This window comes from Diospyros lotus, chromosome 11 (genome assembly GCF_014633365.1).
Source record: "Diospyros lotus cultivar Yz01 chromosome 11, ASM1463336v1, whole genome shotgun sequence".
In the NCBI taxonomy this organism is placed as follows: domain Eukaryota; kingdom Viridiplantae; phylum Streptophyta; class Magnoliopsida; order Ericales; family Ebenaceae; genus Diospyros; species Diospyros lotus.
The window spans coordinates 13542907-13603854 of NC_068348.1; the positions used below are offsets into that span (position 1 = coordinate 13542907).

At 39.3% G+C, this 60948-nt stretch overlaps 1 non-coding gene across 1 annotated transcript; it reads right to left on the reverse strand.

Annotated features, from left to right (window-relative positions):
• Positions 1–40248: 40248 nt before the first annotated feature.
• Positions 40249–40355, reverse strand: LOC127813791 (small nucleolar RNA R71). The gene has a single exon (XR_008026197.1). It is a non-coding gene; the product is annotated as a small nucleolar RNA R71 (small nucleolar RNA).
• Between the last annotated feature and the right edge of the window lie 20593 nt (positions 40356–60948).

Genomic DNA, 60948 nt, shown 5'->3' on the forward strand with positions numbered 1-60948 from the left:
TCCGCGTGAGAGGAAGCTTCAAGGAAGCTTCCTATGTTAATATCTCTGCCATTTGAAATGGCCGAGAGAAGCCAGAGAGCGAGAGATAGAGGGAGTGAGCAGAGAGAGCAAATGAGAGTGAAAGATCGCATGAGAGAGCAGAGCCGAGGCATCGTGAGATCAGCCGAGAGAGATCGAGCGGTTGAGAGTGAGATCGAGAGAGTGAGGGGAGGCTGATTGCTATGGCGGAGAAGACAGCGACCATGGCTGGTTACAGAGGCTTGAGGAGGCGGTGTTGATGGTGGTCTAGCAAGCGTCGATGGCAAGCGGGGATGCTCGGAGGTAGCCGGCGAGGTCTCGACCATCAGCAATAGGAGGCCATTGGGTCTATGAGATGGCTAGAAGAAGATGGAGCGGTCGGTTGCAGCGGCCATGGCAGTAACGGGTAGAGCTGGAGCAGCCGCGAGGGGCTGGTGGCGACCATGGCAGTGGTCGACGGGGCCGGTGGAGGCTGTTGTAGCTGCTTGCTAGGCCGAAGGCGACCCTGGATTGTCGAACAGCAAGCTCCCCAGGCGTGGCCATGGCAGCCGATTGCATGCAGGGGAAGCTGGTTCGACACTGCTGAAGCGGTGGCTTGCGGCGGCGACCGATTAGTGTAGCACGATCGGTGATGGCGACGCGGGAAGCAGTTGTCGGAGAAGCCAATGGTGGTGGCTGGCCACCATACGCAGGCGCGACATTAGGCGCGCACGGGAGAGGAAGCTGGAAGATGATGAACATGGGAAGGGAAAAATAAAAAGAAAAAGAGGAAAAAAAAAGAAAATAAGAAAAGAAATAAAAAGAAAATATGGAAAATTGGGAAAAATAGCTGAAAAATTCCAGAAAAATGAGGGAAAGTTCTGGAAATTAGTTTGGGGCTTGAAGAGCTTGTCGGAAGCTCAAAAATGGAATTTTAGGCGCGACCAGCGGCTCGGGAGGCAACGTCGGCGTAGGCGTTTCTGAATTTCTCTCCAAATGAGTCGAGGTAAATTAATATTTTCTTCCCCAATTAATTGCATTAAGCGAGTTAATGTAAAATAGTTATTTGTGGGATTAAACCCTGTGCCGGGGTTGTTTAGAAAATTGTTGATGGATGGTTTTGATGGTGTGTGTGGCGAAGTTGAGGGCATTGGTTTAATGCCGGATGTTGATAGAGTTGGGGTTTTGTGTGTTTTGCCTCTAGGTTCGACCGGGAAGGCAGTGATCCTAGAGGAACTTGCGGTTCAGGCTGAAGTTCGTGCCGAGGCAGAGAAGAGGCTTCCAGCCAGGTAAGGGACGGCCCCATGTGGAGGTGGCCTCGCAAGTTGGTAAATGTGTTTGATAATGTTTTTTATGTTGCATTGGCATGTAGTGGTTATATCTTGTGTGAAGCAAGAACTAGTGGACCTGTGGCCATATGGAGGACTAGTGTGGTGGGGGCTAATAGGTTAATGCCTCGATCCTTAGTGGGTTGTGAGGATGAGTGGACCTAGCCTCATTTGCATGCATTGGCATACATAAACATGATTATATTCATATTTACATGCATTGCACCCTTACTGAGTCTGTATGACTCATGAGGTTTTACCTCATGTGTAGATGATGCAAGTTCGGATGCAAGCAGGGATGGTGCCAGGAGGCCGTTGTGGTAACTAGCTGAGTTGCCCGAGTTATGTATTTTTAATATTGCTTGTATGTAGCCAGGGGGCGCGGTGTATGTATACCCTTGTGAGTAAATGTCTGTGTTATTGAGCTTAAATGTATTTAATTGTGTAATCATCATAGTGTGATAGATGATTGTGAGATTGCTTGTTGAATGTGGCATAGTTGGTAAAGCCAAGTTTCGGACCGAGTCAAGATCAACAAGGTATGTTCTCATAAATCCCCAATACTCAGCGAAGTGTTTGTATGCTAGCTTTGTGCCTGGGTCACCTCTGGCTTGCTATGGGGTGAGCTGAAGAGAGGTGAAGCTCACTCAGGTTTCGGGTCTTGGTCCGCTGGATTTTTCTTATTTGAGATGGGACCGATTCCTGAGTGGAGCGAAGGGAAGAACGAAGCCTAGTTCCCACCTAGGGCGTTTCCTGTTGAAACATAGTCCAACCCTTCAGTTGTGGTTATCGGGTGAGTAATCTGATCGATTATTTACCGATGGCGCCCGTAAGTGGGAGCGAGTCGTTACAGTTGGTATCAGAGCATGGCTAGCTATATAAGTGAGGAAGGCTAGCGTGTTAAGTGTTAAGTATGGTCGGTTAAGTGATTAATGTGAGTAACTGCTAGAGTTTTGGAATAGAGGATGTCTGGCATGATTGGATGTAAGTCGGAATGTCTTAACTGCTGAGTTGGGGTCGAGAACAATTGATTTGAAATTTTGAGATTTCAATGTAAGGTTGGTTCGATAACCTTGAAAGTTGGACATATGGACCGAGGACCCTAAGGGATTGGGTCAAGTTATTGAGGTCTGCAATGGTATGTTTGGATATTCCTGATCTTGGGGTGAGAAAATACCCTAGATTGAGTTGACATACCTGTGAGAGGTATAAGGGTTGAGCAAAGAAGAACCAAAAACCCAAGTGTGGGTGTCGATGTCAAGAAACCCGAATTTGGGAATTTTGGGTAATATTAAGTGTTCTGGGGATGAGAACTCCTTGGGATTGAAGTGTTGAGGCTCGTGTGGGGACACAAAGTCGAAACGTGACTAGTCCAGGAAGGGATTAGTGAAGCGCCCCTATGTTAGGGATTTGTCGAGCATGTTTGAAGGAAAAGAGCTGTCCCTTGGAAGTGGTGAAGAAAGGCTGGTGCGCTTGAGATAGAGTGAGCTATAGTGGGAGTTAGCTCAAGACTCAAGGAAATGAGTCATCAACTGGCTATGTGACGAGCTCCTGGAGGTAAAGTTAATCGTAGTGAGGCTCTATGGGGAGTGTGCATGTAATGCATTTGTATGTCACGGCCAGTGAAGGCATGACGTAAGTAGATTCCGGAAGGACTCTGAGAGGAGTCTGGATGCTAGATATAAGTGATGCGATGTGACCGTATTGTTAAAAATAATCCTGGATGGGATGTGCCTAGGGTATGAGTGGACCCTAGTTGGTCTCATGATGAGACAAGGTCTATCCTTGGGAATGATAGGCGTGTGGCAAGTGGACCCTAGCGGGTGTTTTCATGAGATGGAAAGTCCCAAGTGAGTCGAGCTGGAATCTAGGGGAATCCAGATTGGGTATTAAAGAGTTGGACATGCGTTGATATACGTGTGAGGGCCTTTGGGTTAGAAGTCTTAGTTGTGAAAGGCCAAAAGACCGTTCATGTGATTGATGGATGAGGGGCCAATCAAAACTCTCATTATGACGCTTGGGGTCTGGTAGGACGCCTAAGGTCGGGAGATGAGAAGTGAATAGACCCTCATTGTGATACCTAGGGTTGCGATGGCGCCTAAGGTCACGAGACCCTTGATGGGAGACGCGGAGGTCACCCAATGAAGGGTATGAGCGGTGTGTGGCCCGAGGGCGATGAGTTTGTGGCAACAGGACATCTATAGGCTATGCGCGCAATGGAAATGCCAACTTCGGATGCCGAGTGGGCAGGGGCATGGTGAGCAATGTGGAGGCCCCGAATTTTAAATTCCAAGTCATGGGAGCCTGAGTGAGGCGTGCTGGAAGGCCAAACTGGGCATCGTGACTGAATGCACTGTGGGTGTGCAAGGAGAGACGAGAGGTCTCGATTTACCTGGAGGGTAATGGTAGGTGCTTTATGGTTATGGGTGCCGGAGATTGAGGTATGATCTCGTGGGGTAAGATCATGAGGCCTCAAGAGGAAAAGTGGTTTGAGAGTCTCTTAAGCGATAAGAGATGTAGAGTCCTGAGGAGCGGGGCTCATGGTACGAGCTTGAGGTTGTTAAGGCAAGGATAACCAAGTGAGATGGCTTGGGCAAAATGGTGGCGGAACCATTGTAGCTCGGGAAGGCTTTGAGTAGCCTTGATGCTAAGGGTGCAAGGCTCGATGTGACGGATCTGATTCTATGGACCGTGTGGCAGAGAACTAATGAGTTGGCTCGTGTTGAGGGTAAGTGGCCCATGGGCCTGAGCAATGTAGTGAACTCCAGGTGATGATCAGATGCCGAAAACCTAGAGCAGCACCTTATGAGAGTTAGTCAGGTGAGATCGATAGTCTCCTGCAAGGGATAGGACATCTAGAGTAGTCCTAGGGAGAAATCGTGGAATGCGAAAACGTTCTGATGTTTTAGTTGCCGAGTAGGAAGCTTGGTAGGGCGAAGCTACGGGTGCGGAGCAAATCAGTGATGGGCCTGAACCATGCTGTTGGAAACTGTGGTTGGGCCAGTGTATGGGAGCAACACGGTAATGATGATTAGGTGTTGGCTCTCCGAAGCATAGGGCAACACGATGGGGAACCAGTGTTGGGCCAGTGTATGGGAGTGACCCGGTAATGATGACCAGGTGTTGGCTCGCCTAAAGCACAGGGCAACACAGTGATTACGCAGATAGTCAGGGGCTAAAGATTTGTGAAATGCGGTAAGGAGATGAAAGTTGTGGCCAGTTCCACAACTCAGCTGCTAGTAATAAGAGCTGTTAGGGTGTTGTACCCAAGTGGGATTTAAGCCCTTTATTTGGTTAAAGTGGTGTTAAAGCAATTTAGCATATGTTCAGGTGTGGTAGCGTCTTGAGATGTTTGAGAAAGAAACCCAGGAAAAGAAACGGGTCTAGCGTGGGAATAACGCTACAGTCGATACCAAGGGTTGACGAGTCTAATGCTAAGGACCACTGGATACAGACGATTAGTTCACGGGAGGGACTGCAGCCCTCTATGTGGAGTAACCTGTCTGCGGTGGAGACGATTAGACGTGAAGACCTGGGGTATGCTATAGGTTATGTCTGGGCCAAACCTAAATTTCCATGAGGGTTGAAAAAAAAAAAATCATCGTAGTGCCTTTTGTCGTCTTGACAGCATGAAGGTTTGTGAATAGATTGAGTGATATCTTGTGGTGTGAAAACAAGACGTGTGGCGATGCTCCTTATTAAAGGATGCTAACGCAGTTGTGGTTGAATTTGATCGAAGTTGATCGAATAAATTGAGATGATGGACCCTGTGTGACCTTGCGGTGATGCAAGAAGATGGATCAATTGGTGGAGTCGATAAATGACTCTAGGATGTTACGTAAGTGTCGTGAAGGGCGAGACTTACGAGTTAGAAGCCAACCATGAAATGTGAATGTTGAAGCGTGCAAAAGTTTCAAGTATGGGGATCTCTAATCCTGTGATGTGAGTTGTGGTAGGTTGAACTTGTGGATGAGGCACGGTTTGAAATTTGTGAAGGCTTGCAATTGCACGGTCTAGTATTAGTCCTGATGTGTCGATGCAAAAATGAGGAAGTATCCTTATGTAGCACTGGATGGATTTCCAGTTGATGACACAGGATCAGTTGCCAGGTGGTAGCACCTGATGGCAATGATAGGAGCATGAGGCTCGAGGACTGTGAAGTAAAGCCTTGTTGGGTGCCGTGTATGCCTCTAGTATAAAGGTTCAGCGAGTCCTGGTGGTTAGACCAGGCGAATTTTGAGAAAGAGATCCAAGGGGATAAAAGATGGTTGGTCAAGGCAAAGTTGTGCCGCTTGAAGGGGTGCTACTCCATAACGAGAGTTATAAATGGTGGAGTTGAAATGTGTCCTGGGTAGAACGTGAGAGGTTCTCCCGAGAAAGGTCGAGCATAGGGCAACAACACTAAATGGACCTCCTAAGGCACTACCACTCTAACTGGATAGATCACCAGGGGAGAGCCAGCGTGATGGCAAGTGCTTGAGTAGGAAGATGAGTCCTATGGCATTAAGTGGAAGTGTGAGTTCCACAAGATTGGCAAGGGTGATTTCCAGTGGGTGGACTTTAAATTGAAGTCATAGTCGATGAGTGCAAGAGTAGTGCCTGGAGAAAAGTTGTGTTGGTTATGAGCCGGGCGATCCGGTTAAAGCTAATCGAGTTGATTAGATGGAAGGTGAAGGCGAATTTAAGATGTCACCAATGGGTGGCTAGAGCTCAAAGGAAGAGCTTATGGGACGAGATTGGTTCCCAGGAATCGTGTAAAAGGGATGAAATCACCTGGAAGCTGTGAGTAATACAGCTAGAGGGATGCCTTGGAGTTTGGGCAATTAATGAGATTTAACCTCGTAGCTAAAGGTTAACGATTGTGAAAGAAAATCAGCTAGTGGAGCCGATTGGTGACTAGCTGAGGGTAGCTGATGGTGACCAAAGGCGCCAATTGGTGATAGCAGCAGAGACGAGCGGTGGCTAGCCATGGTCGTGTTGCGTCGTGAGAGTAGTTGGTCAGTGGCGTTGGTGGATCTGGAGTCGCGGTTGCGGCTGGATGTGGCGCTAAGCGATGGCAAGAGATCGTCTTAGCTGATGATGATGGCGTTAAGGCTAATGTGGACGCTCACTGAGTGATGTGAGCTGGTGGTAGCAAAAGTTATAAGAAACCTAGGAGAAGCCAAAGTTTCTCAGGGAATAAGCTAGCTACTATAAGAATAGCAAAGTGATTTGTGGAAAATGGCTTAAGGGTGGGGTCGTGTTTGTTGTGATGACCAGTAAGATTCAAGGAGCAGCGAGTCTTTTGAGATGATGTGGTGGTGTCATTGTCGTTGTCAAAGAACTCATTGTTGTCGTGGTGTTGTCCTTGCCGAGGAGGACAAAGGGAACCATTATGAATGGTTGAAGTCAGTTGCGGATTGAAAATGAACCTGATTTAGGAGGGCTGGAAATGTCATACCTCAAGAGTAAGAGGCTCTATTTAGAAATGGTGAGATTTGAAAGGTCCTAATGAAAGTGAAGTTGGGCGAGTAAATTTGGCTAGAAGACCGCTACAAGAGTGGGGGTGTAACCATGATAGCTTGTTGTGGTGTGGACCAAAGGCACGAGTCATCCTACAGGTGCGATGCATAAGTGATTGTGCAGATGGTAATAAGCCAATCATTTGTGCCACGCACCATAGGTGATGACGAGGGCCGATTAATGGTCCTGCGACCTAAAGCAAAATGGTAGGATCCTGGACTCGCAGTAGGGTTTAATAGCCAAGGTAAGGCCTAGCATGGGGCATGATTGTGAAAGCGATAATAGGGTGAAAAATTGAAGAGGAGTTGCTCAGTGAAGAGCTCTCTGGTATGGGTATGAGACCCTTACTAGCGTGCAATATCGGCCAGAAAGGAAGGCCAAGGCATTATGTGTGCTTGTATGAAGAACTCCTGGTTGGGAGAAGGTTGTGGCCCGAGCATGGTTAAGCTCGAGGTGAGATGGTAATAGTGCGTGCATCGCCAAGCTCGAGTTGGACTCGGGTAATGCTCATATAGTTGAAATATGTAACTACCTAGCATGGTGTTAGATATGTCGATTTTGCGAAATCGTATCGATAAATGAGGGTCGGCTGGTCAAGGTAGAAGACCATGTATGAAATGGTCGAAGTTGGCAAGGTGGGCCAAATGGGTGCTACCCTGGTAGTGCTAGCGTGATAAGTTGATCGGTAATGAGAGATTGCCATGAGGATCAACTCAAGCTACACATGTGTGCGATTAATGACAGTATGCCATGATAAATGGATGGTTGAGTGTCTTGTGGGCACTAAAAGAAACATTGCGGCTGATGATCAGTGCTAAAACGTTGCTGGTTGGACCAGCGTAAAATCGTGGCCATGTGTGATTGGCAGTGAGAAACGTTGCCGTGTGTGATCGGCGTAAAATCGTGGTAGACTGATCAGTAATGCAATGTTTGTGAGAGTTGTTTCGGTTGATACGAAAAGGGGAAATGGGAAGTAAACCTGCAAAGTGATGCTTCGAAGTAAAGAAAATCCATCCGGAGATGGATATCATTGCAGTAATCATGACCAGCGACCATTGGTGCGGTTTGGCGAGAGGCCAAAGCGGTGGTTGGTTGTTAAATGTCCTCGAGAAACGGAGGATCAAATGCTTAAGTGAAGCCTTGAGGTAAGAATAACCAGAGGTAAATGTGAAGAATGGTTTGGCTACGAAATTCTCGAGCATGGGAATTTGGTAGGTAGCCTGAGAATGTGATTGGCTTGGGCTGAAGAGTAAGGTAAAGTGAATTTCGAGGACGAAATTCTTTAAGGAGGGTGGAATGTAATACCCAGTATTACATAGTATTGAAAATAAATAAATTTTGGATTATTTTGAAAGGATCCCGGGTGGCTCGGGAAGCTCAAGAGTAAATTTCGAGTAATTAATTAATAAAAATTATCGAATGGGCGGCTGGGAGTGCCTCGGGACTTGGATGTCCAGGGAAGAGGACAAGAGATTGACGAGCGTCTCGAGACGAGGATAGTGACGCTGGAAGCGGTCCGATCGAGAATAATTTTCGGAATAAACTCTGTATAAGCCCGAGCGGGTGCCAATACCAAATAGTCGGAGAGGACCTCCTGGAAGCTACAGGGACCCTAGGGGTGGTCCGATTTTGCGAGCAAGGCAACCCTTAAGTATTTTCGGGTCAAATTAAGGTCCCGTGCAGGCGCAGGGACGAAATTGGCTTTATCGAGTAAAAATCAAATTATTAATTTTGGAGAATTAATGTTTTAGTGGCTTGTGGGAAATTAATTAAAATCATGGGAGGGTCCAAGTGTAATTATAAAATCCCCCAAGTGCAATTATTAATTTCTAAAGTGGAATTATGAGATTTTGGAGGGTTTATATGTAATTAGTGTATAATATATATGTATGTTTCTTCCGCGTGAGAGGAAGCTTCAAGGAAGCTTCCTATGTTAATATCTCTGCCATTTGAAATGGCCGAGAGAAGCCAGAGAGCGAGAGATAGAGGGAGTGAGCAGAGAGAGCAAATGAGAGTGAAAGATCGCGTGAGAGAGCAGAGCCGAGGCATCGTGAGATCAGCCGAGAGAGATCGAGCGGTTGAGAGTGAGATCGAGAGAGTGAAGGGAGGCTGATTGCTATGGCGGAGAAGACAGCGACCATGGCTGGTTACAGAGGCTTGAGGAGGTGGTGTTGATGGTGGTCTAGCAAGCGTCGATGGCAAGCGGGGATGCTCAGAGGTAGCCGGCGAGGTCTCGACCATCAGCAATAGGAGGCCATTGGGTCTATGAGATGGCTAGAAGAAGATGGAGCGGTCGGTTGCAGCGGCCATGGCAGTAGCGGGTAGAGCTGGAGCAGCCGCGAGGGGCTGGTGGCGACCATAGCAGTGGTCGACGGGGCCGGTGGAGGCTGTTGTAGTTGCTTGCTAGGCCGAAGGCGACCCTGGATTGTCGAACAGCAAGCTCCCCAGGCGTGGCCATGGCAGCCGATTGCGTGCAGGGGAAGCTGGTTCGACGCTGCTGAAGCGATGGCTTGCGGTGGCGACCGATTGGTGTAGCACGATCGGTGATGGCGACGCGGGAAGCAGTTGTCGGAGAAGCCAATGGTGGTGGCTGGCAACCATACGCAGACGCGACATTAGGCGCGCGCGGGAGAGCAAGCTGGAAGATGATGAACAGGGGAAGGGAAAAATAAAAAGAAAAAGAGAAAAAAAAGAAAATAAGAAAAGAAATAAAAAGAAAATATGGAAAATTGGGAAAAATAGCTGAAAAATTCCAGAAAAATGAGGGAAAATTCTGGAAATTAGTTTGGGGCTTGAAGAGCTTGTCGGAAGCTCAAAAATGGAATTTTGGGTGCGAGCGGCGGCTCGGGAGGCAACGTCGGCGTAGGCGTTTCTGAATTTCTCTCCAAATGAGTCGAGGTAAATTAATATTTTCTTCCCCAATTAATTGCATTAAGCGAGTTAATGTAAAATAGTTATTTGTGGGATTAAACCCTGTGCCGGGGTTGTTTAGAAAATTGTTGATGGATGGTTTTGATGGTGTGTGTGGCGAAGTTGAGGGCATTGGTTTAATGCCGGATGTTGATAGAGTTGGGGTTTTGTGTGTTTTGCCTCTTGGTTCGACCGGGAAGGCAGTGATCCTAGAGGAACTTGCGGTTCAGGCTGAAGTTCGTGCCGAGGCAGAGAAGAGGCTTCGAGCCAGGTAAGGGACGGCCCCATGTAGAGGTGGCCTCGCAAGTTGGTAAATGTGTTTGATAATGTTTTTTATGTTGCATTGGCATGTAGTGGTTATATCTTGTGTGAAGCAAGAACTAGTGGACCTGTGGCCATATGGAGGACTAGTGTGGTGGGGGCTAATAGGTTAATGCCTCGATCCTTAGTGGGTTGTGAGGATGAGTGGACCTAGCCTCATTTGCATGCATTGGCATACATAAACATGATTATATTCATATTTACATGCATTGCACCCTTACTGAGTCTGTATGACTCATGAGGTTTTACCTCATGTGTAGATGATGCAAGTTCGGATGCAAGCAGGGATGGTGCCAGGAGGCCGTTGTGGCAACTAGCTGAGTTGCCCGAGTTATGTATTTTTAATATTGCTTGTATGTAGCCAGGGGGCGCGATGTATGTATACCCTTGTGAGTAAATGTATGTGTTATTGAGCTTAAATGTATTTAATTGTGTAATCATCATAGTGTGATAGATGATTGTGAGATTGCTTGTTGAATGTAGCATAGTTGGTAAAGCCAAGTTTCGGACCGAGTCAAGATCAGCAAGGTATGTTCTCATAAATCCCCAATACTCAGCGAAGTGTTTGTATGCTAGCTTTGTGCCTGGGTCACCTCTGGCTTGCTATGGGGTGAGCTGAAGAGAGGTGAAGCTCACTCAGGTTTCGGGTCTTGGTCCGCTGGATTTTTCTTATTTGAGATGAGACCGATTCCTGAGTGGAGCGAAGGGAAGGACGAAGCCTAGTTCCCACCTAGGGCGTTTCCTGTTGAAACATAGTCCAACCCTTCAGTTGTGGTTGTCGGATGAGTAATCTGATCGATTATTTACCGGTGGCGCCCGTAAGTGGGAGCGGGTCGTTACAGAATCCGTGTAGACATACGCAACAGAATTTTAAAATTTTTATTCATGGATTCCCATAAAGGACCGACTCCTAGGGAATAGATTACAGAAGAAAGACAGATAATACCTTTTGTAGCGCAAATCACCAAAAAGTATGATGGCATCTAGCTACACAATCATGTAGCCTCTAACGTGTAATCCACGCAAACAAAAGTTGGAACCTCAACAAGAACGGCTTCCCTAGGGTATCATGGAGTGCTAGCTCAATGGGAGGATGGAATTTTGGAGGCAAAAGGCTGCCCTTGAGTATGGCCAAAAGTCACACTTACAACTAGGGTTTTTGGTAATCACAAATCATCCATATTTTGACTCTCAACAAGGGAATATATAGTCTTGATGAAACCCTAGCTTGTGTGGGCTAAAGCCCATGAGTGTGGCCTCTTTTCCATGGAGCTTGACTTTATTTAAACATTTTAAACTAACCACTAATAGCCCAAATTAAATTCCTTAATCCATCCCATTAACCCTAGGTAAGTGGTAAATAAGATCAACTAATAATTTGGGCTAATAAGTCACCAAACCCTAAAGCCCAATAAGGATCTATATCCAAATTAGGGTTTTCATCTTTGCCAATGACATTAAATGACTTTAATCCCATATTATTAGGATCATTATTTACATTTATTTCCTTAATATTAATCTCATTAATTTTTAGGAAATTCCAACTGTTACACTCAGGTTTACTCACAAAACCTATTAAGCCAGCAATTACCTCATCATGTTATCCTATTGTGTGTGACCCATTAGGCTTCGGCATATGTTGGCAATGGTTCTTTTCTCTAAAAGAATCATAGACCTTGAGAGGGATCTAGCAATCCATCAAGGCCCCTAATTAGTAGAAGGATCAATAGTGATCACTAACCTTTTAGTGGAGGCTACAACCATGTATGTGTAATGTTATCCCTTCATCGATTTAAAGTGTCTCAACCAAATAGAGGATTGGATTAGCTGTCACCTCTTCTAAGTTTGGTGTTTCTATCTTTGATATATCAAAAGGATAACTTTAAGAGTATTTGATTTAAAATCCAATCTCAAATCACATTCCTACTATGCATAGATTTAACAATTACATTTTCATCAAAGGATCCCAAGAGACATTCTCCCATTAAGGGTCGATGAATCATCTCTAGATCACTCACAACCTTCGTATGCCTCATAACATAACCAATCATCGCTGAGTTCATACCCTTCACTGGATGCTTTCATAACGGAGTCAAAGTATTGATAGGGCTTCATTGTATGCATATTTTTATCTATTTTTTATCTTAACCTTATGTGATTTTTCCTACATAAAATGTGTTTATATGGATTTTACATTATTTTAATATCTTTTTATAGGAACTCAGCAAAGGATATTATTTCGAAGATTTGGGCGTAAAAAGAAAAGAAAAGAAAATATTATAAAGTTAATTTTAAAATAAATATTTTAATAAAAATAAAAATAAATAAATATTTTACATAATTATTATTATTATAATATAATCAAAGTTATTATAATTAATAGTATATTAGATATTATATATTATACTATATATTAAATTATAATATTTATATATATGTATTATATTATATATTATATTATATTATTATATATATAACAGTGTGGCAATGGCATGAGATTAAAAATGAGGGATTAGGGCTGCCATATGCATCATATATATATATATATAAAATAAAGGCACTTAGAGGAGCAAGGGAGGCAGCCGCCGTGCAAAACACACACACAATTATATATATATATATAATTGGAGATGGCATGGAATTGTGGGGGAGAAGGCTTCTGGGCGGCGCAATTGGAGACAGACAAGGAATTGAAAATCTGGAATGAGGCGCACAATGAGGAAGATTGGACGCAGCAGGTGTGGCGCAGCGACCTTCCTCTTCTTCATTCTTCATTTAATTTTGTTTTTCTTTCATTAATATCATTATAAACTAATTGTATTTAACTAGGGTTTGAGATGAAGGTTGTTATGAATTCTTGATTTTTATTGATTGGGTTTTCTATCGTGAGTTCAATTATTTATTACTTGTTCTTAATGTAATTGAGTGATTTAACCATCATTTAATTGATTTTGTATTATGATTTGAGACTGAGAGATGATCTTCATAATAGGTTGAAGTAATAAATTTCATAAGATAGATAGTTGATAAGGGATTTGATACTTGAATCTTATGAGGGATAATGAATTTGAACTTAACAATGAATTTTGGTTTGTTATAACTATTGGGAAATAGGTTGATTGTTAACAAATTGAGATTTAATTAGGTTAGTAAATCTTGGGAAAGAAACTAACCAATTTAGATATTCATCCCATTAAATTGATAGAAACCCAATTGATTGAAATTAAGATGGATTAATAAGTGGATTCGAAATATCCTAGTTGCCTCCATTTTATCTAAGTTAAGTTATTTTTTAATTTGTGTTTAATTTTAGGTTTCATTATTTTAATTTATTCAAATTCATCTTCTTTTTATAGTCTAAATAATATTAAAGTTAATCCAATTTTGGTACTTAATTCAATCCTCGTGGGATCGACACTCTACTCATTCATTATATTACTTGTGCGATTTGTACACTTGCAAATTAGCCTAACAAGTTTTTGTATGCGAATCCACATACCAGATACTATTGCGACCACAAGTCAAATGATGACTTTACACAATTGCCACCAGGGTATCCATAGACACCTGAAAACCTTATGGAATCCTATATTAGGTCATGTCCAGTGAACTTGTTCTCCAACAAGCACCCATACACTTGCCTTGGATCCCACGCCACTAGCCTTGTAAGATTGGTTGTTGCTTTCCTTAAGACAGAGGCAACATGTATACCAGTCTCTCATGCATCATTGATATCCCTTCTTAATGACACCTTGACCAAGGACTATGTTTTAAGGTACTAACCTTTTGGTGTATGTGTTGAGTGTTCTTAGAATTAAAGTTAAACTTTAACCAATCTCCACGTAGGTTAGTCCTCGGGACTTCATCCTTAGGCATTTATATACAATTGAGTACAAAGGATGAATAGTGCCTATTTTATTTTATCATTACAATGATCATTGTGTATCTTTCACCAAACTGCCACACTTGATTTGTGAAGCCTACACTGACTTACATCATGGTGTATCATTTATGAGCTCACCACACTTAGCTCATAAGGTATACACTAACATCGAGTTACCTCCATCAAGAAGGTCTTAGCATGGCTTCGTTGGAGGGTTCTGAAGGCATCTCATGCATTCACCGACTAGGTCCTTCAGATGTAAAGAGGCGGGCTGGTCACTAGAAGTTGCAAGTTGCTCATGGGAGATCATCCGGATGGCAAGGAGGAAAGGCATCACATTGGACAATCAACACTGACCTTCTTGAAAAGTATACCGATAAATCCCCCTATGGCATGGTTTTATTCTCATTGCATATGGATGAGTTATACTGAGTCTTGCAAGGATCATTTTTGCTTTCATTTTCTACTGCTCTAATGTTTGTTTTGGTTTTGAAAATTGTTTTAAAACCCAACTTTTACAGGCTAAGCAATAACCTTCACTTTTAACGGGCTAAGTAAGAACCCCAACTTGTACAGGAGCAACTGCACCCTTTACATGAGGCTTTTTCACACTTGGCTCAGCCACAACCAATGTACTACCTTTCAAAGCGTAGGCATAACTTTTACAAGTTTTGTTGAGAAATTTTTTATTTTGATTTATGGAGAAAATACTTTTAGAAAATCTATTTTTGGTAAATTTGGTTTAGTGATGATCTCCAAAACATTTTTTTTAATATATTTGTATTGGAAAATTCATGCTCATATACTTATGTACTTCCAAAAATGGAAAAATATGTTCATATATATATATATATATCAATCGAGCATGATAAACTTCTTAGAAAATACTTTTTCTAAAATTGGCTATGTATTAAAGCCTTCTTAAAAATATTGCTTAACATCATCTCCATGACTAATCGAGTGCTGAAGTGATTCAATTGATTATTGTAAAGTTCCAACTCGAGCATGTGCTATACAAGTATACGTTTCTAAAAATTTCAATCGATTTTGGCACTCACATAATCATGTGTAAATCCTTCTTATACTTGAGTATGCTTTGAGATTAACCGAGTAGCTACAAAAGCAACAAAGTTTGAGCATATATTGAATATAGTAAAGCTATTACTATAATCGACTAATATACTTGAATCAATCGAGTATCTATTGGTTAAGAGCTTTACACAATTGTTTTTATTATTTGAAAAAATCATTTGAGTATTCTTCTATGTGTCTTTCAAGTTAGTCAAAGATATATTTCAATTGACTATTAAGAATCTATCAGTCGAGTGAGTTATGCATGCTCTCTATATCTTTTAAACTCAGTTGAGTTTTTTGATAAGTTAAGTATAGCTTTGATTGAGTATGGTTAAGTTTTTGTGCTTCAAATTTAATCGAGTGTAAGGTATCTATACTCTAGTATACATTTCCATTAGTCAAGTAAGTCTAGCTTGGTAGTCAAGTATTTGCTATGTGCTTTCTATTGCTTTATGAGTTAATTGAGTAATGTTTGGTCATACTTGAGTAATCTCTACATAATCGATTACATGTTTTAATTCAATCAATTGGAAAATGTTTCATTAGTTAGTATCCTTTTAACCCAGTTAAGTAACTGTCATCTGATTTTGAAAATTATAGCCTTTGGGCACATTCAATGCTTGACAATTTACACTTTTCAGATCATTAAAAAATGATCAAACAGCATGAGCTTTCTTACATGAATTATTAAATGTTGTTAGACACAAAAAATGGCAGTTGTGAGACAATTGGAACATTCATTTTAAAATTTTCCTTGTTAGCTAACATTAAGTGCAAGAAATCTATAAATAGGAGCATGGGCTGCTTAAAGAATAAGAACATCTAAAGTACACATGAGATATACTACTTCAAACAAGCTTCATAACTTCTTCCGATTCTTTAATCCTACTTCTCACGAGCTATTCATTCAAATATCTTTCTATGAGAAATTGTTAGAGAGAGAGGTTCATTTCAACTCTTGTAACTCTCTCATTCAATAGAAGAGCTTCTGAGTGTACTATTTCATTCTTCCTTCTCTTGAACTTTACTTCACAATCTATTGTGACTTGTTAAAGGTTATGCCTTAGCCTTTAAAAGCTAGCTAGCTTAGCCTATTTGAAAAGCCAATTTGTAAAAGTTAAACCTCATCTTAAGAAAAAGTTGTGGTTGGGGTTGAACCCTTTGTAAAAATCCAAGTGTAAAGATTTGTAGTGAGTCTGCTAAAACTACAAGGTAATAGAATACTACAATAGGTGTGATTGCAAAATCCTTGGTCGTGGATCAAGGTAGTCGACTAGGCGGCTGAGGCTGAACCACTCTACATCTTGTGTATTGTTTTCTTTAATTTATTTACAACATTACTTCTTTGATTTACTTTAGTCAAGTTCATTTCTTCGAAAATGGTGAAAAAGCTTTAATTCACCCCCCTCTTAAGCTAACTATTTTATCAAGTTTCACAATTCATGTGAAAAGATTTCTCAAGAGAAAAATATATGATGATACAATGATACCAAATATTTTCTTGATCAAAAGAGAGTTATAAGAATAAATGAATGAAGCACTCAACTCTTTTATCCATATCTGGTCTAAGAATATCTATAGGAAAACTTTATTAGAATAACTTGCTTGGAGTGAAGAAGGATGAATATGAAAAACTGTCACTCAAGCATTTGATGTTGGTCAGAAAATGAATTTGGCTGAGTCTAGATGTAGATTAGCTATACTTTTCTTGAACATCATCACCTTGAGTATTTTCAAACGATAGCCTCTTCTCTTGCTACACTTGGCCTTTCATAGAAGCTTACATAATAATAAAGGTAAGCATTTAGCACACTATGCATAATCATATTTATCATTCTTTTATGAGAGAACACAGTTATACTCCATAGAATAAAAAATTAAAGCTCTAACGGTAAAATTGTTCTCTTTTTGCTTTCTGAGTGACAATTATAACTTTTAAAAACAGATGCTATTTACTCAACTAATTTCTAAAGATACTCAATTGACTCAAAAACAATTTTTAGGTTGAAAATAGGTGTAGAAGCTTTAACAAAATTTTGGAATACTTTGCCTTCAAAGGCTTTAATAATGAGAGTATATATTCAAAAAGGTTTTTTCATACATAGTCAATTTTCAAAATTATTGTCTCAAAGGATTTTCATTATGCTAGAATAAAAGAAATCCATACTCAGCTATTTTAAAATATATATATCTATAAGAAAGCCTAAATTTCTCCAATTTAAGAAAAATATTTTCATAAGCTTCATACTCCTTGATTAACAAAAACCATACTCAGATAATTCAAAGACATAAAATATATAAGCATGAAGTTTTTCAATTTAAAAAGATTTATATAAAATGTTGTGAAAATAAATGTTTTGGAAATCAAGAAACCAAATTTACTAAAAAAATAGTTTTTCAAAATAATGTTCTCCATAAATCAAAATATAATTTTTTCAATAGCTATGATAAATTCTTGGCACAGATACTCAAACGAGGAAATGGTTCCACATGGTAGTTTGTTGAACCAAGCATGAGCGTGATCTGCCAGGGATTGAGGGAAAGAGGGGCATATTAGAGCATCATCCCAACCATGGAGGCTAGCCAAGAACTCATATCGCTGCACATGGTAATTGGGATCTCCCATCCTCGTATATATTGAAAGCTGTGGGAATTTGAACTTTAGAGGGATTAGACGCCTTAGCAGTTCAGCTGAAAAATGGGTTCTTTGGTGGTGCATCTCGTCATGATTTGGCGTTGTCTTTTTTTTTTTTTTTTTTCCCAAGAAATTCTTTAACAAGATTCTTGACTTCCAATCCCAAAGGTGTTTCTCGAGCAACCTCGATAAGCACATGATAGGGATCCCATGTTGGCATTTAAGCACCCTTGGTGGAGGTGATGCTCTCCGTTGCTTCTTCGAATGCTATACCTTTTCCAACATTCCTATGCTACTCCCTATAAAATTATTTGGGAGTAGGCACATGGGGTTGCTAAGCTTACGAAGGCAGTGGTGGCATGTGTGCTCGATCAGGAAAGACTTGTTGGGTAGAGTTAGCTTGGGAGGCGAATTAATGTGGATCCCCCTTGAGGCCCTACATCTTAAAGTTGATTCATCAATGGCTAGGATGGTATGTAGCAAGTTTGTGAGATGTCCCAAGGCCCTAGTGCTCTCTTCACATCTCCTTGCCAATTCCTAGTATTCCATGAAAGACATTATTGGGGGCATCTTGGCTCTAAAAGTCCCTAGCGCTCCAGTTTAAGCTAGTGGATTTCCATCAGGGATAATGGAATGACTTGGGTAGCATGTTTCACGGAATGGTCAGGATCAGGAACATGTTCAAAAGGACGCCTTCGTTGTCTAAAAGAATGTCCAGGCTGCTCCAAAGAGATTTACCCATTACAAAAATATTAGAATTTAGAGGCAATTTTTTTTGTGATTTTGCGGTAGTTTTAAAAATCACCACAGATACAGCCGTCGCAAAGCATTTAGCAATAGTTTTCTACAATCGCTGGAGTAACCACCGCAAAGTTATATTTTTTGTGGGGGTTTAAGAATTGCCACGAAATAATATATTTTGCGACGATTGGTAACATTTAGCAGCAGTTTCAAAATCGTCGCTAAAATCTGCATGGCTTTCGGCCAACATGCGCGGGCTATATTGCTTGCCTGGTCGCCCGTGCACTCTCGCGCGCATGGCTGCTCGCCTTACCGCCCTACGTTCCATGTGGCAACATGTTCGCTCGCCACATGGCAATGTTGGAACTTTATGTCAGCTACTACCTTCCACAATTTCGATCCCAAGATCTCTCATACGCGCGTGATGTGAAAATTTATTCACACATTTATTGGTCATAAGTGAGTAGTGTTTTTAGTATTTTATCTATATTTTATATAAAATTGTTTAATGTTTTGAGTGTCCTTTACATATATTTAATTTTTAGTATTTTTTGTTATTTTACAAGAATACTATTTGGTGTTTGAGTTAAAAAAACTAAAAATAAAAAAGTATAAAAAAATTAAATAAAAAGATATTATAAAATTAATATTATAATATAAATAAAAAAAGTAAATATTATAAATAATTAAAATTAATAGTATATTAAATATTATATTATTTATATATTATATTATATATGTGTGTGTGTGTGAAGTGGCGTACGTGAGTCGGGGGCTATCTATATATAATAGTATATTAATATAATAAGTGGAGTCCAATTGCAATGCAATTGGAACTCCATACCCTACATATATATATATATAATAAAATAATGGATTTTGGCAGAACTTGGGAGGTAGCAGAATTAGAGAAGTTGTGCAGCTCACAATGAAGGCGAAGGGAAGGAAATAAGGGAGATTGAAGGAGTGGCGACAGGAACAAAAGGATGTGGCGCACCCAGCGAAAGTAGGCGGACGCAAGAAGACGCAAGCAACAGAGATTCAACACCCAGATCTGTTCCAGATTTGGGCTAGGGGATTTATTTCTTCTTCTTCCTTATTTACTTAATTCTCTTATGCTCTTAATGTCATTTTGGATTTTAATTAATTCTGCTATGAACTAATTTGTTAAACTAAGGCCATATATTGGCCGAAACTATGATGGTGCATTTTTTATAATTTTATGTGATTGAATAAATTGTGTTATGTTGAGTTATGTGGTATGAAATTTAATGCTGTGAATAATTGGCCATTATTTACATGATTTGATGCCTAATCTTGAGACCGAAAGGAGATAGGTTGGGGATTACATAGTAGGTACCATACACCATAAAGTAAAATCGACTAGAAATAGAACTCGGTTTCTTTGTGCTGCTTTTAGCAATACGCTAGGAATTTCACAAATTATAATTTCTTTTCATTTGGTTAAACTTTCATAGAAATATAGGAAATTATTAAATGAGAATAGACTCGTTATAACCTAGAAATAGGGTAACAAATGCGTTAGGAGTTTCTGCTGTCACATACTCAATTTACCAATTCATTCGCATAAAAATATATGATTTTCATTGCATAGTTAGGTTCATACATGCGCCTTAGTTATTAAAATCCACTTATTTCTTTCATTCAAGTTGCCTTCCTGTAACGCCCCACTTTCCAAATACGTAATAACTTGAAATATAATTAAGACATCAGCTATGGGCGTTATGGAAACCCTTACCAACGGAAGCATTTGATCGAGCCTGCAAGCTTAATCAAAGCTAAACAAATGGGGTTTCCACTAGATTCCTTTTACAAGTACAAGAAATGTATACGACCTTCAATACTCCATGGAATACAACACATCACAGCAGGTACAATTGTAGGACACCCACAAACACCCTTTACAACCTTGAGTATCCTAGCTGCTATTTACAATACATCACTTGGTTACAAGGGTAATAATGAAATAAAATCAAAAGCTAGCTGCAAAACCCAAAGCTAGCCATGCACCACCTTTTTGCCCTTGCTTGAACCAAAACCTGGAACACCTGGCACTTCTAATAAACCTGGGACGTTGAATGTCCCAGGGGTATAAAACACCCGAGTTAGATAATAACATCTAAGTGAGTGACTCAAAAAATGAGAGTACATGCGTGCAAATGCAATAATGCTATTATGAAATCCACCCCTGTGGTAGCAATGATAGGGTGTTGCAATCACCCTCGCGGTCATCATAGTCACCCGTGGCTCACCATAAGAGCACGAGTTCTTCCATGATGGCCCAACAACTAGCCATAGTCACCAGCACTAACATGATATATGACAAAGCAGAAGGAATATGCATAGCCAAGGGAAAATATGACATGTAAGCCACAAAGGCATGATATGCAAGCCAACATCCACACACAAGTGAAGCAAAAAATGCTCAAAGTGTCACAAAACATGCAGGAATCACTCACCTTGATCGTTTTACCTTTGATAGCACTGTTTAAAGCCCGATTTCGAGTACTAGGGGTTGTTTCTGCAGAAATCACGAATTTCAGTGAACCAAACCTTAAATATTTTTATATTTGGTTGTAAATAATTAAAATAGGAGAATTATAGTGAACATTTTAGGTCGAATGGAAGCCGGACGTGCCCTCATGCGCCCCTGGAAGAGTGGTCACGCGTCGTCTTCTTTCCTATTATGGATTCTACAACTGAAAATTAAAAAAGCTATAACTTGCTCATTTTTGCTCTGATTCACTCTATGTTTGAACCTACGCACTCCCATTTTCGTGATCTACGACCCTATGGAAAGGGAATCAACTTACCTCTTCAATTTTCTCACTGTTTTAGCTGATTTCCGATAAGATGTCTCCACCCTTCCTCTTCCTTGCTTTCTTTGATTCTTTCTCCTCTTGTTTTGCTTAGTGTACTCACCACACTTGTTATACTTCACTCCCACGTAGGTCTCCCCCCCCTTTATATAAGCTTTCAAAGCATCCATATCTCTAGATATTACTTTCTTCTTAAGTTACACATTTTTCTCCTCAAGCCATCATTACTACATTATCCCTTAGCTTTTAAGTTACCACATTTTTCTCCTCAAGCCATCATTACTACATTATCCCTTAGCCTTTAAGTCATCCCATTTTTCTTTCGAAGTCATTATTACCACCCTTGAATTATCCATTTGATTTATCTTTCAACTCAAATTTTCATTTCCTTCCAATCCTAAGCCTCCAAATCTACCTTTATGTGACTTCTAGGATAAGAACCCATTATGACTATTATCTCTTCTTTTCCAAGCCAATCTCATTCTTCCAAGTCATGCCACCTTAAGACTTTGGGAGTAAAGTTCATTATTACCTTTATCTTTCTAAATCCAATCTTATTCCTGTAAGTCATGCCTTCATAAGACTTTAGGATAAGGACTCATCATTACAATCATTCCCTTTAGTTGGAAACAAGCTAACCCTTTTACAAGTTGTGACATTTGCACTTAAGCCTGGTTTCCTCCTTTTCCTTATTACATTAATGCCCTGAATCAAAATACCATTCATTTTGCTACTATAATTTCCATTACAAGATCCAAGCTTTATATCAAGTTCCGGGGTATTACATCCTCCCCCCTTAAAATAATTTCATCCTCGAAATTTTCCTTCTTAGCTCACTCTGAATCTACTTTCCCAAACAAATTCCTCAAAATCATTGTGTCTCCCGAACACTTTCTTGGCATGCCTCGATGAATATGGTTTTCCTTAACTCTTGCCCTAAGGCACATATTTTTAACTCAAAAATCAAAATGTTTTGTCCAAAAATCGATATCAAGGTTTTCGACCCTTTCCCAATTGTCAACTCATGACTATACCTTCAAGTCTTCTAGAATAGCTTGCCAAGTCTATTCATCAGATGAGAGTGAATCGCCAAGTTAGCAACGTAAATAGATGTTCTATCAGGAATCACATCCAATGCCACAGGTTAAAAAGCCTCCACCAGTCCCTACTCTCGAGTCAATAGAACATGCTCATTCCTGCATTAGCCACCACGTTCACCCAGAACAGGCTTTTAGAGTAGGCTCGTTAGCCACCATGTTCATCTTCCCGGGGTGGTACTGGATCACACAATTTCAACCCTTCAAAAACTATATCCACCGTTGTTACCCCGCATTCGAATCCCTCTGAAAGAACAGACACCTCAAGCAATCATGAAGACCTCGAATTTTTCACATAGCGCTGCCATAGCATGCTCACTACTACATCAATATCCACATCAACAAGGGCAGAGTTCAGGATAATCAAATCAGAGCTAATTGCTCACAATTTCTGGGGTGTACAACAATTTGCATACTAAACCTAAGACTAGGTCAATAACTAGAATAAAATTTCCCTTCCCTTAAGGCCAAGTATGGGAACCGCAATCACATTGCTTACTATTACGGGAAAACACATTTCCTAAGCAAGCTCACAACACGTCACATGCCCACATCGGGGAAAACATTCCATTCACAGTTACGACCTATCCCGACCCATGTATGCAATTTACCATTCCATCACCCCCTTTCCAAACCTCCGAATTTCGAAGCCCACTTAGCACACGATGCAATAGTCACACTCCTGGTACCGACACTTTCTCATGCTTGAATTCTCTCGAGGAGAACAAGTCAGATATCAGTCCACAAATACAACTACAAACTAATCTTAAGTATGATTCGAACACCTCAATCATTAACTCACAAGGGTTACAGGTGCGTTAATCCCAAATATCTTTACTAGATACTCATAATAATCCGTAACATGATCTAGAGCAACCTTACCACACCTTTCTTTTAATTATCAATTACATTCCTTAAAATCACAAACCATACTCAAAAGTTATAATTAACACACATTAATTAACAATATTCCTCGACTCATAACTACCCAACTTACTATTTGGCATCCCTTATTCTGTCGAAATTCATGTTGACACCTGCATGTGAATGGGCAGACCTGGGGTTAACTAACTCTCACATTAAGGGGAAATTGATGTAACTTGTACAGCCATTGGGCTTGTGTTGGCATCTTCCCCCGTCAGATGATACACCCGGCCTCATCGTGGTTCTTGGCCTCCTTGGTTTGTCTAAGATTGATTGACTCCTCTTCTTTGCGGGCATTCCTTAGAGAGATGGCCTGTCCGCTGGCAATTAAAGAACACGGGTCCTTTGGGGCAATCTCGAGACATGTGGTCATTTCCTCCACAGGTATAACATTTTTTATTCCCTCGATCACAAGGTTTTCCCGTATGAAATTTTTAACATCTGGGACAATTCTCTTTATGTTTGAAATTTTCTCCTCGAACCCAAAGATCATGTCTTTTCCCAAGTTTCTTATCCATAGGCTCCCAAAATTCTGTCCTCAAGGCGTTCATTCGGTGGAGGTTGCTTTCCATGGTTAGGGCTTGTAGGACCACTTCTGCATATGTGCAAGCCCCTGAAGAACTTAACGCCAATTGAATTTTCAACTTTAGTCCACTAAGAAATTTCTAGACCTTTGCCTCCTCATCCAAATTGTAAATGGGCATGTACTTGATCAACCAAGTAAAATGGTCTTCATACTAGGCAACAATCATGTTCCCGGCCTGTTTTACGGTTCATAAATTCCTGACCCTTTTCTATTTTCTTGCACAGGGGAAAATACTTAGTATTAAAAAGTTCCTTAAATTGCACCCACGTAATACTAGGCGTACCTTGCCCTTCAGGATCTTACAGGGTCATTTGCATGGTTTTCCACCACTGGTCAGCCTCATCCCGGAGCATGAGTGTAGCACAACCAACCTTGTCCACTTCCTCGCACCTAATGAAATCAAATATCTTTTCGATCTGTTCCAACCAATACTCACTCTCATAGGGGTCGGCTCCTGCCTTTCCTTGAAATATGGGCGGGTTTAACCTCTTGAACCTGTCACTAACATCAGAGTTTTAGGGAATAACTTGACTTTGTTAGAACGAGAGGTGCTATGGCACACACCAAGAGGGGGGGAATTGGATATTTTAAAAATCTTGATAGAACTTGAAAACTTTTTTACCCAATTGAGGTTTTAGTGATTTAAAACATAGAACATATAAAATGAAAAATGTAAAGCAAGAAGAATAAATGAGACAAAGGATTTATAGTGGTTCGGCTTAAACCAAGCCTAATCCACTACCTTAGCTCCCACTAAGGATTTTAAACCAATTCACTAAAACCTCCTACTTACACAAGTAGGCCCTCTAGCTACACAAGCTAGGAAATACAACCTCCTACTTAAACCAAGTAGACCCTCTAGCTACACAAGCTAGGAAAAACAAGAAGTATACAATTGGAGAGAATCTAAGAGATGAATCTCTTAGTTACAATGTCTCTCAAAAATGATACAAGGCTTGAAATGAATAATTACAAGTGAAGATCAAAGCCTTGAAGAGAGAAAATTAAAGCACAGTCAATATAAATACAAATTTGTATATGATGTAAGCTCAAATAATTTCCTTTCCATCCATTAGTCTTCTCTTGATCATCCATGACTTGTATTTATAGGCTTCCCAAAAGATTGAAGAGAAATGTAGCCGTTTGTGACCGTTGGAGTTGAAAAACTAGCCGTTGGAAGATTTCTATAAAAGATATAGTCGACAGAAGAAAAGCCATAGTCGACTATCCTTACTTGATAGTCGATAGATTAAGAAATAGTCGATAGATGCCTCACATAGTCAACAGATCAAACCAGCATAGTCGACTATCCTTAACAACATAGTCGACTATTCTAAGGCATAGTCAACAGAATGAAACACATAGTCAACTATCCTTTTGAAAACATAGAAAACTTTAACAAATCCTCATTTTGATCTTTTTGAAGGCAAGTTGAGATTGTCAAAAGTATATTTTTAAAATAAATATCACTCAACCAAACTCAATATTTCTTCTATAGGATTTCATATCTTGCTGCAAAATTCATGTATTACAAATTTGTTTTCTCATTCATATAATCCATACCTTACTTCACAATTCACATATTAAAAGCTATTTTCTCATTTACATAATCCATGCCTTGCTTCATATTATAAAAGTTATTTTCTCATTTATGTAATCCATATTGTAGAGATTGATTTTCATATAGACATTATCAAAACCATTTTATTACTAAGAGTAAAATATCAATCTCCCCCTTTTTGATGATGACAAAACAACTATGAACAATTATGAAAATCAATTCATCATTTTATCTCCCCCTTTTTGTCAATATCAAATAAAAAGAATACTCCCCCTTTTTGAAACACACTAAGGCTCCCCCTTAAACCAAGCTGCACATAGAAATTCAACTAAACCATTCAGCCAGATTGAAACATACATTAAATAAGAGAAAAATGTCAATATTAAAACATTCATTCATAAAGTGATGCTTGAGTTCAACAAACCATAGAACAAAAACAACTAGTAAAGCTGCTAAAATAAGCATACATAAGGCAAAAGTAAAGTGGAATGTATGATGAGGGCATCATCTAAACATCTGGAGAGATGGATGAAGGAGAAGACTGAGCTGATGAAGGACAGGCAACTGATGGAATGGATGGAGATGCAGCAGGTGGAGGAAACTGAGAAGATAACATCTGAATAAGGTGCCCCAACTGAGAAGATAGGTCTTCTTGCTGCTGATGGAGACTTTGCAAGTCTAACCTGACTTCTTCTCTAAATTCTTGCAAACTGGTTTCAACTCTTGATATGTCTAATTTCAAATCTTCCATGCCTTGAACTACTAGATCTTCATGAGATGAAGATGATCCTTCTGATCTTCTCTTCTTTCTAGGAGTTTTAGGTTTGTCAGCTTTAACCCATTCACCATCCTTATTTGCATAGCCAATTCTAATGGGTGTCTTGTCATTTATGTGTTGAGAGAGACTGAGATATACTTTTCTAGCATTGTCCATGTTCCCAACCAGACTATCCAATAAAACACTGACTGCCATACCATAGGGAAGTGACCTAGTTTTGGTGGAAAAGGAGTCTATCATCAGATTCATCATTAGTAAACACAGATTTGGCCTTCTCTTAGCCTGAATGCATTGGAGTAGCCATAAGTCAAGTCTTGTAACAAGGGAGAAGCTTCCATTTCTAGGGTAGATCATCTGACAACAAATAAGATGAAGAATCCTAGTGTTAAGTCCATACTTGAAGTGTTAGTGATTTTAGTTGTAAGAGAATCATCTCCTATGACTTCTTTACTGGCCTGCACAAAATCTTGAGTCCAAGATGCATACTTCTCTCCTTCTAAAGGAATTTTAAATTGATCGTGGATTAACGTCAAAGTGATTTCCATATGAGAGTCCCCAATGTTGGTCTTAAACTTCTTATCTGACTTTCTTTTGTGATAGGTATTGTCAGCATTGGAATAAAAAGCCCTAACCGAGTCTTCATATATGCATCTATGAATTTTTAGAAAATCCCACCAACCAAAGTCCTTAAACGTTTGAATGTATGGAAAACCAATGGTGTCTAGAAATGATAAATCCAAATATCGATCGACAAGGACTTCTCGGGACTCAAAATGAATGGAGTACCTTTCTTGTTGTCCCTCAGAATTAAAAAGTTGAAGTTGAGGCCTCGGTTGAGATGGAGGTCGACTTGAAGAGCCTGATGCCTTCTCTTTTCCTTTCCCTTTGCCCTTGTCCGAGTTCTTGGTATGAGCCATTGAGAAGAAACAATCAACTCAAGATAGAGAGAACAAGGGAGGTCTCGGAATATGGCCGAGAAATCGATTATCGGATATAGCCGAGTAGAAGTGGGCGATTTTGAGAGCAATGGCCCTTTAGAGAGAGAGAGAGACGATCGGGAATGCCAAGAAGAGAGGGAGGTCGCCACTTACAAAGAGAGAATGAGAGAGCAAAAACGGCCACAAGGGAGAAGTTAGGGTTTTAAGAAACTCGATTAGTCGCCCGAATTTTAAATAGACAGACTCCAATAGTCGACAGACTCAAAGAGCATAGTCGACTATATAAAAGAAAATAGGAGGAATAGTCGACAGAGGCAATGATGCTGTCGACTATGTTTGACACAGAAAAAGGACATAGTCGACTAAAGGCTTAGAAGTTGTCGACAGACAGATGATGCTGTCGACTATCCTTGTAAATACTTAACTCTTTAGTCAACAAAAGATATGAATTCTGTCGACTAAAAAAAAAAAAAATTGATTATCATAGATGTGCCCAATCATCACTTAGAAATTTTGGCCTGAAAGCATTCTGTCAATAAATTATTTCATTTATTTGACAGATTGAAAGTTTGGCCTTATCAAATATATATATAAATAAGATTCAAAAGCGCAAATATACTCAAGTTATAATTAACCCCAGTTCACTCCTAAAATATTCAAACTTTTCTCTATCAAGAGGCTTTGTAAAGATGTCTGCTACTTGATGATTTGTATCTATGAATTCAAGACTTATGTCTCCTTTTTTAACATGGTCTCTAATGAAGTGATGTTTTACTTCTATATGTTTAGTTCTTGCATGAAACACTAGATTTTTTGTTAAAGCTATAGCACTAGTATTGTCACATTTTATTGGGATGTTTTGAAGTCTTATGCCATTGTCTTCTACTTGGTATTTCATCCATAATATTTGAGCGCAACAATTTCCAGCTGTCACATACTCAGCCTCAGTAGATGATAGAGCCACTGTATTTTGCTTTCTACTTGACCAAGATACCAAACAATTTCCTAAGAATTGACATGAACCACTTGTACTTTTTCTATCTATTTTACATCCATCATAATCTGCATCAGTGTATGCTATTAGATCAAAAATATTTGATTTTGCATAAAATAGTTCTAGATTTGTAGATCCTTTTAGGTATCTCAAGATTCTTTTAACTAGCTTTCAAGTGAGATTCTTTGGGATTAGATTAGAACCTAGCACATAAGCACACACTAAACATAATATCAGGTCTAATGGCTGTTAGATATAATAAAGAGCCAATCATGCTTCTATAAAGCTTGTTATCTACACCCTTCCCTAATTCATCTTTATCTAGGCTTTGAGAACTACTCATGGGTGTAGCCACAGGTTTACAATCTTGAACATCAAACCTCTTGAGAAGATCTCTTATGTATTTTTGTTGAGAAATAAATATACCTTCTTCTTCTTGTTTTATTTGCAATCCTAGAAAGTACTTAAGTTCACCCATCATACTCATCTCAAATTCTCCTTGCATAAGATTTGCAAATTGATCACATAGAGATTTATTTGTAGATCCAAAGATGATGTCATCTACATATATTTGAACTAATAAGATGTCCTTATCATGGCTTCTCATAAATAAGGTTGTATCTATTTGGCCTCTTTTAAATCCTTTTTCTAAGAGAAACTTACTAAGTCTCTCATACCATGCTCTAGGGGCTTGTTTTAGACCATATAAAGCTTTAGACAATTTGAACACATGATCTTCATACTTGTGATTTTCAAAACCAGGGGGTTGTTCTACATAGACTTCTTCATTAATATATCCATTTAAGAAAGCACTCTTAACATCCATTTGATATAGCTTGAAGTTTTTGTAACAAGCAAATGCTAACAACATTCTTATGGCTTCTAATCTAGCAACAGGGGCATAGGTTTCATCATAGTCAATACCTTCTTCTTGGCTATAACCTTGAGCCACTAGCCTTGCTTTGTTTCTTGTTACAACTCCATTTCCATCCATCTTATTTCTAAATACCCATTTTGTGCCTATAATAGGACAATCTTTTGGTTTTGGCACTAATTTCCAAACTCCATTTCTTTCAAATTGATTTAATTCTTCTTGCATGGCTATAATCCAATTTTCATCTTCAAGAGCTTCTTTGATATTTTTGGGTTCAACTTGAGATAGGAAGGCAGCATATTGGCATTCATTTCTAATGGAAGATCTAGTTCTAATGCCTTTGGATGGATCTCCTATGATTTCATTCTTTTTGACATATTTCCTTTCTCTTGGAAATGTTGGTTCTTTTTCTACTTGCTGCTCTTGTTCTTCTTCAAATGGATCATTTTCTTGAGAATTAGATTCATTTTGTCTTATTGAAAGCCTTTCCAAATTTTGAGTTACATCATTTTCATCATCTTCTCTAGGTTTTAGAACCTTAATGCTTATGTCATCAACTATTACTTGAATTGTTTCCTCTACTACTAAGGTTCTTTTGTTGAATACCCTATAACCTTTACTTTGAGATGAATATTGTAACGACCCTCTCCCACTTACGGGCGCCACCTTGTAAATAATCGATCGGATTACTCACCCGACGAACCACAACTGAAGGGTTGGACTATGTTTCAACAGGAAACGCCCTAGGTGCGAACTAGGCTTCGTCCTTCCCTTCGCTCCACTCAGGAATCGGTCCCAACTCAAACAAGAAAAACTCAGCGGACCAAGACCCGAAACCCGAGTGAGCTTCACCTCTCTTCAGCTCACCCTATAGCAAGCCAGAAGTGACCCAGGCACGAAGCTAGCATACAAACATTTCGCTGAGTATTGAGGATTTATGAGAACTTACCTCGCTGATCTTTACTTGGTCTGAAACTCGGCTTCTCCAACTAAGCCATATACCACGAACAATCTCACAATCATTTATCACACTACGATGATTTCAACAATTAAATACATCTAGTGCTCAATATCGTTTACATTCAATTACATGAATACATGTAAAAATTACAGGAGATTACACAACAACACATCTCGGGTAACAAGCTAATTGCCACAACAGCCTCCCGGCACCATCCCTACTTGCATCTGGACTTGCATCATCTACACATGAGGTAAAACCTCATGAGTCATAAAGACTCAGTAAGGGTGCAATGCATGTAAATATGAATATAACCATGTTTATGTATGCCAATGCATGCAAATGAGGCTAGGCCATCTCATCCTCACAACCCTCCAAGGTTTGAGGCATTAACCTATCAGCCCTCACAACACTAGTCCTCCTTATGGCCACAAGGTCCACTAGCTCTCGCATCATGCAAGTGTTAATCACTACATGCAAATGCAATATGAAAACATTATCAAACACATTTACCAACTTACAAGGCCACATCCACATGGGGCCATCCCTTACCTGGCTCGAAGTCTCATCTCTACCTCGACACGAATTCCAGCTTGAATCTCAAGCTCCTCTAGGATCACGGCCTTCCCGGTTAAAGCTAGAGGCAAACACCCAAAAACCAACCATACATCAGACATTAACCGATATCTTTGCTTTTGCTTACACCTGCAAAATCACTCATCAACACTATCTCCAAACAACACCAACCACGGCATAAACTAGCCGTCAATAATTTCCAAGCAACCCCGACCCAAGGGTTTAATCCAACAAATAATTATTCTACATTAACTCGCTTAATAAAAATAATTTGGGAAGGAAATATTAATTTACCTCGACTCATCTGGAGAGAAAAGCAACCAAACGCCCATACCGGCCTTGCTTTCTATACCGCCCTCTTGCGCCCAAATCTCCATTTTGAGCTTCCAGCACACTCCTTGAGCCCCAAAATAATTTCTAGAAATTTCTCCAATTTTTTTGGATTTTTCGGCTATTTTTTCCAATTTCCCAGCATTCCTTTTATTTACTTTTATTTTATTTTTTATTTTGTTTTCTTTTATTTTTTTTATTCTTCTCCTTCCACTGTTCTTCTTCCTCCTCCATTTCCCGCGCACACTCCTTCTTCCTTGCGCTCTTCTTCTTCGCGCGGCTGCTACCAGCCACCGCCGCCTTTAACGCCGCCTTTAACGCCGCCTCCAACGGCCACGCAAACACTGGCCGGCCACTACCACCAAGGCTGGCTTCACCGCGAGCCACCATTGCAGCCGGCCTCACAGTGTGCAGCCGAACCCTCAAAACCAGCAACCATGGCCGACCTGCGCGCAGCAGCAGCTCCCCCCCCCCCCCCCGCGCCATGCACGCCGCCTTGCTCCGCCGTTGCAGCCTGCCAGCTCACCTCCGCTGGCCGTCGTGACCGCCACCTCGAGCAGTAACCTCGCCGGCCTCCCGTGCGCACCGCAGCCGCTGCAACTTCTTTACGTCCGCAATGGCCGACGGTTGAAGCTCCTGGCCGTGCCGCTGCCTCAGCCTTCCTCAGCGAGCACATCGCCAGCCACCACCGGGGTTGTTGTTGCTGCTTTCTCGCGTCGGCCATGCTTCTTTCAGCCATTGCAACAGCAGCTCGAGGCTGCCTCTTCCATGGCCGAACTCGGCCATCTCCTCTCTCGAGCTCTCTCTCTCCCTTTTCATGCTCTCTCTCTCTCAATCTCATCTCTCTCTCCGTCGTGATCTCGGGCTGCTCTCTCTCCCTCGCGAATTCACTTCTCCCTCTCTATTTTAATTTCAAATTTTGAAATTGCAGCAAGCTCGCGGCTCTATTATATATACCCACGCTTTTATATATATATATATACATATATATAAATTACACATTAATCCCACTAATTCTCCAATATTCCATTTCAAAATCTCTTTAATTCCATTTAGGAATTTATTATTTGCACTTGGACCCTCCAAGCTTTAAAATAAATACCATCAAGCCTCACCCAAACTTGATTTCTCAAAATTAATTACCGACACTTACCCAAGAATATTGATTTTTGTCCCTACGCTTGCGTGGAACCTCTATTCGACCCGAAAGCGCTTCAGGGTTGCCTTACTCGCAAAACCGGACCATCCTTTGGGTCCCCTCAGCTTACCGAAAGTCCCTTGCAACCATTCGAGACTGGCACCCATTTGGGCTTATACCAAAATTATTCTGAAAATTATTCCTAGTCGGGTTGCTTCCAGCGTCATTAACCTTATCTAGAGACGCTCATCAATCTCTTGCCCTCTTCCCTGGACATCCCAGTCCTGAGGCAGTCCTTGCCACCAATTCAGAAATTTATTAATTAATTTCTCGAGATTGACTTTTGGGCTTCCCGAACCACCCGTGGTCCTGACAAAATAATCAAAAATTATTTATTCTCAATACCATGTAATACTGGGTATTATAAATATCCTAAAAATATACCTTCATCACTTTTAGCATCAAACTTACCAAGTGATTCTTTTCCATTATTGAGAATATAGCAAGTACTACCAAAAACATGGAAATGACTTATATTAGGCTTTCTTCCTTTAAATAACTCATATGGAGTCTTTTTCAATAATGGTCTCATTGAAACTCTATTAAGAATATGGCAGGCAGTATGCACAGCTTCTGCCCAAAAGTATTTAGGAAGATTTTTATCACAAAGCATTGTTCTAGCCATTTCTTATAAAGATCTATTCTTTCTTTCTACTACACCATTTTGTTGGGGAGTCCTAGCACAAGAAAAATTATGATCTATTCCATTTTCTTCACAAAACAGTTTGAAAGATTCATTTTCAAATTCTCCTCCATGATCACTTCTTATTTTTGAAATACAAAAGCCTTTTTCTCTTTGAATTCTTTTACTAAATATTTCAAATGACTTAAAGGTTTCATTTTTGGATGCAAGAAAGATAACCCATGTGAATCTCGAATAATCATCTACTATTACCAAAACATATTGTTTACCTCCTAAGCTTAGAGTTCTCATTGGACCAAACAAGTCTAAGTGAAGTAGTGTTAGAGGTCTAGATGTTGATACTTCATTTATTGGTTTGAATGAAATACTGATTTGCTTGCCTTTCATGCAAGTGCCACAAATGTGATCTCTTTCAAATTTAAGCTTAGGCAATCCAATAACAAGATCATGTTTTACTAACTTGTTTATTAGGTTCATACTAGCATGCCCTAACCTACTATGCCACAGCCAGGAATTTTGAGAAGAATTTGCAACTAAACAGTTCTCCATTTTTGGTGACTCTAGAAATGTGAGATAGATGTTTCCTATTCTATTTCCTTTTAATTTTATTTCTTTTGTCTTGGAGCATACAACTTTACAAGAATTAGCATCAAAACAAACTTCATAACTTAAATCACACAGTTGACTAATACTAATTAGATTATGTTTAAGACCATCAACAAGAAATACATTTTCTAATGTAATGTTTTCAAAGGAAATAGAGCCCATACCTATGATCTTACCTTGAGAGTTGTCACCATAGAAAACCTTACCTCCTTCCTTGAAAACGATGTTGCTAAGAAGATCTTGATCTCCTGTCATGTGCCTAGAGTACCCACTGTCAAGGAACCACTTGCTCCTTGAATCATTTGAAACCAATGTAGCCTACACAAGAAATCATTCACGTTGTTCCCTTTGGTACCCATATCATCTTGGGTCCATTCTTGTTAGAAGACACTATTTCTTTAGGAACCCAAATTTGTTTGAATTTTTGAGGAAAATTTCGTATGAAACATTTGTTAATTGAGTGACCATCTTTTCCACAGTAATGACAGGTAATACCTCTTTTTGAAAACTTTGGTTTGAGAGATGATTTTCTTTGAAAATATTTTTGATTTGATGCTTTAACAAACATTGTTTTACTGGAGCTTGCTTGGAATGGATCAAATCCAATTCCTTGTTTATTTCCAAAATTTCTTTGAGCTCCAAGTATCATTTCTAGTTTATTTTTACCTTCAACTAATTTTTCTAAAGATTCCTTCATGTCTTTGTTTTCTTTTAATAGATTTTCCTTTTCTGTACTTAGACTGTCTCTTTCATTTTCCAACATTCCTATTTTGTTTTTCAGATCATTTACCTTAATTTCTAAAGAGTTTAATTCTCTTTTTAAACCACTATTTTTCTCATTCATATGCTCACATTCACCTAGCAAATCATTGAATGCATCATGAAGTTCTTCAAATGTAAATTCAGAAATTGAATTTAGATGCTGAGAGCTTACCTCGTCTTCAGTGTTGGCCATAAAACAAATGTTGGCAACTTCTTCATCTTGAGATTCATCACTTGATGAGAGCTCTTCTTCACCCCATGCAGCTAGAGCTTTCTTATTTATTTTTCTTTCCTTGCGATCCATCTTTTTCAGTTGAGGGCAGTCACTTCTAATGTGACCTAGCTTCTTACATTCAAAACATTGAAGCTCATTAGTTGGATTAGACGCTTTTGATCTTTTTCTTTCCGAAATGTTCTCCTTTGATTAAACCTACCTTTCTTCATAAATTTCCTAAATTTCCTAGCTAATAGTGCAAAATCATCATCTTCACTTTGAGAGTTTTTATCTTCATCCTCAATTTTAAATGCTACATTTTTGTTTTTCTTGGAATCATCAACTTCATTTCTTTTCATCATTATTTCATGTGTCATTAAAGAACCTAGCAAGTTGTCAAATGGAAGTGTATCTAAGTCTTTAGCTTCTGTTATGGCAGTGACTTTAGATTCCCACGATCTAGGTAAACTTCTTAAAATTTTTCTAACTCTTTCTCCATTTGTAAATGTCTTACCTAAGGCCTCTAAAGTAGTAACAATGTCATTGAATCTAGTGTACATATCTTTTATGGATTCGTCATCTTTCATAGAAAATAATTCATAATCATGGACAAGAAGATTGATTTTCGTTTCTTTTACCTGATTTGTTCCTTCATGTGTTACCTTTAATTTGTCCCAAATTTCCTTAGCTATTTTGCACGTTGACACTCTGTTGAATTCCTCTGAGCTTAGTGCACAGATAAGAGTATTCATGGCTTTAGCATTTATCTCCATATCTCTTCTTTCTTCTGGTGACCAGGTCTCAATTTTCTCCATATCAGCTAACTTGATGTCCTTATAAACAGCTTGCGTTAAGCTTGAGTCCTGCATCAAATAAATCTGCATTCTTGTCTTCCAGTAATTATAGTTAGTTCCATCAAAGAATGGGGGACGAGTGGTGCTTAGACCCTCGGATTGGGATGATGATGCAAAATGAGCCATATGATAAGATCTTTTTCCCTAGGTTGTTAGACCGATAGAAACAAGGGAACTTGGCTCTAATACCAATTGTTAGAACGAGAGGTGCTATAGCACACACCAAGAAGGGGGGGGGGAATTGGATATTTTAAAAATCTTGATAGAACTTGAAAACTTTTTGACCCAATTGAGGTTTTAGTGATTTAAAACATAGAACATATAAAATGACAAATGTAAAGCAAGAAGAATAAATGAGACAAAGGATTTATAGTGGTTCGGCTTAAACCAAGCCTAATCCACTACCTTAGCTCCCACTAAGGCTTTTAAACCAATTCACTAAAACCTCCTACTTACACAAGTAGGCCCTCTAGCTACACAAGCTAGGAAATACAACCTCCTACTTAAACCAAGTAGGCCCTCTAGCTACACAAGCTAGGAAAAAGAAGAAGTATACAATTGGAGAGAATCTAAGAGATAAATCTCTTAGTTACAATGTCTCTCAAAAATGATACAAGGCTTGAAATGAATAATTACATGTGAAGATCAAAGCCTTGAAGAGAGAAAATTAAAGCACAGTCAATATAAATACAAATGTGTATATGATGTAAGCTCAAATAATTTCCTTTCCATCCATTAGTCTTCTCTTGATCATCCATGACTTGTATTTATAGGCTTCCCAAAAGATTGAAGAGAAATGTAGCCGTTTGTGACCGTTAGAGTTGAAAAACTAGCCGTTGGAAGCTTTCTGTAAAAGATATAGTCGACAGAAGAAAAGCCATAGTCGACTATCCTTACTTGATAGTCGACAGATTAAGAAATAGTTGACAGATGCCTCACATAGTCGACAGATCAAACCAGCATAGTCGACTATCCTTATACATAGTCGACTATCCTTAACAACATAGTCGACTATTCTAAGGCATAGTCAACAGAATGAAACACATAGTCAACTATCCTTTTGAAAACATAGAAAACTTTAACAAATCCTCATTTTGATCTTTTTGAAGGCAAGTTGAGATTGTCAAAAGTATATTTTTAAAATAAATATCACTCAACCAAACTCAATATTTCTTCTATAGGATTTCATATCTTGCTGCAAAATTCATGTATTACAAATTTTTTTTCTCATTCATATAATCCATACCTTACTTCACAATTCACATATTAAAAGCTATTTTCTCATTTACATAATCCATGCCTTGCTTCATATTATAAAAGTTATTTTCTCATTTATGTAATCCATATTGTAGAGATTGATTTTCATAGACATTATCAAAATCATTTTATTACTAAGAGTAAAATATCAGACTTGTCATTCGTGTCCCCTACATAAGTGTGACCATACTCCCTAGGACTCGTTCCATCTAGTCCATACGGTTACTTCCACTTTGGTTCCTTTCAGGTGGTGGATTATCTGGGGATGTTTCTATCCTTTCATCATGGTGGTCCGGCATCTCCTCTTCTTGGTTGTTGTTCTTGCGCCCAAAGTTTTGGGTTCGGCGAGTGTTTACCATCTGCATATAATCATACTCTAAATTATGAGTTCAACATGCACACTTTTTGTAGTAAAACGATCCTGAAATAATCATAACCAATGAATAAGATGGAAATATAAAGTTCATAAATTCTTGACTTTCTTGACTCACGCGGACCTAGCCGACAAAAAATCCTACATACCCACATCTAGAACCCTGCACAAGGATTTCATGAACTAGGTACCTACTAGACCTTCATCGCGTCAATACTTAACTCGGGAAATTCCCAAATTCCAAATCTTTGTGAAACATTAAATCAGAAAGATAGTCTCTCACCACCTGCAACCATTTAGAAATTCTAATGAATCTCAATTTAAGTATTTACTTGTACCATTCTCTAACCTACTCATCCTACTCACCCATCAAATTCTCTATGTTCTTCAAGCTGTCATCTACTTCTTCTTTTTTTGTCACCATAAAGCCTTCATGGTTAGTTCTTCTAATATGGTAGCAAATACAACTCATAGGGAATTTTCACTATTACATATGTACATAGCCACTTCTAGTGCACTACTTTATTTGCACATGCCTAAACACTATCTTGTTTCTTTCGTACACATCCATAAGTCTACATCCTCAAACAACAAAATTTGTTTCTTAGAACAAATTTACTCTTCCTCGCTTTCTGGTCCTGGAGGTGGAGTAAGATCTTGTTCTTCAGGTTCCTCTTCGTAAATTTGGTTTATCGCTTCCCCCACGGGGTTTAGGTATGCCTCTACCTCGCGTAGATAGGTAATAAAAGTTACAAAATCATCATAGGGTCCCAAAATACGAAGATTGTTTTCGACATCCTGCCATTCTGGGGTTAGTAAGGAGATCAAATAGAATATTTGTAAGTCCACCATATAAGGATTCATCACATAGGTCAGAAACTATTGTAAAGTAGGGGTAACTAAATTCATAAAATCTCCTAACTTCTCCCCTGGATACATATATTGTCCTCCTAGCAACGCGGTCCATCCTCCCATGATGGCACGTTGAAATTGGTTTTCTTCTATCCATGGATCTATTCCTATCACAAACCAAAATATCTTCCAAGATTAGTCATATCAAAACTCAAAATAACTCATATCACTATTGCATCTTCAAAGTTAGTTAACTTGAACCCAAACCAAACTATTTATTCTAGCTCTAATACCAACTGTAATGCCCCACTTTTCCAAATACGCAATAACTTGAAATATAATTGAGACATCACCTACAAGCGTTATGGAAACCCTTACCAACAGAAGTATTGGATCGAACCTACAAGCTTAACCAAAGCTAAACAAAAGGGGTTTCCACTAGATTCCCTTTATAAGTACAAGAAATGTATACGACCTTCAATACTCCATGAAACACAACACATCACAGCAAGTACAATTGTAGGACACCCACAAACACCCTTTACAACCTTGAGTATCCTAGCTGTTATTTACAATACATCACTTGGTTACAAGGGTAATAATGAAATAAAATCAAAAGCTAGCTGCAAAACCCAAAGCTAGCCAAGCACCATCTTTTTGCCCTTGCTCGAACCAGAACTTGGAACACCTGGCACTTCTAATAAACCTGAGATGTTGAATGTCCCAGGGGTATGAAACACCCAAGTTAGATAATAACATCTAAGTGAGTGACTCAGAAAATGAAAGTACATGCATGCAAATGTAATAATGCTATTATGAAATCCACCCCTGTGGTAGCAATGCCAGGGTGTTGCAATCACCCGTGGCTCACCGTAAGAGCACGAGTTCTTCCATGATGGCCCAACAACTAGCCATAGTCACCAGCACAAACATGATATATGACAAAATAGAAGGAATATGCATAGCCAAGGGAAAATATGACATGTAAGCCACGAAGGCAAGATATGCAAGCCAAAATTCACACACAAGTGAAGCAAAAAATGCTCAAAGTGTCACAAAACATGCAAGAATCACTCACCTTGATCGTTTTCCCTTCGATAGCACTGTTTAAAGCCCGATTTCGAGTACTAGGGGTTGTTTCTGCCGAAATCATGAATTTTAGTGAACCAAACCTTAAATATTTTTACATGGGGTTGTAGATAATTAAAATAGGAGAATTATGGTGAAAATTTTAGGTCAAACGGAGGCCGAACGCACCCTCACACGCCCCCGGAATTATCCATTTGATTTATCTTTCAACTCAAATTTTCATTTCCTTCCAATCCCAAGCCTCCAAATCTCACATTCACATGACTTCTAGGATAAGAACCCATTATGACTATTATCTCTTCTTTTCCAAGCCAATCTCATTCTTCCAAGTCATGCCACCTTAAGACTTTTGGGGTAAAGTTCATTATTACCTTTATCTTTCTAAATCCAATCTTATTCCTCCAAGTCATGCCTTCATAAGACTTTAGGGTAAGGACTCATCATTACAATCATTCCCTTTAGTTGGAAACAAGCTAACCCTTTTACAAGTTGTGACATTTGCACTTAAACCCGGTTTCCTCCTTTTCCTTATTACGTTAATGCCCTGAATCAAAATACCATTCATTTTGCTACTATAATTTCCATTACAACATCCAAGCTTTATATCAAGTTCTGGGGTATTACACTTCCAAATTAATTTTATTTTATTAATCTAATTTATTTATTTTTTTCCTGTTCTTTATTAAATCTAAAATTTTTATTGTCTAAATAATAAAGAGGGTTTAAAAATTTGGAATTTGAAATCTTTCCTCGTGGGAACGATATTCTTACTTACTATTATATTACTTGTTCGACCCATACACTTACGGTATATTTTAGGGTGATCAAGTTTTTGGCGTTGTTGCTGGGGATAATATTATTCAATATCAAATTAAAACTTTTTCTTTATTAATTTAGATTGTATACATTTTTTTTTTAGTGTCTGTCTTTTGTGATTTTTTTATTTATTTTTTTCTATTTTTTGATTATTATTAAATTTATTTATATTGTTTATTTTTTTGCCTATCTTACATTGTCTTGTTTTACATTGTAGGCTAAGTTGTGCATGCCAAGAAATCATGGAGAAATTCATCCATTTGATCCAGAGATAGAAAGAACACTGCCAAGCAATAAAGAAAGGGACGAGATTAACACGATAAGTAACAATAATGGCAGAAAACTAGAACCTGAAACAAAATCAGAATCAGAGATTGCTACATGATTATGCTATGCTAGACCCAATTGGAGCTCAAGCCAGCATACTGAGACTAACAGTCAATGGCAATAACTTTGAGATCAAACCAAGACTCATTCAAATGGTTCAGCAGGGGCAATTTGGTGGAAATCTAACTGAAGATCCTAGTGCACATTTAGCAAACTTCTTAGAGATATGCGACACCATCAAAATGAACGGCGTCAGTGAGGATGCAATCAGACTGAGGCTGTTTCTTTTTTCGTTGAGAGATAAAGCTAAGGTGTCGTTAAATTCCAAAGCTCCAAATTCATTTACCACATGGGCAGCCGTATCACAAGCCTTCTTGAGTAAGTATTTTCCACCAGGTAAGACTGCTAAACTCAGGAATGATATTACTAGTTTTGTTCAATTTGATGGTGAATCTTTGTATGAGACATGGGAAAGGTTTAAGGAATTGCAAAGACGGTGTCCACACCATGGTCTGCCTGATTGGTTGATTGTGCATACATCTATAATGGTCTATCTCATTCAGTTAGAATCACTATAGATGCTGCCGCAAGGGGTGCACTAATAGGTAAGTTTATAGAGGATGCATATGAGCTACTTGAAGAAATGGCTTCCAACAATCATCAATGATCTACTGAGAGAGGTATGCCTAAGAAAGCCTCAGGTATGTATGAAGTTGATGGCATCAATATGTTAAACACCAAGGTACACAATCTTGTTAAAATGTTTGGTAAGTTGGGGAATGTCAATGCTATTTATTATAATTTCAATTCTGCCGGTAATTGTGATTAGCATGAGAATTATCACTTGGGTTCTGATTGTATGTAGGTTGAGCAAGCTCAGTATATTTCGAATTATAACATACAGAACCATCAAAATAACTCATATTCTAACAACTATAATACAGGTTGGAGAAATCACCCCAATTTTTCCTGGAGGGATCAGGGCGGCAGTAGCAATTCTAGGCCTAGCAATCCTCCTGGTTTTCAATCGAGACCTCAAGGAGTGATGCAACAGCAACTAGAAAACAAGCCATCTTGAGAGTTGGCAATTGAAAAGTTAGCAAATGCCACTGTAGATAGATTTGAAAAGCTGGAGGCAAAAGTAGACCAGATGGTCAGTTTCAACGGAAATTTGGAGGTTTAATTGGGGCAGATCTCAAATGTCATAAATTCGAGAGATCAAGGTAAGTTGCTCAGCAAAACTGAGGTGAATCCAAGAGAGGAAGTCAAGATAGTGACATTGAGAAGTGGTAAGCAACTTGGTGAGGTAAGTAGTAAACATGTTACAGGTGACACCACCTGTTAAACCTTATGTTCCTCCTATCCCTTTTCCTCAAAGGCTTAAACAGAATAAGGTTGACAAACAGTTTGAAAATTTTCTTGAAGTTTTTAAACAATTGCGCATTAACATTCCATTTGTAGATGCTTTAACGCAGATTCCTACTTATGAAATTTTTTTTAAAGAAATTATGTCAAACAAGAGGAAGCTAAAGGATTATAAGACCATTGCCTTAGCTGAAGAATGCAGTGCTATGATTCATAACAAATTACCTTCAAAACTTAAGGATCCAGGGAGCTTTTCTATTCCTTGCACTATTGGTGAAATTAATTTTAATAAAGTTTTATGTGACCTTGGTGCAAGTATTAATTTGATGCCCTTTTCTATTTTCAGGAAGCTTGGACTAAAAGAACCAACACCCACCACTATTTCTCTTCAATTGGCTGATAGAAGTATCAAATATCCAAGGGGAGTAGTGGAAGATGTTTTGGTAAAAGTAGATAAATTTATTTTTCCTGTTGACTTCATTGTTCTAGACATGGAAGAAGATTATGATATGCCTCTAATTTTAGGGAGACCTTTTCTTGCTACAGGGAGAGCTTTGATTGATGTCCATCAAGGAACACCTAGCCTTAGAATTTATGATGAGACAGTTACTTTTAATGTGTTTAAGGCTACGAAATATTTTAATGATAATGAAAAAGAAGTCTTAAGGATAAATGGCACTAATGATTTAGTAGAGAGATTAGATGAGCCCATAGAAAATTGCATTGCTAATTTTTTTGATGAGCAAGAACAAATTTTAAATGCTAAGAACAAGGCTGGAGCCATGGGCTATTTGGGAAAAAAGCAAAAAGGTTGTCCATTCAAAAGAGACAAATTGTTTCCTTTGGATATGTCATCTTCTTCTTCAAAAGTCAAGCCACTAGGTCATGAAAAGGAAAAATTGATAAGGGTGCTTAAAGACCAAAAGAAAGGGATTGGATGGAAAGTTGCTAACATTCAAGAAATAAGCCAATCAACCGGTATACACAAAATTTTGACAAAAGAAGGATTCAAGCCTTCGTGAAGATAGAAACTTAGTCAAGCTAATGACTATAAACAAGCATTTCTTGGGAGGCAACCCAAGCTCTTTTTCTTTTTTGTTTTTATTATTTTATTTCAGTCTTGTTGAATAAATATAACCAATAATGTAAAGATCCAAAAAAAATAAAAATAAAAAATAATAATAATAATAATAATAAAGATAAATAAAAAATAAAATAATATATATTTGTATAAAAAAATATAAAAAAAGAAAGGGGGAGGCACTCGGGCAGCCCCCCCCCCCCCCAGAAATCAATTTCTCTCTCTCTCTTTTTCCTCCTGCTCTCTCTCTCGGATTTTGCCGATTATTCGCAATCTACCCATTCTATCTTCGATCCGACTTTATTTCTACCATTTAAGTGCCCCCAATCTACAAAAGGGTAAGCATTTTGGATTAATCTTGATGGTTTTTCTTACTGTGTCGAGGGTGTGTGTGTATTGAGGCGCAATGTGGGTTTTGGATGTTGTTGGTTTTGGGATATGTTGGTCAGTTTGCTTGAGGGAGTTGGATGGCAATCTTGGATCGCCGAAAATCACCGACCACTGTGGTCGGCGACGTTGGCAGTGGGTTGTTCCCTTTTTGGCCGAAAGTTTGACCCTAGATCTATGAAAATCTAGCCGTCCAATCTTGGTTATTTTCGGGTATGTTGGTCGCCTAGGTGCTGTGCACCTTATGGTAGCCTTCGATCATCAAAAAGATGGCTACCGAATGGCGATGGCCAGAATGCGCCCTATTTTGGCTAAAAATTAATTTTTAGATCTCTAAAGATCCAGTCGTCCGATGGTTCTCATTTTGAGATATGTTGATGTTCATGGTGAGGGCTTCGAATCGGTATGTTGGTCAGCCATTTTTCACCGGCAGACGGCGGCAGTCTGTTGGGAAGAAAGAAAAGAAAAGGAAAAGAAAAAGAAGAAAAGGAAAGAAAATAAAAATAAATAAAATATAAAGAAAAAGGAAATTAGGGCTTTTGGGGTTGGGCAGGTTGGGTTAGGTTTTGGCCAAGATGGCGGGGCTCGATTGGGTTATAGGATGGCCTAATATGTTGGGCATGGCTTGACCCAGTTGTGGCAACCCTTGGACTGGCCCACTCGGTTTGTTCTCCCTTCTTGTCCCTTGTCCGAGGACCTAGGATGACTTGATTAGGTTGGTCCTACTCAGGATATCAACATCAGTCTAATTTGGGTTCTTTTTAGGTCTCCTGGAATTGGCGATGTGACTGACGAGTCATTTTGTTGATCGGAGTCCTAAGGACGAAGCCCTATTAGATGACTCGAGGCCGAGCAAGACTGACCCCGAGTGCGTTCTAGGCTAGCCTATGATGATGATGTGGGTTTATCCCGAATCCTGATTTCTGATGGATTCATTTTATTCTAAGACTAGAATATTGCAATTTATTTCTTTTAAGTCATTTATTAAATTATTAGTTAATTAATTATTATGTTTTAAAAATTTATCAATTGAGTTATAAATATAAATATATATGTATTTTTGAAAAAAGGGAGAAATTTAAATAAAAATATATTATCTATATTAAAAGAAAACTAGTTTATGGGTGAATATAGAAATATATATATATTAATTTATTGCAGCCTATAAGTGGGTGTGTAGTTCCATTATACACTTACGCGTAGCATGCAAGGCGAGGCATGATGACGTAGTCGATGGCTAAGCTCGACGAATTCCATGACGCCAAATTCGAATATTGCACAGGCCAAGGTATAAAATAACCGATTCAGGGTGTTAGGCAATGGTTAGGATTTTCGATAATTTCATTACGTCGTTACTCTTATTACCTAAATGTGACCACTTCATTTTATTTATTGTAGGCTCGGATTCTCAGGATTTTGCTCGATCTTCTCCCCAGACTCGAACTTGAGTTATCGTTTCCCAGGCGAGTAGACAGGATATGTTATGTTTACCTTATATTATGCACGTAAATACTGTTTCATGCATAAAGATTATAAACTTGTACTGATTTTTATATGCATAACTTGTACATGATTTTTATATGCGGATCATAGAAAAATACTTTTAAATGTTTCTAACTTGCATGAAATATTTTCATTCTACTAGGAGAGACATAAGCTGAAAGATACTCTAACTGATTTCTTGTCTTGAGAATGTGAAATATTGAATGATATGGTGTATTTTAGGCACCACATGAAATGATAAATGATTATGACTTGTGCTTTAAATAGGGTATCACTTGCATTATTATTAGAGAACTATCTAGTAGATTCCCTGGTGACTCACAGTAGAAAAAGATCATGGTACTGTGAGGCTTGGCATGCCAAGGCCATGAGAGACACGGATAGTATGTTTTAGCACTGCTATCACGTGGGTCATTATGATATTATAGTGATGATGACGTATGTGCCAGTATATATACTTGAGAGCATATGTGTATAGACATTAGGACAGTTTCTACTAGTGTGTCCTCATGATTAGTGCATGCATCTCATATAAAAGTATAGGGGACTTAGGTGGTTAGGGAACAACTTATGGGGGTTGTCTTTAGGCACCTATTTTTCCTACACTATGTTTTTTCTTTTGAATCTCAAATTATGTAACTTATACTACATTTACTCGTTGTTCATCTTACTATTATATTATTGTATCCATGATACTCATCTTAGCATTTTTATTGCATACTCTCCTAGTGGGCATGACATACCTTATACTCACGAGTCCACAAGACTCACCCCTTTTTATTAAAATATTTTCAGGGAATTCTCCTTTTTGATTATTGGTCTAGCAGATCTTCTGGTATAATATCAGACCCCCCCCCCCCATTTTTACTCCTGATGTGAAATAAGATGCTCTGTGGAGACATACACGTACTGTTGAGTCTGATAAGTCTTTCATTTTTGTGGCACATAATTGTGCCAAGGGCCTGAGATATGGGACTGTATACGTATTTATGACAACAGTGTGATGGATATTCTTATTTTTGTACAGTAGCTGTATATGGAATATTAAAATGTTATTATAGAAGGTGAAATGGTATTTTACTCCATGTTTTTTTATATTTTGTTAGTAATATTAATGTTTTTAGCAAATCAAGCTAGAGAAGAGGCTTACTAGTCCACTGTGGGGTCGCTGGGCCTAGGGATTAGTGCTGGTTATGACTTATTAGTTTTTGGGTCATGACAAATAACCCATACTTGTGATGTTGTGTAGGTTCAAAAGAAAGGAAAATAAAGCTGATTCAGTTTGGATTGGCATGGGTATTCGTAGTGTTCAATTATGTGGCCAAGGGAGTATTCATTTTTCATTCTCTTTCTTCTTTGTCTTTCACATTGAGGACAATGTGTTAAATAAGGTTGGGGGTGGAATTATTAATTGTTGATATATGCTATTTGTTTTGCTTGGGTGTTTTTGAGATTAAATTTTTTTGCAAAACTTATATCAGGTGCATATTTGGCCAACCCCTAAACTAAAAAAAAAAAGGAAATTGTCAAAGATAAAATAAGCAGACTTGTTATTTTGAGTCGTGATTTGCATTTGGGTTCTTTATTATGTTTAACATTGAGTCTTTGATTTGGAATGAACAATATCTTATAAAGCAAGATTAAGTATACTTGGGTTCTAAAATCATTGAAGTACATGTTCTTTGTGAAGTTGTGTGAGTTGTGTGACTATGCATGAAAGATAAATGCAATGCTTTTCTTGTGATTATTTCTTTTGAGCTAGGCTTAAATAGGGTTTAAGTAAATAAGGTGAATAATGCTGAGCGAGATGGAGCATAAAATACACTCGTTTAATAAAAAAAAATGAGATGGAGCATAAAATGCACTCGTTTAAGTAGAAAAAAAAAGAAAGAAAGAAATAAGATGTTGAGAAAAAAAAAAAAAAAAGAAACCCTACTTTGCTACCTTTGTTTGTACTAGTAAGAAGGGATGGTTGCAAGAATAGGTTGTTGCACTATTCAATTGTGCAGGTTATTCAATTGTGCAGGTTATATGATAAAACATGATTGAGTTTAGAATTTTGTATAGATTCTTGAACTTGGGAATATAAGTATGCTTAATTTTCTTTATTTGCTATTGTTGCATTTTGGATTGAGGATTTTAGATGTGGGCATAACAAAAGATTTGAATATGATGAATGATTCCAAATATATGTTTTGTGTTTTGAGTTAAAATTTCTTTTTTTTGCTTGAGGACAAGCAATAATTAAAGTTTGGGGGTATTTGATGTGAGAATTTATTCACACATTTATAGGTCATAAGTGAGTAGTGTTTTTAGTATTTTATCTATATTTTATATAAAATTGTTTAATGTTTTGAGTGTCCTTTACATATATTTATTTTTTAATATTTTTTGTTATTTTACAAGAATACTATTTGGTGTTTGAGTTAAGAAACTAAAAATATAAAAAAATTAAATAAAAAGATATTATAAAATTAATATTATAATATAAATAAAAAATAAATATTATAAATAATTGAAATTAACAGTATATTAAATATTATATTATCTATTATATTATATATATCTGTGTGTGTGTGTGTGTGAAGTGGTGTGCGTGAGTCTGGGGCTGTGTGTATATAATAGTATATTAATATAATAAATGGAGTCAAATTGCATACCCTACATATATATATATATATAATAATAATAACATAAGGGATTTTGGCAAAACTTGGGAGGCGTCAATTGGAACTCCATACCCTACATATATATATATATATAATAATAACATAAGGAATTTTGGCAGAACTTGAGAAGCAGCAGAATTAGAGAAATTGTGCAGCGCATAGTGAAGGCGAAGGGAAGGAAATAAGGGAGATTGAAGGAGTGGCGGCAGGAACAGAAGGAAGTGGTGCATGCAGCGAAAGCAGGCGGACGCAAGAAGACGCAAGCAACACAGATTCAACACCCAGATATGTTCTAGATTTGGGCTACGGGATTTATTTCTTCTTCTTTCTTATTTACTTAATTCGCTTATGCTCTTAATGTCACTTTGGATTTTAATTAATTCTGCTATGAACTAATTTGTTAAACTAAGGCCATGTATTGGCCGAAACTATGATGGTGCATTTTTTATAATTTTATGTTGTTGTTGCCAAAATACAACAATCTATTTTTTTATTTTTTTTTACATGGGAGAATGTAAGGTGCGTGGTTGACCACGGGAGTTTCTAGAGACTTCTGAGTCTTAAGGGTTCTGAGAGTTAATTGTCCTGAGAGTCTTGTCGCTAAGGTACGATGAGAGTAAAATCTCATCTCCAACGTGCACGCGAGCTGAGGTCTAGTGACCAAGGGGAGCTGAGGGTCTCATGACCAAGGGGAGCTGAGGGTCTCGTGACCAAGGCGAGCTGAGGTCTCATGACCAAGGCGAGCTGAGGTCTCGTGACCAAGGGGAGCTGAGGTCTCATGACCAAGGGGAGCTGAGGTCTCGTGACCAAGGCGAGCTGAGGTCTCGTGACCAAGGGGAGCTGAGGTCTCCTGACCAAGGCGAGCTGAGGTCTCATGACCAAGGTGATCTGGTGGCCTAAAGATTTGGTGGCCTAATGATCTGGTAGGCTGATGATCTGGTGGCCTAATCATCTGGTGGGCTGATGATCTAGTGGCCTAATGATCTGGTGGCCCAAGATAACCAAGTGACCTAAGGTGACGAGTGGCCTTGGATGACCAAGTGACATGAGGCGACAAGTGGCCTTGGATGACGAGTGACTTGAGGTGACGAGTTGCCTCGGATGACCGAGTAACCTGAGGTGACGAGTGGCCTCGGATGACCGAGTGACCTGAGGCGACGAATAGCCTTGGATGACAAGTGACCTGAGGCGACGAGTGGCCTTGGATGACAAGTGACCTGAGGCGACGAGTGGCCTCAGATGACCAAGTCACCTGAGATGACGAGTGGCCTTGGATGATCGAGTGACCTGAGGAAACGAGTGGCCTCAGATGAGGAGTGACCAGAGGCGACGAGTGGCCTCGGATGATCGAGTAACCTGATGCAACGAGTGACCTATAAAACGAGAGCACTGTTAGGACGTGGGTGGGGGTCCCTGCGCAAACCCTTAGATGCTACAGTCAGATCTCGAGAGAAAATGAGAAATTGTACTTCAATTACTCTAGTGTGCATACCTTGTGATGAATGCATGGTCTCATATTTATAGCGGAGGAGAGAGAAATGACGTGCGAGAATCTGGGCTAGAATCTCGCGGCCTATTTCGATGATTTCGCGGCCCATCCAAGAGGGAAAATATGAGAGATTGGCCCAAGACCACTCGACCATAACTGAGTGGGGGGCCACCCGATCATGCCTTCTTTTGCCCTTTTCCTTGGCTCGGTTTTGAGTGGTTCCCATACCTCAACTTCATACCCTATTTTCACATTGATTGAGCTCGAATCTCTCAAAAATTAACATAAAAGTTGTAGACAATTCTCTTAGCTTTCCATAGGACTTTGAATTAGCTCAATCGGAGTTCGTATGAGAAAGTTATGGCAAAACACCCAAGGCAGTGTCGTACCCACTCAGCATAACTGAGTGGGTCATGAAAAGTGAGGGAAATTTGGTCTCCCCATGACTGAGTGAGGGGCTACTCGGTCATGACTGAGTGGGGGGCCACTCGATCATAACCAAGTGGGGGACCACTCGTTTATGCCTTCTTTTTGGCTTTTGTCTTAGGTTTGGATCCATCTTCCTTTAATACTTGACTCTAAGCCTTAATAATGCAGGTGCATTAACTTCATGCTCGATTTACACCTTGATTCAGCTCGAATCTCTTAAAACTCAAAACATGAAAGTTGTATATAATTCTCTTATCTTTCATAGACTTTTAATCACCTCAATTGGAGCTCATATGAGAAAGTTATGCCCGAAAAACCAAAGCAGTGTCGTACCCACTCAGCATAACCAAGTGGGTCCTCCCCACCTGGTCTCAGCTCGACCTCTTACTCCATCGGCTTGTTTCTTTGATTTCCTACAACCCGTTGGGCCTTTAGGCTTCGTGTCATGTCTCGCGACTCTTTTAGGTCTTGTGATTCTCCAAGTTTGTAGGGCATTTCAATTGCTCACTACTCTTTTAGCCAGGATCTCCAGGTGAAAGAGTATCTTGTCCTGTAAACTTTTGAACATTACTTCTCTTTTAGGTGCTTCATCTTCTACACATCCTCTCTAGCTTGTTTGCACACCATGCTTTTAAATTTCTAGGCTCTAGTGATTTTCAATTCCTTTGCAGAAGTATGAGGTAGATATACTAGTAAGTTCGCTTTCCATAGATGTCGAACTATGCACCGAACAATGAGTTTGATTCTGCTCCCAGTTATGGAGTTTTGCGTAGGATAATAGGTTTGCACTTTCTTTTCCCTTGTTGTCTGGCAGTGAGCAAGACAATAAGCTTGAGTTCATTTTTCCCTCGTTGTCGGGCTGTGAGCAGAGCAATAAGCTTGAATGTACTTTTACCTCATTGCCAGGCTGTGAGTGGGGCAATGGGCTTGATTGTACTTTTACCTCATTGCCGAGCCGTGAGTGGGGTAATGGGCTTGCATGTACTTTTACCTCGCTGTCGGGCTATAAGCGGGACAATGGGGTTGAATGTACTTTTACCTCATTACCGGGCCATAAGCGAGGCAATGGGTTTGAATGTACTTTTACTTCGTTGTCAGGCTATAAGCGGGACAACGGGCTTGAATGTACTTTTACCTCATTGTTGGGTTATAAGAGGGGCAACGGGCTTGAATGTACTTTTACCTCATTGCTAGGCCGTGAGTGAGGCAATGGGTTTTAGTGTACTTTTACCTCGTTGTCGGGCTATAAGCGAGACAACGGGCTTGAATGTACTTTTACCTTATTGCCGGGCCGTGAGCAAGGCAATGGGTTTGAATGTACTTTTACCTCGTTGCCGGGCTATAAGTGGGACAACGGGCTTGAATGTACTTTTACCTCATTGCCAGGCCGTGAGCGGGGCAATGGGTTTGAATGTACTTTTACCTCGTTGCCGGGCTATAAGCAGGACAACGGGCTTGAATGTACTTTTACCTCATTGCCGGGCCGTGGGCGGGGCAATGGGTTTGATTGTACTTTTACCTCGTTGCCAAGCTATAAGAGGGACAACGGGCTTGAGTTTATTTTTTCCCTCATCGCCGGGACGTGAGCAGGGCAACAGGTTTAAGTTTATTTTTCCCTCGTTGCTGGACCGTGAGCGAGGCAACGGGTTTGAGTTTGTTTTTATTTCCTATAAGCAAAGGATAGCAAACAAACTTTCACAAAGCAATGTGTAATGAAAACGCTTACATTTTTTGAAATAAGTGAGTACATCCACTGTTTCATTTTGGGTCTTATTGTTGCCTCTGAGCACGAAATACACAAGTCATGCACAACTTCAAAAGGTTTAGTTTCTCGATCTTTAACATAGGCTCTCTTCAATGTGTCTAAATTTTGCTCCCAGTTTTCCCTTTGAGGGCATTAATGTAACGCCCCGCTCCCACTTACGGGTGTTACTCGTGAACAATTACCCAAATTGTCCACCTTGCTCGGCCTTTGGTGAAGGGTGGACCATGTTTCAAGACGAAACGCCCTAGGTGGAAATTAGGTTCGTCCTTCCCTTCCCTCAACCCCAGGATTCATAACAGAATTGGGCTTCAACCACACCGCATTCGGTTAGAAGAAAACTCATGAAGATGCCCAACCACCATTTTCCTATTTATATTTAATTCTTTTTCATCCAAGAATTTTACAGGGCTCCATAAATCACCATTAAAATCAATCCATTGATTGATTACCAATTTTGGAGGAAAAACTCATCATTTTCAATTTTCCAAAATTTCGGCATTTTCTCCAAAAATGCCCGAAAAATCCCTTTATTTTGAAAATTCCTTCGAGGCCCAAATCAATTTAGAAATGCCCAAAAATTCCCGAATTTATGAATTTTTAAAAAAATTTCGACCGGCGGGGCCCCACTGGGTGCTGGCCGCACATGCCGCGCGCGCGGCCGCTTACGCAGCCCTGCCCGCGCGCAGGGCTACTGCCGACCCTGCTGCTGCAACTGCTACATCTTCACTTTTTCTTTTTTTCTTTTTTTTTTCTTGGGATTTTAAATCCCAAATTTTCCAGAATTCACTTCCCAAATAAATGTATTAAAAATCTCCACATTTTACCTCCCAAAGCCTCATTTCTCCACAAAAATCATTTGATTTAATTACTTTGGTGCTTCCCATAACACACCAAAAATAAAGCTTTCACCAAAACTTAGACTTCAACATGCCATAAGCCACAATCTTATTTTCACAATAAGGTTAAACATTCCCAAAATATATAATACACACATTGACTTAGGCTTTAACAAGCCATTATCAATCAAATAAAATTACATCTCATAAACCAAACACAACAAGGTAGGCTTTCCTAAACCATGCAATACACTTGAATCTTCATTTCCATGCTTCCACAAGCCATCTCACTTTGTCTTAACTTTTCCCATGCTTCCACAACCTATATGTGAGGGTAAAAACCTCATGAGCTATTAAGCTCAATAAGGGTGCAATGCCAAATAAATATGAACATAACAAGATTATATGATATCAAATGCATGCAAGTGTGGCTAGGTTTCTTTGCCCTCACAACCCTCCAAGGTTAGAGGCATCAACCCACCATTTCAACCATGTTCCCAAACTAACCTATGGCCATAAGTCTCATGAACATAAAAGAACATGTCAAATGCAACATATACATTTATGAAACATATTTACACACATTGCAAGGTCACCCTCCCATGGGGCCATCCCTTACCTCATTCTTCTCTTTGAAGCTTTAAACTCTCACTAGCTTCCTTCCAACACTTCTCCTAAAGAGATCCTTTGAAACAAAATATAAAGAAACTAAGTCCCCCATCAAGACAAATAACAAGATCTTACACTACCCAAAAGAAAGAATACTTACCTTCTTGATAATCTTCTTTCCCTTTCTTTCTTTTCTTCTCCTTGGAAGGCTTCTTCCATTCTCTTACTTTCTTTCTCTTTTTGAAATGGAAAAATTTGAGACAATTGCTCTCTTTCCCTTTATATACTACTCTTGTCTTGAAATCTCAATTTCAAGACTTCATCTTAGCCCTTTATTTCCATTTGCTTTTTGAGAGAAAATCCCAACCACACAAGAAAACACAATCCATGTGCATTTGTCTTGATTAATCTCATCCATTGGATTTTATTCGCTTTTCAAGAGAAGATCTCAACCTTCAATTAAAAGCACAATCCAAGTGCTTTTGAAAGCTTTAATCTCAACCACTCATCTCTTAATATTTGACAATCCATGCCATTTCTTCTTTTTAAATCCCCACCTTTGAATTCATTCTCTTTTCAAGAATTGATCTCATCCATGGGATTCTTGAATTTTTCATTTATTTCTCATTTACTTAAATGAGACTATTTTCAACCATCACATTTGAGAGACATAAAACATTTATTTCCCATTTAATAAATCCCACAATTTTCCATCATTAATGGGAGACTAATTTCCCATTTTCCTTTGGATTTATTTAATTCTCCATAATCATACTCTACATTAAATGCTTGAAAGACTAAATAGAATTTCTTTTAGCATTTAATTAAATTCCCTCTTTTAACTTGGACCACCTTAAGCCATGTGTCACTCCAAGACACCTACCTTAGCTTCCAAGTTCTAATCTCCCCCATCCATGTGGCATCACCACATTTATTTTCCAATATAGGGAAAATTAATTACTTTACCACATAATTCACCATTTTAGGGAAAACATAATTATTTTCTCAAATAATAGAATATCCACCATTTTCCCAATATTCCATAATTAAATTCCTTTATGGAATTAAATTCCAAAATACCATTTGTGAATTTATTAATCCAATTTATCTCCACATAAATACAAAATTGGGATTTAATTCACTTACACACCTAATTCCACATAGGAATTATTTCTAATTTACCAAAATACCCTTTTATTGGACTTCACTATCCAATTTACCAAAATACCCCTCTCATAGGGCACCCTCAATCTCAAAATCTTTGACATTCTCAAGGGCATTTTTTTTTGGAATTTTCTCACTTCCATTCTCATTCTCTTAACACCGGGATTACTGGGTGTTACAATTAATGGTGGCTAACTGCCTTCTTCTAAGGGCATGTCCTTTCATGGCTTGTCTTGATGGAATAGGAGGAGTCCCCTGCCATAGTTTCACCGCCCGAGATGACATGTATGGGCTTATGAACTGGTTCATTGTCTAGAGGTGGATTGTCTCCATAATCCCTTCCTCTCTCTTGGCATCTCTGATTTGATCTCCCCTGCTCTTCCTGTCTATCTTCTCCTCTTCGAGGCTCACTATCTTTGACCTGTACATACCTTCGAAGATGTCCTTCATGAACTAGCATCTCAATCTGATCTCTTAACTCTCGGCACTGGTTAGTGCAATGACCATGGGTTCTATGATATCTACAATATTCTTCTCTATTCTTCCCCATGGGATGGTCAACCTTTTTCGGGAGTCTAATGAGACCTGACCCTTCGATGGTTGCAAGTATGGTGGACCAAGGTTGGAGAAGTTTGGTGTAATGGTGGAACTGGGGCTGAGGTATATCTGATCCCCTAACCCGTATGGAGTCCTCTTCAACATCACTTTCCTTCCTTTTTCGCTATTTGCCCTCATTCCCACCTACAACTCTCATAACTTCTGTATGGAGTACATATTTATTTGCTCTAGTAAACAAATCTGCTAGGGATGTTGGTGGGTCCAAAGATAATGATTCTTATAAGGGAGTTAGTCGTGTTCCGTGTAACATAGCAGACACTGCCATTGTAATTGGTAAATCATGAACTTCGAGGGTGGTGTTCCGAAATCTATCCACATACTGACGTAGAGTTTCTTTGTTCCCCTGTCGAATACTGAGCAAGTATGTGGCGTCCTTTTTTCTTCTACTATTAATCATAAATGCCTTAACAAATTTTGTTCTAAGCTGACCGAATGAAGAGAGATAAAGGCCTCAAGTAAACTGTTGAACCATGTCCGAGCATGCCCTGACAGAGTTAAGGAGAAAGCTCAGCACATTATGTCACCATCCCATCCGTGCAATATCATTAACGACTCATAGCTTTGAATGTGATCATAGGGATCATCCTTGCCGAAATAGGGGTGATTTAAGGCATCTTGAATTTTTTAGGCAGTGGCTTCTCCAATAAATCTATAGTAAACGGACATTTTCTGCGTTGTTACTCCTCCGTGGTTGGGATCATTTTCTTTCATTCAAGTACTTCTTCAACTACCCTTTTCATGTCATCTCGTATACTTGCTACTGTTTGGTTATCATGTCTTGCTGGTGTGTCGACCCCAGTTTCATGGTATCTCCGTCTTTGGGTGCTTCTAGCCCTGTTTTCCTTTCGTGGGCTCTCCTTTCTTTGGGGCATGGCGCGATGATTCTTCCTTGGTGGTGGTGATCTATCCTCCTGATGAGGAGTGGATTGGGAATGAGAATCGGGAGTGGCCTCTTGATAGGAATCAACTCCCACCTCAGGCTGAGGCTCAGGTGGTGGCATAAACTTTTTCAAAGTATCGGGCAACATCCCTCCAGGCATCATACCTTGGAGTTTACCAGTCATGTCTCAAAGTGCCTGCATGCCCTCAACGTGTTGCTGTCTCAATGCTTCATACTCTTCCCACGGGACCGTACTTGGTGGCTGTTGTGAGTCCTAGCTTGATCAGTAAGAAGTGGCCCTGAGCCGATGTTAAGTGGAGGTGGGACTGATTGGTTCCCCACTTGCTGGCTCGGGGAAACGGAGTGATCACCTCCTTGGGGTTGAGCATTATGAAGGGGTGGAGGTGCTCCTTGTGGGTGAGAATTGGGAATAATGGGAGGCGCTCCCTGCTGTTGAGAGTTCCGTGGTGGTAGGCGTGTTTCTACGCCTTGAGAGAGAGTTCGTCGGTGTCCATGGGTGTTTGCCATTCTTAAGTTGACTTTTTATCTTGCGGTTCCCACAGATGGCGCCAATTGTTGTTTCCAAAACACAACAATCTATTTTTTTTTTTTTTTTTACGTGGGAGAATGTAAGGGGCGTCATTGTCCACGGGAGTTTCTAGAGACTTTTGAGTCTTAAGGGTTCTGAGAGGCAAGTGTCTTGAGAGTCTTATCGCTAAGGTGCGATGAGAGTAAAATCTCGTCTCCAACGTGCACGCGAGCTGAGGTCTCGTGACCAAGGCGAGCTGAGGTCTCGTGACCAAGGCGAGCTGAGGTCTCGTGACCAAGGGGAGCTGAGGTCTCGTGACCAAGGCGAGCTGAGGTCTCGTGACCAAGGTGAGCTGAGGGTCTGATGATCTGGTGGACTAATGATCTGGTGGCCCAAGATAACTGAGTGACTTGAGGTGACAAGTGGCCTTGGATGACCGAGTGACCAGAGGTGACGAGTGGCCTTGGATGATGAGTGACCTGAGGTGATGAATGGCCTTGGATGACCAAGTAACCTGAGGCAACGAGTGACCTTGGATGACTGAGTGACCTGAGGCGACGAGTGGCCTTGGATGACGAGTGACCTGAGGCAATGAGTGGCCTCGAATGACCGAGTCACCTGAGGCGACGAGTGGCCTCGGATAACCGAGTGACCTGAGGCGACGAGTGGCCTTGGATGACGAGTGACCTGAGGCGACGAGTGGCCTTGGATGACGAGTGACTTGAGGTGACGAGTGGCATCGGATGACCGAGTAACCTGAGGCAATGAGTGGCCTACAAAATGAGAGCACCGTTAGGACGCGGGTGGGGGTCCCCGCACAAACCCTCCGATGCTTCAGTCAAATCTCGAGAGAAAATGAGAAATTATACTTCAATTACTCTAGCATGCGTACCTTGTGATGAATGCATGGTCTCATATTTTATAGCGGAGGAGAGAGAGAAGACATGCGAGAATTGGGGCGAGATTCTCGCAGCCCACTTCGATGATTTCGCAGCCCATCCGAGAGGGAAAAGAGAAGAGATTGGCCCAAGACCACTCGACCATGACCGAGTGGGGGGCCACCCAATCATGTATTCTTTTGCCATTTTCCTTGGCTCAGTTTTGAGTGGTTCCCATACCTCAACTTCATACCATATTTCCACATTGATTGATCTCTAATCTCTCAAAACTCAAAACATAAAAGTTTTAGATAATTCTCTTACCTTTCTATAGGACTTTGAATTAGCTCAATCGGAGTTTGTATAAGAAAGTTATGGCAAAAAAATAAAAGCAGTGTCGTACCCACTTGGCATAACCGAGTGGGTCATGAAAAGTGAGAGAAATTTGGTCTCCCCATGACCGAGTGAGGGGCCACTCGGTCATGACCGAGTGGGGGGCCACTCGTTCATGCCTTCTTTTTGGCTTTTGTCTTGGTTCGGATCCATCTTCCTTCAATACTTGACTCTGAGCCTTAATAGTGCAGGTGCATCAACTTCATGCTCGATTTACACCTTGATTCAGCTCGAATCTCTTAAAACTCAAAACATGAAAGTTGTAGATAATTATCTTATCTTTCATAGGACTTAGAATCACCTCAATCGGAGCTCATATGAGAAAGTTATGTCTAAAAAACCAAAGTAGTGTCATACCCACTCGGCATAACCAAGTAGGTCCTCCCCACTTGGTCTCGGCTCGACCTCTTGCTCCATCGGCTTGTTTCCTTGATTTCCTATAACCCATTGGGCCTTTGGGCTTCATGTCCATGTCTCGCGACTCTTTTAGGTCTTGTGATTCTCCAAGTTTGTAGGGCATATCATATGTGATTGAATAAATTGTGTTATGTTGAGTTGTGTGGTATGAAATTTAATGCTTGTGAATAATTGGCCACTATTTACATGATTTGATGCCTAATCTTGAGACCGAAAAGAGATAGGTTGGGGATTGCATCATAGGTACCATACACCATAAAGTAAAACTGACTAGAAATAGAACTCGGTTTCTTTGTGCAGCTTTTAGCGATACGCTAGGAATTTCACAAATTATAATGCGTTTTTATTTGATTAAACTTTCATAGAAATATAGGAAATTATTAAATGAGAATAGACTTGTTATAACCTAGAAATAGGGTAACGAATGCGTTAAGAGATTCTAGCATCACATACTCAATTTACCAATTCATTCACATAAAAATATATGATTTGCATTGCATAGTTAGGTTCATATATGCGCCTTAGTTATTAAAATCCACTTATTTCTTTGATTCAAGTTGCCTTCCAAATTAATTTTATTTTATTAATCTAATTAATTAATTTATTTTATGTTCTTTATTAAATCTGAAATTTTTATTGTCTAAATAATAAAGAGGGTTTAAAAATTTGGTATTTGAAATCTTTCCTTGTGAGAACGATATTCTTACTTACTATTATATTACTTGTTTGACCCGTACACTTGCAATATATTTTAGGCTGATCAGCGTGTATGCGCGCAAAGCCAGCCGATCTGCGAAGCCTCCTTGTTATATCTTTGCGCATTTTAATTATATATTAATCCAACCAATATTTTTCAGAATTACATTTTATATTTTTTTAATATAAATTAAAAAAATAATTAATTGATTAAATTAAAAATATGGTTTTTAAAAGAATAATGCAATAAATTAAAAATAAAAAAAGAAGAGTTAACATATTTTTTTAAATTTCTTTTATAAATTATCAAAATTTTATATATTTTTAATATGAATATTAGATTATTTTCTAAAATTTTGCGACGATTCTTCAAAACAGTCGCAAATGTTAATTTTATTTTATTTTTTAGTTATTAAATTATTTTCTTAATTTTGTGAAGATTTTTGAAAAATCGCTGCAAAATTTATTAAATTAATAAATTTTGCGAACTACCACAAATACCATGTTTTGCGACGATTTTTAAAACAGCCACAAAATATCATTTTTTTTGTAATGACCCCTGAGTGTGGTGCTCGATTGACTAACCCTGTTCTAGAGAATACTATTGGCTAGTTTCTAGGTCTCTATGCACTTGCTCGGGGGCACTTACTATGTGTTCATGTGCTTAATGTCTCATGAGAACAACTGCAGGGTGATCTTCAGGCAAAACCCTTTGTCGTTTGATAGGGCCTTCCAGGACTATCACTGACTATAAGGGTTGAGATGGCTTCCTGGCCCGAGTGGATCTTGTCTTTCCCACCATCATAATTGACTTTTTTTCTGATTCCCATAAACGACGCCAAATTTGTATCTCGAGGAAGCTCAGCAAACAGTTAGTAAGGGCCAAGCGAGATAGGAGAATAGGAAATATCGAGGAAGGTCAAACAATTATAGGGCTCAACCTACTATATGAGGGAGAAAAATAAAGCAAATGAGTGTCTAAGGATGGATGCCTGAGCAAGCACACTTGTCTGGTGAAATCAGTCTTTGGATGTGGCTTGAGAAGACCCGAATTAGTGTCTTTGGGGGATACCCTGGAAAGGTAATCCTCAAAAGGACTTTGCGAAAGTGGTCTTCAGACGATGCCTTCAGGATGTCTCAGAATAGGCTCAGGTCTAGATGAGGTATGCGGAATGACTCTTTGGATGTGGTCTGCAAGACAGAAGATAGTCAGAAGGTATGTCAGGATAACTCCCACGTGGGCCCTCCGATGCCTAAGTTAAAAGATACCATGGGATTTAATGTATACGAATGTGTGACGACTTACCTCTCAGAGCCCCCGCTAGCATAGAGAATCCGTGAGAAAGTCATCATAAGTAATGGTGTAAAAGCATCCTGAACAAGAACAACTGACCTCAAGTCACAAGATCACATACGGGGACAACACAACTTAACAAACCACATAATTCTCCATTTCCATTGCCAACATATACAACTATAGAACCATCCAAGACAAAAGATACATAAGAGTTAGGCTCCCACTAACTACAACATATCATGCCACGATCACAAAATATATATACATGTCCCCAAATACAAGAGTCCAACCAGAACTGGACACACAAACAAAAGACTCCCAAAACCTAGTCTTTAGGTGAGATCTGCCCCTACTAAGCTCGCCCTCTGCCTTAACTTTGTCTATACCTGGAATGATGCAAGCAAGAAAATTAGCCATAAGGCCCAACAAGTATAATAACGAGATATGGAAAGCATGATCAATAAGAATAAGTCACAAAAAGAAATATAATCCAATATGAGTAAGTCATAATACCCCATACAAGGTACACTTACCAAAAGGTGAAACACTAGCCCAACCATATAATGAACACAAATCCAAAAACAAGGGGTGATACATACACACATCCATATCCCGACACTATACCCAGACAATATTGGACACTCGGGGTCAGACAGCTTCACTCCCAAGGTGATGCTTGAGGCCAGTCAGCTCTATCCAAGGTTTATATGCATACCACCTAACACTTGGGGCTAGACAACTTAACTCGAGGTTAACATCTGAGGCCAGCCAACTCTACCCAAGGTAGAATAAAACCAACAAGTCATGCCCATGCCATGCATACAAGAGAAAGCCCGTGAACCAACATAAATATGTACAACACCAAGACACTCTGTGCCTTGAATTCACCATCACGAGTGACTCTTGAGGCCCAATAGCTTACTCCTAGGGCTACATTCCCTCGCTATACAACCTTTGAGGACAATTAGTTCCCACCCAAGGTGATAGTCATATCACATGCCACGAGGTCATTGAGGCCAGATAGCTCAACATCTAGGGGCATGCTCTCATACACATGCAATCCTAGAGTTCAATCGGCTCCACTCAATGCCTTGGCTCACCCATATAGCATACCCAAATTAATGTATATAAACAAGCTTATAATATTTCACCGAATTACCAAACTCGTGTAACCCCAAATCATGCACCAAACCATACCCAAGAATGCCCAAATAATCCCTCAAGATCATCTAAACATTCTTAGGGATCATGAAGAAATCACCCCAAACTCATTCTTTCAAACATAAGCCTCTCATGAATCCCAACTCATCTAGACATGTTTTGGGACCAAGAGGAAACCACTCAAAACTCAGCTAAATAATTCGAACTCTATACCAAATCGAATCTAGTTTACAAAGCATCGAACAGATCTCAATGTGAAAATAAACACAGGAAGTTATACCCAAAAGATTATAACATGCACAAAATCTGTAGCTCACAATCTTTTCGCGGAATGCATTTCGTGGTAGGAAATGCTTGTTGGAGCTCACAAGTTCGCTGCGACAAGCATGTGGTAGTAGGACCGCAGTACGATTCAAAAATCGTTATTTGTGTAAGATACACCAAAATTCTTCCCCAAATCTAAACTCTAACCAATAAAAGTATCATTCCTTGAAAAGATGAGGTGAAACAAGGCCTCATTTAGCCCATAGGCTCAGTTTACCAAAATATGAAGAAAAACTACACAAATTACAAGTAGCTAAATTGAAACCCTTCTATCGAAAGAAAATATTGGGTTTCAAGAAAAAAATAACCAAAAAGGAAAAGATGAATTGCTCAATTGAAGGAGAAGATTAAGGAGTTTGCAAATGAAGCTAAAAAGGAAGAGAACTTGCCTTAAAACTCTTCTTGATAATCTCATTTGAGGTGATGCACTTCCAAAAACCCTTTACTTCACACTTTCAACAAGAACACTAGCAAGAAAAGAGAAAGGAAAGAAGAAGAAGAAACCTCTAACTTCACAACTCCTTTGACACACTATCGATCAGGAAAGAAGAAGGAGAAGAAACCCTTACCTCCTCTCTCTCTCCCGATCCCCCTATTTTCTTCTCTCTCAATTGCCT